At 38.5% G+C, this 64,346-nt stretch overlaps 2 long non-coding RNA genes across 2 annotated transcripts; both read left to right on the forward strand.

The window, feature by feature from the left end:
- Window positions 1–38,439: 38,439 nt before the first annotated feature.
- Window positions 38,440–41,256, forward strand: LOC118492331. Its single transcript, XR_004893231.1, has 3 exons — window positions 38,440–39,145; window positions 40,136–40,223; window positions 41,198–41,256. It is a non-coding gene; the product is annotated as an uncharacterized LOC118492331 (long non-coding RNA).
- Window positions 41,257–44,741: 3,485 nt separating this feature from the next.
- Window positions 44,742–47,557, forward strand: LOC118492332. Its single transcript, XR_004893232.1, has 3 exons — window positions 44,742–45,447; window positions 46,437–46,524; window positions 47,499–47,557. It is a non-coding gene; the product is annotated as an uncharacterized LOC118492332 (long non-coding RNA).
- Window positions 47,558–64,346: the final 16,789 nt, after the last annotated feature.

Here is a 64,346-nt window from a genome sequence, read left to right on the forward strand (position 1 = left end):
CTTGTCCAGAAACGGGAAGTGAAACGACTATCTCTATCCGATACGATGGAGAGTGGGACTCCATGTAAGGATACTATTTCATCTACATACAACTTGGCTAATCTTTCCATGCTAAAGGTTTCCTTCATAGGTAGAAAGTGAGCAAATTTGGTTAATCGATCCACAATTACCCAAATAGCATCATTACCTTTTCTGGTTTTGGGTAACTTAGTAACAAAGTCCATTGTTATGAGTTCCCATTTCCATACAGGCATTTCTAATTGTTGTAGTAGACCTGAAGGTTTCTGATGTTCTGCCTTAACTTGTGAACAAGTAAGACATTTAGAAACATATCTAGCTATATCTTTCTTCATTCCTATCCACCAGAAATTCTTTATTAAATCTTGGTACATCTTATTGTTTCCTGGGTGTATGGTATACCTAGATTTATGAGCTTCCTCTAAAATCTTTGATCTTAAATTTCCCTGCTTAGGTACCCAAATTCTGCTTTTGTGGAATTTCCAAATTCCATCATTTCCTTGTTCCAATTCTTTTAGGTAACCTTTCATTCCTTCACCATCATCCTTGATTGCTGTTTCCTGAATTTCCTTCAATTGTTCCATTAAATCTACTTGTAGATTTATTCTAAGAGCACGGACTCGCCTTTGCTTCTCATGATACTTACGACTTAGGGCATCTGCGACTACGTTTGCCTTTCATTCGTGATATTGAATATCACAGTCGTAATCACTCAGGATTTCCATCCATCTTCTTTGCCTCATATTTAACTCTTTTTACCCAAATATATACCTTAAACTTTTATGATCTGTATAAACAGTAAACTTACTTCCATACAGATAATGTCTCCATATCTTAAGGGCAAAAACTATAGCTCCTAATTCTAAATCATGAGTCGTATAGTTTTCCTCGTGCTTCTTCAATTGTCTGGAAGCATACGCAATTACCTTCTTGCGTTGCATTAACACACATCCGAATCCTAATTTTGAAGCATCACAATATACTTCAAAGTCTTCTGTTCCTTCTGGTAAGGCTAAGATTGGAGCATTGGTTAATTTCTGCTTCAAGGTTCTAAAGGCTTCTTCCTGTTTAGGTCCCCATTCAAACTTAATGGCTTTACCGGTTAGCTTAGTTAATGGTACAACTATCTTGGAAAAATCCTTAATAAACCGTCTATAATACCCGGCTAAACCTATAAAACTTCTAATTTCCAATGCGGTTTGCGGAAACTTCCAATTGGTAATTGCTTCTATCTTAGCAGGATCTACGTGAATACCTTCATGATTCACCATGTGTCCTAAGAATTGCACTTTTTGTAGCCAAAATTCACACTTCGAGAATTTGGCATACAATTTTTCTTTTCTTAACAAAGTTAAGAGTGCATGCAAGTGCTGACAATGTTCGTCCTGACTTTTTGAATAAATAAGTATATCGTCTATGAAAACAATTACAAATTTATCCAAATATGGTTTACAGATCCTGTTCATCATGTCCATAAATGCTGCAGGTGCATTAGTTAACCCGAAGGGCATGACTGTAAACTCATAGTGTCCATACCTAGTTCTAAAAGCAGTTTTAGGTATGTCTTCTTCTTGAACCTTTAATTGATGATATCCGGAGCGCAAGTCTATCTTAGAAAAGTACTTAGCGCCTTGCAATTGATCAAAAAGATCATCAATCCTAGGTAATGGGTATCGATTCTTAATTGTAACCTTATTTAGCTCTCTATAATCGATACACATTCTCATTGATCCATCTTTCTTTTTCACAAACAACACTGGTGCACCCCAAGGGGATGAACTAGGTTGTATAAATCCTTTGCTTAGTAATTCATCTAGTTGCTTCTTCAATTCTAGCATTTCGGTAGGAGCTAATCGATAAGGTGCCTTGGCTATCGGTGTAGTTCCTGGAATTAGATGAATCCTAAATTCTACCTCCCTATATGGTGGTAACCCAGGTAAATCTTCCGGGAATAGATCTGGGTATTCTGAGACTACAGGAATTTCCTTAAGTTCTTTATCTTTAGTACTAATGATTACTGAAATCATATATACTATTCCTTGTTTTCGTTCATAATTAGCAACTTTCATTATTGATATGAACTTCAGTGGCTTTCGAGGTTTATCTCCTGTAATCATGATTACTTCTCCAGTAGGTGATTGAATTTCTATAGAGTTTTTATCACAAATGATTTGAGCATGGTTGGCTATTAACCAATCCATTCCTAACACAACATCAAATTCATCTAATTTCATAGGTAATAGGTTTGCAGCAAATTTATGACCTGAAAGTTCTATTTCTACTTTTTGCAAAACCTGATTGATTTTTACTGAATTCCCATCTGCAGTTTCGACTGTAAAAATCTGCTTAATGTGTGTTAATGGTAACTTAAGAGCTTGGCAGAATAAAGTATTTATAAAACTTTGGTTTGCACCAGAGTCAAACAATACTTTTGCATAAACGTCGTGAACTAAAAACGTACCGGCTATCACATCCGGGATGAGCTCTGCTTCTTGAGTGGTTAGCTGGAATGCTCTGGCATTCTTCTTAGTAGCTCCTTCGGTCGCCTTGGATTTGTTGTCTACTGGTTTGACTAACTTAGGACATTCTGTTTTGAAATGTCCGGCTTCTCCACAATTGTAAGAAATTATGGATTTCTTTCTGCAGTTTTCTTCACGATGTCCTATTGTTTTGCAAAAATTGCAAATTTTATTACATTTTCCAAAATGTTTCTTTTTGCAAGTTTTGCAGAATGGCAAAGTTGAAGATTGTCCTGCTCCTCTTTTCTTGAAACTACTATTACCCATCCTAAATCCTTGGGTAATTTTCTGAGCTAGTTCCTTCTTCCTGTCTTCATCTCTTGTGCGTATCAATTCATCAGTCAGAGTGTTAGCTAATTCTACGGCATCGTCAATAGTGCGAGGTCTCGCAGCCTTAACGATATTACGAATTTCGCTAATTAATCCCCAAATATAGCAAGAAATGAGTACCGGTTCTGGCGAAGCCAGTGTTGGTACCACTCTAGCATATTCAAAGAATGTCGAAGTATAACCACGACAATCTACACCTACATCCGGTGATTTAGGAACTTATTTGCCATTTGTTCCTTTTCATACTCAGGACAGAATTTTCTTTCTACAAGATTCTTAAATTCTTCCCAAGTCATAGCATAAGCCCTGTTTCTTTCTTTAGCTTGTAACACAGTGTTCCACCATTCGAGTGCTCCTTCTTTAAACAGATTTGATGCGTACATGACCTGATCATCTTTGGCACACTTACTTATTGCAATTACTGCTTCGGTTTTCTCTAACCAACGCAGTGATGCAGTTGCCCCTTCATTGCCTGCAAATTCAGTGGGTTTACAAGCAAGGAATTCTTTGAAAGTGCAACCAGGTGTTGCAGCTTTCAGTTTCTTAGGGAGCGGCGTGTGTTGGGATTCATTATCATGATTAACATGATTATTGCCCCCGTTTATACTATTACTGAAGTTATCTTCAGAAGTACGTTTACTAGGAACGATATGTTGTGGTTCGATTGGACTTTTTACAGCAGCAACGAATGCTGGAATAGCATTAGCTATCCCTTGAGCAACAATATTTTCAATATCTTGTCTAGTCATATATTGATCCCCTGGATGTTGCTCCGACTGATTAACCTCATTTACCGGTTCATTACCAATATTTGCCATCTGATAATATATATAATTTTTTATTAGTATCTGATAAATAACAATTATACATAAACAATCAGACAATTTACAATACACGTATAGTCAAAACTATCGATTTCTCGATTTCATTTTATATCGTTTATAGTATGCATCAATACACACCAATATTTTATAAAGTTTTATTCGTAGTTATGTTACAGACTGATTTCACTATTTTTTTTTACTATTACACAACTATAGTTTTACCATCCTCCTATCTCTCGTCACTTGTCGTCCTAAAAAAGAAGTTCCCTTTCATCATACTTCCAGGCAATTTGTCCCCCTATCTCCCTAATTCTATTTCCTGCATCCATCAATTCTTCACCATAATGACGAAGTTCTGCCATATTTTCGTTACTCATTGGTGGATTAGGTAGGGGTTCTGGATCGAATTGTGGAAGAAAGGAATAAGGGTCGTTGACAATATTTTGAAATTGCCAATCATTCGTCCATTCCTACAGGTTGGGAGTGGACTATTGGTTCTGGGATTGCTGGTTCAAAATTCATAGGGAGTGGATTTTCAATAGGATAGGTAAAAACATTAGTATTGACAGGCTGAATAGTCTCACAGCTTGCCAATAGAAAATCTATTTCCTCCTGAAAAGTGATTCCCTGGTTTTGGTTGGAGCTCTCTCCAATTTCTATCTGAGTTGGTCTAGAACCTTGTCCTACTTCCATTTCTATTTCCTTAGAATATTCCTCAAACTGTATTTCCATTTGCCTAGAATCTTTCTTGACTTCAGTTTCCATCTCTTGCTGTTTAGAACTTTCCTTGATTACAATTTCTTTACCTTTTTCTAAAGGGTTGTTTATTTTAGGAAGTTTCGTAGCTGGCTTTTTCCTATGTATACGACTCCCCCATACATAATTCTTTCTTTTCTTTCGTTTTGGTTTTGTCAAAGGTAGAGCATTGAATTCTACAGGTTGTTCCACATCAGCAAAGTATCCAGTAAAATCTTTGGAAACTTCTACATTCACCGGGTAAAGATTGAGGTTCTGAAAGGCTTCAGATATCTCATTCATGCTGTGTAGCATATATGCAAAATGCACAAAAATACTAAGTTAAAACTTTGGAACAAAGTTTAATAAATAAACATTGTTTTATTGCACACTATTTGTACAAAATAACAGGAAAGAACACACTCGGGTTTATTTATTTATTTACTGGGAAGTGCTATTACTAGACTTAGGGTTTTTTTTTAAAGATCTGCATGTTCTGCTACTGTGGCTAGCATATATAAATTTGCCCATTTTTCATCTAACTTGTCTTCCCAAGGTGATTTATTGATTAATTCCTGGGTTTCCTTTTTAATCCTCTTTTCTCGGATTTGCTCTTTACTTTTCTTAATAATCATACTCCTTTTTCTAGGAGAAAGCGGTTTCTCATATTGTGCTTTTCGCACAAATATTCCTTCTTCAGGAATTGCAGGGAGTTTTGAAGATTTTCTTTGGGATGAACTTCCCTTCTCGTTGACTGACCTATCTAATTTAAGATAGATATTTTGCAACTTTTGCTTACCCATACTGTAACTAACAAATAGTCAGTTTAATAAAACACATAATCACATAATAGTAATCAGGAAAAATTAAGTATTTCTAAATACTTAATTAGCTTAACTCAGTGGCTCTGATACCACCTTATTTCTGTCACGGCCCCCGACCCGGTTTGACCCGTTTCAGGAGCCGCGGGACAGAAATCCCATGATATTTATTTAATTGATTTTAGCAGCGGAAGTTTATCATCAGGATTTTTTTTTAAAGCTAAAAACTTTTCCCGATTATTTTATTTCACAATTCGGGATAAAACCCCGATAGTTTACATTAACAAGATTTACTGAGAAATCTTTATTTTTACAAAACATATTTCTTTATTTTATAATGAGCCACTGTCTTAAGCTTGAAATGCTCCCCAGCACTTTTCCTGAATTACAATAGATCACCTGAAACATGTTTGAAAAAGGTTTTGTCAGCGGGAAATACTGAGTGAATCATTCTATTTATTAAAATGACTCGTTTATTATAATTTACAGTATTAAGAGTTTTTACATATGTTTCTGATATCTACCAACTACCCACAGTATTTGTCACTCGACCGGATCTGTGACTATGGTCATATCACCATTGGCTGCCCCAATGAATGACGTATATCACTTAATTTTAGGTTCGCCCACTTAAAGTGATAGAAACAGTAGTAATGTGCACAATACCCCACATACTGGCTGTAATTTGGTGATTACATAAAGTTAATCACTGTAATTATAATTCTGAAAATAATTTGGAGTATTGTAAAACAATTGATAAAAAGAGAATGACTCACATTGCAGATTTAACACGGACAAAATATGGTTTAGCCTTGTTAACCTAATTTAAATAATAATGCACAGAAAACCGGGTTAGTGATCAATACAGCATTTTACGATAACTCACGAGATCAAATTCTTACAACGAATGACAAAGTGCGATACTTAAACATCCATCGAATTAACGACGAACGACAAAGTATAACCCTAATGTGGGCGGCACTTAAACATCCATTGGATATATTGATCGGTCGGAAAATGAATCGTAATAGCAATCGAGTTATTACCCTGAATTGTGGTAGCACTTCGTGATCATTGTGTGTTTTTGTAGTAAACAGTGTCTAACTTTGTGTACGTAAAGAATTTCAACGTCGAACTGAAGCCAGGAATCAAGTCCCAAGCCCCTGTATTTATACCCTAAATTTGCACCTCCCGCTAGTCGCGGAAGAATCCGTGGCACGTGTCGCGTGTCGCCTGAGATGTCAAAGTAGACTAGGCATGCTTCGTTACCTATCTAGCCCTGATGAGTCGACGTTGCGTGAAATTTCATTTTTGACAGCATTTTATGTAGATAATTATAACTAGGGTTTACCCCCCTTGCGTTTTAGGGGCCCTGATCCTAATTCCGATTGTTCTGAAAATTTTAGGGTTAGTGTCACACCCCGACCACGTAAAACAACAAAACGTGGCGGAAACGTCGGGGAGTGTTGTAACAGAATCATTGTTTCACAACCATGGAATAAATAGTTTCGTTTTATTGAATTATTGAACTAAATGTTTTGATACAAATTTGACAAATATAACTATTATCCTCCAAGTTTTAAAGTCGCTAAGGCCTTGTCCATTCCTATGTGAGAATACACCAATATCATCATCAAATGCCATCAATTAATGTACCTGAAACACATGTGAAAATAGGTACGTCAGCATAAAAATGCCGGTGAGTACATAGGTTTTGTATGAGTTTCAGATTCATGGCTCGTTTTACATATTGCAATACTTATTTAAAAACCTTGTTTTGAAAAGTATAGTATTGCGACACAAATAACCAACTCAAATCAAATTGGTTATAATTTATAAAAATCTCGTAGCCATGATTCTTAAACCCAAAACATTTGTTTAATTAAATCCAGATTTGTAAATCGTTTATGGAATAAAACTCGAATAGTATAATATATTGTTGGAAAACCTTGTATTACAACTTTGTTTTGTTTACCATTGCCCAAGTGATCTAGATAACGCAACGATATATAATGTATTAAAAGCACTTATATATAGGAAGTACCAGCGGCGTATCCACCATGCTTTTAACACATTATACCCGCCCCGTTACCTAATCACTTCCCTAACCCAACGGTTCAAACAGATTCAAACAGTTCGTGTCAATCAACGGTTACAAACGGTTCACATAGTCAAATGGTTACAAACGGTTCACATAATCCAACAGATCATCTAATCAACGGTTACAAACGGTTCACATAATCAACGGTTACTAACGGTTTACATAGTCAAATGGTTACCAACGGTTCATATGATCAAATGGTTACAACGGTTCAAATGATCATATGGTTACAACGGTTCAAAATGTAAAACAACGTGTCCATATGCTGGATGAGCATATGCGACAAAATGTAGTATATGGAAATCAATGTGCTAGCATGTTAAGTGAACATACATAGCAAAACATAATGAAATCATGTACTAATAATGTACTATTGAACATAGTAAGTATATGATATAAAAACATGGGAAAACATGAAAGTATCAAGTAGGCACATGTGTTCCACCCCAAAACAGTTTGAAAACAGTAAAAGAGGGGACTATGTACTCACCTGAGGGTGCTTAGAAGTCTTGAACAACAACCAAGCAAAGCTAGAGTGATCAGGGAATCAAACGGCACCCTATATAGGTAACTATGTAAATAACCGGACCTAAATCGGGAGATAGGATAGAATGAGGTTCTATAAATCAAATGAGTAATTGAACTCATATGGTATGATTTAATAGACCCTACATTCTGATTGAAAGGCCTTCCTAAGTGCTTTTGACCCGTTTCGACACATTATGGTAACATAAGCTACTATAAGGCGTCGTTAGCGTAGAACTATGTTCGGATGGTTAACTATGTGCTATGCCAAGTCTTACATGCCCAATTATCCCTAAACATGTTACTAAATCAGATTACTTGTCAAAAATATGTTCACATAGGCAAAATACGGATTTTAGCTTCAAAAGGGCATTTTGGTCATTTCCTATGGGCATACAAGCTAACAAGCAAATGACTAACCAATCCTATGTGATCATAAGGTATAACCTCAGTGGTTATTCCCTATGCAACTATGATCACTAACTAAGCTTGGTCGGATCCTAAAGATCGACCAAACGGGTCGGGTTCGAAAGGCTAAGCGGTGGTTTAGACCGCTTACCTCACGACCCTAAACAAGCACAAACTAGTAGTGTCGTGTTAGACATGTCAAAACATGTCTAACCTACTGATTTGGTATCAAAACAAAGTGTTTTGATACCCTAAAGTAGTTCCGAGGCAAAATGCGTGCTAAAACGCATTTTGACCGAAACTTTGACTCGACACTACAACTAGCTAACGTGGTAATCAGCAGCTATAACCGCGAAGGATTATAACTATCGTGATTACAATCACGTTTCAAAGTTCAATTGAACTTTGACTTGACCAATTGATGGTCAAAACCGAAAGTCAAACTGTTGGCCAAACTGTTTGACTTTCTGCACTACATAAAGAAAAAGCAAGAAAAAGAATGAAAGAAGCTCACTTAAGGTCCTTGCTATCTTTTCTACAAGAAGACAAAGTCCCAAATGCTTGAGAGAGAGCTCCAAAGCAGATGTGAAGAGAAGAATGAGAAGAATGAGCAAGGAATGAATGAAATGGATGGGCTATTTATACTTGTGGTGATGCTCTAGGATCATCACAAGTGGTTTGTTTAGCCATTAAGGAATAAATCTCATCCATACAAGTGTTAGGAGCAGGTGCAAAGCCTTGGAGAGCACTTAAACTTGCTCAACACACCAAGAATTTACCAAAACAGCCCCTGAATTTGCAAACAGATGCTGAAAACACACTTTCTGCCCAGATGAGGCGCTCGCGTAGCGCTAGGGCATAGGCCTTAGGGCTCGCGCTACGCTAGCATGTATCAGGTTCAGCAAAGTTTCAAAATTGACAGAAATGGTCCCTGCACGTGTTTAAAGCCTTTTTCGATGCGTTTAAACCCCGTTAACCTCATTTCAAGGCTCTAAAATGAAGTTAAAGCATAGGGGACTCAAAACATGCTCAAAAATATCTCGGATGTCGGTTCGTTTGGTCGTACGGTCACGTTGTTCGGTTATTTACGACGAAACTCGAACGGACGCGAAAACGATCCAAATTAAGCGACGAATGGAATTTTTTGCATGGCGATCACTAAAACAAAAATATTTTAGTGTGTACAAAAATTTTGGATGTCCAGATGTGTCCAGAACGTAAGATATGCGCGAAAATGCAAACTTACGCCGTTTTTGACACTTTTTGTCCCTGTAAGATCATATAAGCATGTTTTCACACACCGAACCTATCAAAGCTTATTTCTAAGCCATGTTTAGGTTATATATGGTATGTTTAACTTATGATCAAGTTCCGGACTGTTCGACACCATACGAATCGGTATAGTTTCGCAGTTTGACACAAATAGTCCCTGCGATCGAATAAACTTGATTTCGGCATACCAAACCATCCAAAACTTATTTCTAAGTTATGTAAAGGTTATTTAAGGTATGTTAAGCCTATGTCACTATTCCGGAGTGTTTGTTGCATTAAACTGGTTATATTTACGCATCAGATCGTGTATAACCTTCCAGAAAGCGACTTAAAGCCCGAAATCGAACAAGAATTGATATGTGCAAATGATACACATATTTTCACAATTCCCAAGTATGAAATACAAAATTTCATTGGTTTGGCATTTGTTTGACGGTCACAGTGACACAGGTGTCACAGTCTCCCCTACTTTAGGAAATTTCGTCCCGAAATTTATTCGTAGGAGTCTGTCTGTGACTTTGTGTCAAATAACCCCTAGAGATATGCAAAGCATAATTCTATCATTTCCTTAACGGACATTCTTCAGAAACGAAAATGAACAGACGGAGTCATTTTCAACAGATGTTTCCTCAGAAACGGAAATGAAAAGGATAATCAGACGGATATTCATTTCCTTCAACGGATATTCTTCAGAAGCGAAAATGAATGGATGATCCATTTTCAACAGATGCTTCCTCAGATTCAGAAATGAAATGGATATTCAAACGGATATTCATTTCCTTCAACGGATATTTTTCAGAAGCGAAAATGAATGGATGATCCATTTTCCTCAACGGATTCTTCATCAGAACAGAAATGAAAAGGATATTCAAACGGATATTCATTTCCTTCAACGGATATTCTTCAGAAGCGAAAATGAATGGATGATCCATTTTCCTCAACGGATTCTTCATCAGAACGGAAATGAAGGATTAAACAAACGGATATTCATTTCCATCAACGGATATTCTTCAGAAGCGAAAATGAATGGTTGATCCATTTTCTTCAACGAATTCTTCATCAGAACGGAAATGAAGGATTAAACAAACGGATATTCATTTCCATCAACGGATATTCTTCAGAAGCGAAAATGAATGGTTGATCCATTTTCTTCAACGGATTCTTCATCAGAACGGAAATGAAGGATTAAACAAACGGATATTCATTTCCATCAACGGATATTCTTTCAGAAGTGAAAAATGAGTAGCTAGTTCATTTTTCTTCAACGGGTGCTTCATCAGAATTGGAAATGAACAAGGTTCACTCAAGGCACATGACAAAACTCGCTGTGGTTTCTGTGCACTAAATTCCATAATTATGTAGGCCTCCATAATTACGTAATTCCTTGCACAGTCTGCACAGTTCATTTCATAATGTGTAGGGGAAGAAAAATCAAACTTGTGATGAGTGTGGCTAGACTACCATAGGGTCCTTTTAATTAGATCAACAAAAGATCTCTTTAATTAGACCACTCAAGGAGTCTTTTCAGCTATATCATCACATGATATTCCTAACCAGAATTTTGGATCAATCTGTTTAACTAGACCACTCAAGGGGTCTAATTATGGAATAGTACTTCATAACCCAAGGGACTCAACTCCAACGTAGAAGTCCATTAAGGATTTAAGATAGTACCTTTGGATATCCTACTATGAATCCCTTATACGAAGATATGGAAGATTCTACGAGGATTTGGATAACAAAATTGGATCACAAAAACATAAAAGGGAGAACATAAGCATATAATCACATAATTGTTTAATTTGGCCTTTAAATTGTTATCTTTGAACGCGGATACTTAAAGCATACCAGGAATCCAATCCGTGGATTTCATTTGGCACTTTAATCATTTTCAAGAATCTATCTATGAAGATAGGAAAATCTTAATAGGAATTCGGCTTTGTCCTTATTGAATTGTAATGTACGTATTGAATCATACAAAGAATTCAATTAAGGGCTCCGATGAACGATACCCATCCACAAGGATCTAATTATGAGGATAGAAAGATCCTACATGGATTTTGGAATTTGTGTAACGAGAGGTGTTCCGACACCTTGCACTAGGCGTGCTTACGTCGATACACAAGGTAGAAAGTTCATGAGGTTGAGGCACTAGATATGCCAAGGCGACATATGAAGCAGAATTTGAAGGTTGAGTAGCAGCAGGATTGGTAACAACTTTGCTTTGGATCGCAAAGCGGCAGATGTTAACCAAATGTCCCCATCGTCCACCGTGGGTACATTTGAAACAGGGTATTTGATTTGGGTGATGACGGTGGCATTGATTGCACCAAGGAGCAGTTCCCTTATACGGCTTCATCCCTGAGGCGAGTCATGGTGATAGCTAAAACAACGGTCCTCTGGAGTACGACGCCTACTTACTGGGTAGTTGCAGCACCTGGTTCGGACATTTGGGTGTTGTTGCGATGAAGAGGCATCTTGAAGACAATGGAAGGCATAGGAGGAAACAAGCAAAAGATAGCCAAAAGAGAATGACAACACATGAAGATTGTGACCATTTGTTTGTTACCAAAGGCAAACAAATGAGACAGTGACTAATCAAAGTAAGCGGGTCAATATAATGTATCGCGAAGACATGCTCGCCTATAAGTGGACACTCACCCCAAGAGTTCCCAGGTAAGAGTGACTGGTCCGATACTGCGGATTTGTACGAACACTCTAGCCTTAGACAGAAGACCCAGGGTACAGGCATCCACTCTTCCAGTTTGCACGTGTTCACATTATTTAGACCCAAACTTTGACGAGTTTGAAAACTCAAGAGGCACTAAGCCAAATATGAGTCAAACTGGAAGGGTTCAAAACCTTATAATAAATCATCCTAGAACAGATGATTAGTTTTCAAGGCAGATCAATTTATGTTCTTATTGTGGTTGTCACTTAAGGATAAGTGACGGTATTGTTTTATGACTAAACGCAAGTAAACTCGCGTTAGGGTCCTAGGAAGGTTATAGTCTAGGTCAAAGCATTACTAATAACCTAATTCCCTATAACCATTGGCTCTGATACCAACTTTTCTGTCACACCCCGACCACGTAAAACAACAAAACGTGGCGGAAACGTCGGGGAGTGTTGTAACAGAATCATTGTTTCACAACCATGGAATAAATAGTTTCGTTTTATTGAATTATTGAACTAAATGTTTTGATACAAATTTGACAAATATAACTATTATCCTCCAAGTTTTAAAGTCGCTAAGGCCTTGTCCATTCCTATGTGAGAATACACCAATATCATCATCAAATGCCATCAATTAATGTACCTGAAACACATGTGAAAATAGGTACGTCAGCATAAAAATGCCGGCGAGTACATAGGTTTTGTATGAGTTTCAGATTCATGGCTCGTTTTACATATTGCAATACTTATTTAAAAACCTTGTTTTGAAAAGTATAGTATTGCGACACAAATAACCAACTCAAATCAAATTGGTTATAATTTATAAAAATCTCGTAGCCATGATTCTTAAACCCAAAACATTTGTTTAATTAAATCCAGATTTGTAAATCGTTTATGGAATAAAACTCGAATAGTATAATATATTGTTGGAAAACCTTGTATTACAACTTTGTTTTGTTTACCATTGCCCAAGTGATCTAGATAACGCAACGATATATAATGTATTAAAAGCACTTATATATAGGAAGTACCAGCGGCGTATCCACCATGCTTTTAACACATTATACCCGCCCCGTTACCTAATCACTTCCCTAACCCAACGGTTCAAACAGATTCAAACAGTTCGTGTCAATCAACGGTTACAAACGGTTCACATAGTCAAATGGTTACAAACGGTTCACATAATCCAACAGATCATCTAATCAACGGTTACAAACGGTTCACATAATCAACGGTTACTAACGGTTTACATAGTCAAATGGTTACCAACGGTTCATATGATCAAATGGTTACAACGGTTCAAATGATCATATGGTTACAACGGTTCAAAATGTAAAACAATGTGTCCATATGCTGGATGAGCATATGCGACAAAATGTAGTATATGGAAATCAATGTGCTAGCATGTTAAGTGAACATACATAGCAAAACATAATGAAATCGTGTACTAATAATGTACTATTGAACATAGTAAGTATATGATATAAAAACATGGGAAAACATGAAAGTATCAAGTAGGCACATGTGTTCCACCCCAAAACAGTTTGAAAACAGTAAAAGAGGGGACTATGTACTCACCTGAGGGTGCTTAGAAGTCTTGAACAACAACCAAGCAAAGCTAGAGTGATCAGGGAATCAAACGACACCCTATATAGGTAACTATGTAAATAACCGGACCTAAATCGGGAGATAGGATAGAATGAGGTTCTATAAATCAAATGAGTAATTGAACTCATATGGTATGATTTAATAGACCCTACATTCTGATTGAAAGGCCTTCCTAAGTGCTTTTGACCCGTTTCGACACATTATGGTAACATAAGCTACTATAAGGCGTCGTTAGCGTAGAACTATGTTCGGATGGTTAACTATGTGCTATGCCAAGTCTTACATGCCCAATTATCCCTAAACATGTTACTAAATCAGATTACTTGTCAAAAATATGTTCACATAGGCAAAATACGGATTTTAGCTTCAAAAGGGCATTTTGGTCATTTCCTATGGGCATACAAGCTAACAAGCAAATGACTAACCAATCCTATGTGATCATAAGGTATAACCTCAGTGGTTATTCCCTATGCAACTATGATCACTAACTAAGCTTGGTCGGATCCTAAAGATCGACCAAACGGGTCGGGTTCGAAAGGCTAAGCGGTGGTTTAGACCGCTTACCTCACGACCCTAAACAAGCACAAACTAGTAGTGTCGTGTTAGACATGTCAAAACATGTCTAACCTACTGATTTGGTATCAAAACAAAGTGTTTTGATACCCTAAAGTAGTTCCGAGGCAAAATGCGTGCTAAAACGCATTTTGACCGAAACTTTGACTCGACACTACAACTAGCTAACGTGGTAATCAGCAGCTATAACCGCGAAGGATTATAACTATCGTGATTACAATCACGTTTCAAAGTTCAATTGAACTTTGACTTGACCAATTGATGGTCAAAACCGAAAGTCAAACTGTTGGCCAAACTGTTTGACTTTCTGCACTACATAAAGAAAAAGCAAGAAAAAGAATGAAAGAAGCTCACTTAAGGTCCTTGCTATCTTTTCTACAAGAAGACAAAGTCCCAAATGCTTGAGAGAGAGCTCCAAAGCAGATGTGAAGAGAAGAATGAGAAGAATGAGCAAGGAATGAATGAAATGGATGGGCTATTTATACTTGTGGTGATGCTCTAGGATCATCACAAGTGGTTTGTTTAGCCATTAAGGAATAAATCTCATCCATACAAGTGTTAGGAGCAGGTGCAAAGCCTTGGAGAGCACTTAAACTTGCTCAACACACCAAGAATTTACCAAAACAGCCCCTGAATTTGCAAACAGATGCTGAAAACACACTTTCTGCCCAGATGAGGCGCTCGCGTAGCGCTAGGGCATAGGCCTTAGGGCTCGCGCTACGCTAGCATGTATCAGGTTCAGCAAAGTTTCAAAATTGACAGAAATGGTCCCTGCACGTGTTTAAAGCCTTTTTCGATGCGTTTAAACCCCGTTAACCTCATTTCAAGGCTCTAAAATGAAGTTAAAGCATAGGGGACTCAAAACATGCTCAAAAATATCTCGGATGTCGGTTCGTTTGGTCGTACGGTCACGTTGTTCGGTTATTTACGACGAAACTCGAACGGACGCGAAAACGATCCAAATTAAGCGACGAATGGAATTTTTTGCATGGCGATCACTAAAACAAAAATATTTTAGTGTGTACAAAAATTTTGGATGTCCAGATGTGTCCAGAACGTAAGATATGCGCGAAAATGCAAACTTACGCCGTTTTTGACACTTTTTGTCCCTGTAAGATCATATAAGCATGTTTTCACACACCGAACCTATCAAAGCTTATTTCTAAGCCATGTTTAGGTTATATATGGTATGTTTAACTTATGATCAAGTTCCGGACTGTTCGACACCATACGAATCGGTATAGTTTCGCAGTTTGACACAAATAGTCCCTGCGATCGAATAAACTTGATTTCGGCATACCAAACCATCCAAAACTTATTTCTAAGTTATGTAAAGGTTATTTAAGGTATGTTAAGCCTATGTCACTATTCCGGAGTGTTTGTTGCATTAAACTGGTTATATTTACGCATCAGATCGTGTATAACCTTCTAGAAAGCGACTTAAAGCCCGAAATCGAACAAGAATTGATATGTGCAAATGATACACATATTTTCACAATTCCCAAGTATGAAATACAAAATTTCATTGGTTTGGCATTTGTTTGACGGTCACAGTGACACAGGTGTCACAGTTAGTGCAGAATTACTTGGGTGTCTTAATTAGGGTTTTCTTATTGATTAATAATCATTCTAATTATGGATTTTAATGAGAGTTGTTACATCGGCTCCCGAATCGAATAAAACAGAAACAAAGTAGTCATCCAGTATAAACTTACCCGTCACAACATTGGGGTCGTTCCTTGCTTCTCCTTGACCAATCACAAAGACACGTGATGCGTGTTAGTGTATATATGTTTTAGATATATATTTTAAGCCCTTTTTACACTTTTTAGCCAAGTTTTAAATTTATAAAACACGATATTTACTAACACTAAACACACATATAGGCAAGTGCACCCATCGTGGACGTAGTATAGTGTTGGTAAGATACCGAGGTCGTCCAAGGACACAAGAGCTTTTAGTACCGGTTTATCCTCAATGTCTAATCTAATCAAAATGTTAGAAAAAGATTTGAAAACTAAGAAAATAAAACTAACTAAATGCTGAAAAATAAAATAAAAATAAAACAGATAGACAAGATGAATCACTTGGATCCGACTCGTGTATTAGTATAACCTTTGATTATTTTCGCACTTTTGCACTTGTTTAAGAGATTATCTTAGTTATTGTAGTAGGCCCCTCTTTTGAAGGCGACGTTACCCTCAACCCAGTAGTTTGAGTCAGCAAGGATACAATCCTAAAGGGTCGGATTATTGAAAGATAATGAATTAAGTTATTATTGCAAATTATGGTAGGCCCCTCTTTTGGAGGTGACCTTACTCTCGACTAAGTAGTCTGAGTCAGCAGGGATACAGTCCTAAATAGCCGGGTTATAGTATTAGTATTAGTTAACTTATGAGGGGGTCAAAGAGTTTGGATCCCCGCCATCCAATACCTTTGGGTATTGAAGGAGATCCTACTAAATTTGACTCAGGTCCCTTGCAGGACCTCTAAACGCTGAACAAGGGCAAGACCCTTACCAAACCGTTCCCTTAACCCCCAACCAGGTAGCCAACATACCTCCATATAGACCGTGGAGATATGAATGGTGAAAATCTTTTATTTTATATAGACAGTAAAATAATGTCAATACACCACGGACAAACGATAAGGAAAAGTCACCTTCAACAAATTATGGATTTCTTTCTGCAGTTTTCTTCACGATGTCCTATTGTTTTGCAAAAATTGCAAATTTTATTACATTTTCCAAAATGTTTCTTTTTGCAAGTTTTGCAGAATGGCAAAGTTGAAGATTGCCCTGCTCCTCTTTTCTTGAAACTACTATTACCCATCCTAAATCCTTGGGTAATTTTCTGAGCTAGTTCCTTCTTCCTGTCTTCATCTCTTGTGCGTATCAATTCATCAGTCAGAGTGTTAGCTAATTCTACGGCATCGTCAATAGTGCGAGGTCTCGCAGCCTTAACGATATTACGAATTTCGCTAATTAATCCCCAAATATAGCAAGAAATGAGTACCGGTTCTGGCGAAGCCAGTGTTGGTACCACTCTAGCATATTCAAAGAATGTCGAAGTATAACCACGACAATCTACACCTATCATCCGGTGATTTAGGAACTTATTTGCCATTTGTTCCTTTTCATACTCAGGACAGAATTTTCTTTCTACAAGATTCTTAAATTCTTCCCAAGTCATAGCATAAGCCCTGTTTCTTTCTTTAGCTTGTAACACAGTGTTCCACCATTCGAGTGCTCCTTCTTTAAACAGATTTGATGCGTACATGACCTGATCATCTTTGGCACACTTACTTATTGCAATTACTGCTTCGGTTTTCTCTAACCAACGCAGTGATGCAGTTGCCCCTTCATTGCCTGCAAATTCAGTGGGTTTACAAGCAAGGAATTCTTTGAAAGTGCAACCAGGTGTTGCAGCTTTCAGTTTCTTAGGGAGCGGCGTGTGTTGGGATTCATTATCATGATTAACATGATTATTGCCCCCGTTTATACTATTACTGAAGTTATCTTCAGAAGTACGTTTACTAGGAACGATATGTTGTGGTTCGATTGGACTTTTTACAGCAGCAACGAATGCTGGAATAGCATTAGCTATCCCTTGAGCAACAATATTTTCAATATCTTGTCTAGTCATGTATTGATCCCCTGGATGTTGCTCCGACTGATTAACCTCATTTACCGGTTCATTACCAATATTTGCCATCTGATAATATATATAATTTTTTATTAGTATCTGATAAATAACAATTATACATAAACAATCAGACAATTTACAATACACGTATAGTCAAAACTATCGATTTCTCGATTTCATTTTATATCGGTTATAGTATGCATCAATACACACCAATATTTTATAAAGTTTTATTCGTAGTTATGTTACAGACTGATTTCACTATTTTTTTTTACTATTACACAACTATAGTTTTACCATCCTCCTATCTCTCGTCACTTGTCGTCCTAAAAAAGAAGTTCCCTTTCATCATACTTCCAGGCAATTTGTCCCCCTATCTCCCTAATTCTATTTCCTGCATCCATCAATTCTTCACCATAATGACGAAGTTCTGCCATATTTTCGTTACTCATTGGTGGATTAGGTAGGGGTTCTGGATCGAATTGTGGAAGAAAGGAATAAGGGTCGTTGACAATATTTTGAAATTGCCAATCATTCGTCCATTCCTACAGGTTGGGAGTGGACTATTGGTTCTGGGATTGCTGGTTCAAAATTCATAGGGAGTGGATTTTCAATAGGATAGGTAAAAACATTAGTATTGACAGGCTGAATAGTCTCACAGCTTGCCAATAGAAAATCTATTTCCTCCTGAAAAGTGATTCCCTGGTTTTGGTTGGAGCTCTCTCCAATTTCTATCTGAGTTGGTCTAGAACCTTGTCCTACTTCCATTTCTATTTCCTTAGAATATTCCTCAAACTGTATTTCCATTTGCCTAGAATCTTTCTTGACTTCAGTTTCCATCTCTTGTTGTTTAGAACTTTCCTTGATTACAATTTCTTTTCCTTTTTCTAAAGGGTTGTTTATTTTAGGAAGTTTCGTAGCTGGCTTTTTCCTATGTATACGACTCCTCCATACATAATTCTTTCTTTTCTTTCGTTTTGGTTTTGTCAAAGGTAGAGCATTGAATTCTACAGGTTGTTCCACATCAGCAAAGTATCCAGTAAAATCTTTGGAAACTTCTACATTCACCGGGTAAAGATTGAGGTTCTGAAAGGCTTCAGATATCTCATTCATGCTGTGTAGCATATATGCAAAATGCACAAAAGTACTAGGTTAAAACTTTGGAACAAAGTTTAATAAATAAACATTGTTTTATTGCACACTATTTGTACAAAATAACAGGAAAGAACACACTCGGGTTTATTTATTTATTTACTGGGAAGTGCTATTACTAGACTTAGGGTTTTTTTTAAAGATCTGCATGTTCTGCTACTGTGGCTAGCATATATAAATTTGCCCATTTTTCATCTAACTTGTCTTCCCAAGGTGATTTATTGATTAATTCCTGGGTTTCCTTTTTAATCCTCTTTTCTCGGATTTGCTCTTTACTTTTCTTAATAATCATACTCCTTTTTCTAGGAGAAAGCGGTTTCTCATATTGTGCTTTTCGCACAAATATTCCTTCTTCAGGAATTGCAGGGAGTTTTGAAGATTTTCTTTGGGATGAACTTCCCTTCTCGTTGACTGACCTATCTAATTTAAGATAGATATTTTGCAACTTTTGCTTACCCATACTGTAACTAACAAATAGTCAGTTTAATAAAACACATAATCACATAATAGTAATCAGGAAAAATTAAGTATTTCTAAATACTTAATTAGCTTAACTCAGTGGCTCTGATACCACCTTATTTCTGTCACGGCCCCCGACCCGGTTTGACCCGTTTCAGGAGCCGTGGGACAGAAATCCCATGATATTTATTTAATTGATTTTAGCAGCGGAAGTTTATCATCAGGATTTTTTTTTAAAGCTAAAAACTTTTCCCGATTATTTTATTTCACAATTCGGGATAAAACCCCGATAGTTTACATTAACAAGATTTACTGAGAAATCTTTATTTTTACAAAACATATTTCTTTATTTTATAATGAGCCACTGTCTTAAGCTTGAAATGCTCCCCAGCACTTTTCCTGAATTACAATAGATCACCTGAAACATGTTTGAAAAAGGTTTTGTCAGCGGGAAATACTGAGTGAATCATTCTATTTATTAAAATGACTCGTTTATTATAATTTACAGTATTAAGAGTTTTTACATATGTTTCTGATATCTACCAACTACCCACAGTATTTGTCACTCGACCGGATCTGTGACTATGGTCATATCACCATTGGCTGCCCCAATGAATGACGTATATCACTTAATTTTAGGTTCGCCCACTTAAAGTGATAGAAACAGTAGTAATGTGCACAATACCCCACATACTGGCTGTAATTTGGTGATTACATAAACTTAATCACTGTAATTATAATTCTGAAAATAATTTGGAGTATTGTAAAACAATTGATAAAAAGAGAATGACTCACATTGCAGATTTAACACGGACAAAATATGGTTTAGCCTTGTTAACCTAATTTAAATAATAATGCACAGAAAACCGGGTTAGTGATCAATACAGCATTTTACGATAACTCACGAGATCAAATTCTCACAACGAATGACAAAGTGCGATACTTAAACATCCATCGAATTAATGACGAACGACAAAGTATAACCCTAATGTGGGCGGCACTTATACATCCATTGGATATATTGATCGGTCGGAAAATGAATCGTAATAGCAATCGAGTTATTACCCTGAATTGTGGTAGCACTTCGTGATCATTGTGTGTTTTTGTAGTAAACAGTGTCTAACTTTGTGTACGTAAAGAATTTCAACGTCGAACTGAAGCCAGGAATCAAGTCCCAAGCCCCTGTATTTATACCCTAAATTTGCACCTCCCGCTAGTCGCGGAAGAATCCGTGGCACGTGCCGCGTGTCGCCTGAGATGTCAAAGTAGACTAGGCATGCTTCGTTACCTATCTAGCCCTGATGAGTCGACGTTGCGTGAAATTTCATTTTTGACAGCATTTTATGTAGATAATTATAACTAGGGTTTACCCCCCTTGCGTTTTAGGGGCCCTGATCCTAATTCCGATTGTTCTGAAAATTTTAGGGTTAGTGCAGAATTACTTGGGTGTCTTAATTAGGGTTTTCTTATTGATTAATTATCATTCTATCAGTCTTCTGCCTTCTCTGGTTTGCTTGGGAGGATGCTGTCGAGGGGTCGGGCAATCCACTTTTGTTCCTTTTCTTGTATTTATGTTAGATTTAGCTGCCTTTTTGCTTCTTTTGTTAATTTTAGCTCATTTAATCCTGAAAATACAAAAGGAAGACAAAAACACACTTTTTCCAACATTAGTACTAAAAAAGGGTTAGTTTTATGCCTCATGTCACACCCCAACCAATGGCGGAAACATCGGGATGAGACGAAGTGTGAAGATTGCTAGAGTCATCATAACGCTATTTGTGACAATATTTAATAAACCGATTTCATTTCATAATTCTTTTGTCAACATTACAATGAAATCAAATAACATCAAGTTCAAAGGAAATACAATACAACATAATCAACATTGATACAACGATTAAACCTAAACGTCTATATGTGTATCTAGGCATCAACGCTACTTCATTTCATAGCATCATCGTCCTCAACCTGTAACATGTTTAAAATAAAGTTCAATGCAAAAGCAAAGGCGATTATACAAGTTTGATACGTACATAGCAAAAGATAAGTTTGAACAATTCCTCATAGCAAGCATGTGATTCAAGATAAACATTTAAACATGGCATGTGTCTAACATATCAAACCAAGAAAACGCAATATGCTCATGACATAACCGATGATAAAGGGCGGGTCGTTAATCCTATAGCGCTACATATGTCACGGTTTGGCTCGTACGAAGTTAATGATAAGTTCAACACATAAGAATCACCCAAGTTTAAAGTATCAAGCCATCACGTATACAAGCATGTTATAGGAATGTTCATGTGTTTAAGCAAAATGTTCATGTGTAAGTTTGTTGATAGATAAAACATGTTACACCCCAAAAGTGATAAAAGTAAAAGGGGAATACGAGTATACTCACAAAGTTTGCATATGTTTTCCGATTATCCAATGTGACAAAGTTGCCGAGGTTGGAAAGTTGAATGCGTAAGGGTTTAAGTTCAAGCATGTTTAGAGTCGAGATTTGGAATGAAAGTGACATGAAAATATTATATCAAAATATTCATCTTCACACATAACACTTGTATGACACTTGGTAACCTCATGGGTTATAATGATTTTATGAGTTGAACACCCATAAGAATCATAACAAGGTTTAGGTCCTTAGATGATAACCTACTACTTTGACAAATGAATATGATTTCAACATCAAAGATTCGAGTGTACATAGATAGTATGTAGGTCGTATATTATACACATATTATTAAGTCCAAATGTTCAAGTATTCAAGTAAGAGGTAGAAGATTACATCTTCATTTAGGTACCTCAAGTTGAGTCATGGGTGTCATGGATGGGGTAGGAAGACAAGGCTTCCATTTAGGTACCCCTTTGATGTTCACCACTACACTTGATGTAAAAACAACCAAGGAGGGTCATGAACTAAGGTCTTTACATGTATGTAAAGTAAACTAACTAATAGAAATCATCAAATCATGTGAGGATTGTATGTTTGGACAACCCAAGTTGTTCCATAATCACTCATGTATCAAAGACTATGTTTGACATGATTTGTGGGTTGAAACCCTAGACAAAACACCAAGTTTATGAGGTTTAATCCTCTGATTTCAAATGTCTCAACCTTGTTTTTAAGCTTAACCAACCATGGGATAAGTTGTAAGCATTAGGACATAGGCATGAGATGTGTTAGACACAAGTTGCATAGGTTTAAACAAGTTTTGAAGAACATAAAAATCAAACAGAAAGTTTATGGACTATTTCGGGGCATTTCCAGGTCTAATTTCTCCAAGGAGAAGTCTAGGAATCGAACCCCATGATTATCCAAGCAAGTAGGAAAAAGAATCAAGTGAATCGGATAAGAATTGAGTGAGTTATGCTCATTTTCGTGAAGGGGTGTCAATCTGTTCGAACCTTTGCTTTCAGCTACGGTTTGAAGGATGTTTTGAGAGTTTTTAGTGTTGCAAAAGTGGTAGGGAGGCTGGTTATAAGTGGTATTTATAGGTGGAAGGATTAGGGTTTCAATGGGTCGGGCTTTGGAAGTGTTTAGAAGGGGTTACACCTTGAAACTAGCCCACAAAACCCAACTATATGGGGCTGAATTTTGCTGAATTGGGGCTGCCATATTTCTTTATTTTTTTATTTTTTAAAACATTATAATGAGTAATTTTGTTAATTAAGTTGTGTAATAATATGCAACAATGTTTCCCCTAACTTGTAACAAGGTGAAATATGAAATAAAACATGATTTAACTAGGTAAAAAGTGTAATGTACAAGTATGTAACATGTTTGTAAGTGACAAGTATATATGTCACATATTAGATGATTAACCGTTGTATAAATAAGCATATTATTAGGGGTTTTTAGGTATCAACAATATAAGGACAAGCATGGACATGCATCGTGAATAAGTATAAGTATGAATTACAAATAAGGATTCGATGTACAATGAATTCGAACGTATGAACATGTAGATGGTGAATTTAAAGAAATACGAATTTTATTTATGATCCAAGTCTCGGATTTTACAACGAAAAGACGACTACAATAATACAAGATTTCCAAAAATAGCATTTCAATTCGATGTACAATGAATTCGAACGTATGAACATGTAGATGGTGAATTTAAAGAAATACGAATTTTATTTATGATCCAAGTCTCGGATTTTACAACGAAAAGACGACTACAATAATACAAGATTTCCAAAAATAGCATTACAAGGCGAGCTTTCTAATTATGGAAAGTATGAAAAAGCAGGGCGTTACACCTCATTTGATTTAATTTATATGTTACATTTTATACACATCAAATACCCCCACACTTGAATCTTTGCTTATCCTCAAGCAAAACTCTTTTATATGTGGCTTACACTCCCAAATAGAATGGGTAGAAGAGAAGGTTTTGGCTTGTCATAGAGTGTCGGGATGTTTCCAAGATTGTTTAGGTTTTATTTTTGCTTATTTATAATCCTATTCGTCATGATTTATTAAGAACTTTTCATAAGGTGAATTATTTATTAAGGCATAACATACTTTTCTAAAATTCCATTTATATACAAGTTCACATACCTCACGGGAGAAATCACTCACACTCGGCCGAAGGTGTATTTTTAGTGAATCACTCGAGAGCGGCATGGAACTTATTCCTACCATAAGCTTGCCAAGCAATCAATCCTCCTCCTTTTTAACTTTATACCTTTGTAAATATCAAGAGGACTTTTTGGGTGAAGGGTTAGGCTTGGGCTAAAGGTGGGTAGTTGGGTTAGTGGTTAGTAGAAAAAAGGGCGAAAGTCGTAAAAAGCGTCGATTTTTGTAAAACATTTTGTTTTTGTGACTTTTTTATTTTAAATGAAGTATTTCTTCAAACAAGATTTTGTTTGAGGAGCTTTGTTTGTTTATTTCTAACTTCATTGTAAACATACATATATATATATATATATATATATATATATTGTAGTCACACGAAAACCGAGCTTGTTACTAAAATAAAGGGTAAAAATAAAAAGAGTTTTTGGTGGGTGAAAAGGGTTTTTGGGTTAAGAAATGAAAAAGTTTAGGCTCAAAGGGGCTAACTAGGGGGAGTTTTTGGGTAGGTGGAAAGAAAAATAAAAATAATGGTGTTGAAAGAAAAAGGGTTAGTCCTAATGCCTCCATCATTTACTTACTTGGGTTTAAGTTGGTAAGGACCGGGAATGAATTGTCGTGGCAAGTTCTAGAGTCGTAAGAACCAAGCGGCTATTCACCAAGAAACGAAAAATGAGCATTTAGCGTAAAGATGTATATCTGTATGCTCTATAAAGGCTCAAAACTCACTTTTGTGGGAATGGGTTTTTATGTGATCAAGTATATATAATCGAATTTTAACTAAGCTTGTCATGCCGTTTCATAATTTTCTTATGTTGGTTCTTTTTATCACGACGCTATCGGTTGTAAACTTGTAAAAATATAACCGTGTTAGTCTTAGAATTCCCAACTTAAACTTAGACAAGTAAAAAAAATGAAAATTTTTGAAAAAAATTTGGGGTGATTAGCGGTTCCAATAGAGTTTTGTGTAAGGCTTGTTATTAGGACTTGCAAAATTCAAGGTTTTAGCATCCCCCCACACTTAAATTACACATTGTCCTCAATGTGTCCCAAAAATAAATTTTTAGGTTGATTAGATGTGTAAAATGGTGTTAAAAGCAAAAATTTATGTTACTGGCTATTTGGACACGGCCCCGTGTCGGCCCCGTGTTCAAGTGCCAGTAACGAGAACTTACAGAAGTTTAGCACGGAGGCGTGTTCGCTGGGCACGACCCCGTGTGTGACCAAAAATCTGCAGAAATTTGCCAAACAGTAGGTCTGGGCGAATGAGCACGGGGGCGTGTTGGCTGGACACGACCCCGTGTGGGCAGTCTGCAAGGCTGAAAAACAGGTTTCTTCTTCCGGTTTTCCTGTCCTGGCTTTATTAGTGCTAATGATTAGCACTCTAAGCCTTAATTGTACCTGTTTTATCACTAAATACCATACCAAGAAATACCAAACATCCTAAATTACCATAGTTAATCATCCAACCATAAAGTAAAAGAAAAATAAAGCAGAAAATAAAAAGTAGTTAAGGAAAGTAAATTGTCTAACACTTCGGCACGCAGGCCGGAAATTGTTTTGATAGATAAAAAGGGGACCTTAACCTGTGGGCTCGCCATCAACCCGCTCCTGCTCCTGCAACCTCCTAGTCCATATCTTCATCGCTGTCATCACATCCATCCCCATGACCCGCCATATACTCCCGGATGTTCCCGATGTCGTCTTGTATATCGGTGATGTTTCGTTCGATAGCTCCGACCCGGTGGTATGTATTGTTGGCAAGGTTGTAGGTGTTCCTGGTGCACATGAGGTTTTCCTGCAAAAGATCATGTAAACTTTGGAGGTTAGGAAAACCGCCTCCTTGGGAGGAGGATTGCCCCGGATCACCATGGGGTTGACACTGGTAGTGGGGAGGTGGAGCGTGAAGGACTAGTGCCTCCTGCGGGTTCCATGCATGGCCTTGCATTCTTTGAAAGCTCACTGATCCGTCTTCCGCCTCATAAAGTTGGTTCATGGCGCGACAAATGTGATAATCAACTCGTCCCGACCATGGGCTCCTTTCAAAAGACCTAGGAATGCGTGTGAAGTGCTTGAAGAGGCGGTGCACCCATCCCCCAAAGAAGATAGGGGTTGGTGCACGAGCAAGACGGTTCAGATGCATGTTTCGAAGCAGGAGATATGGAACATCGAGGGCCCTTCGGTTGTGGATGCAGTGAAGGACTACCAAATCTTTTAACCCAATAACCCCGCTACTGTCATGTCTTTGGCTAAGAGAGTAAGTGAGGAGCCTATGAATGTAGCGATAGAGCGGATCCCTCAGCTTAGTACTCTTTGTGCTACTGGGGTTGTAGATTCCTTCACCGATTTGGGCCCATGCGGCTTGGCGCTCATTTTCATCTAAATCTCGTAATCCCCCGGTGTTTTCCTCATTCCCCGATTCTTCTTCCGCGTACAGTCCCACTATTGCCCCGAATTGTGCCATAGAGATCGAGTATCTCGTTCCGCCACATCGAAAAGCAACCGCTTCATTGTCAAACGGGTCACTTCTTGAAGTGAAGGTGAAAGTACTGTAGAACTCCATAGTACATTGATGCACCGACCGAAGCCGAGTGGTCAAGGCAGCCCTTAGTGGTCCGGTAACAAGGTTGTTGAAACGGTCGAGCTGGTTTACCAAGGTCAATTGGTCCATGCACGCTTGCCTCGGGTATTCCTCGGGCCTTGTTTGGAGTATCTCATATCTAGCCCTTGCATCGAGTTCTGTGGCATTGAATCTTGTGAACTTTGCCATCTGCAGGAATACATAAAAAGTTAGCGTGAAACGATAAGACTTTTGGTGAAAAACTGCAAACAGTTAGCTGGACATGGCCCCGTGTCCAGCGGACACAACCCCTTGTCCAGGCGTCTGTTACTCAAAAACTTCATTTTTCGACCCGGTCCCGAAAATCTGAAAATTTTTGGTCAAGTAGGCGCGGTTTTTCTCGAAAATGAAACCCCAATTACCGTTTTTCCCAAAACAACCCATTTACCCCTTTAATTTTATCTTTTTTGGTTCAAAAACAAGGGTTTGAGGTTTTTGTGAGAAATTGGGCAAATCTATCAACAATATAAGTGTATCTACTTCCCATTACACTAGTCTAAACTAATACTAACAGATTACTTCAAAATTTTGAGGTTCGATCCGGATGAACTTCAAGAACCCTAGATTTTTCCCCAATTTTTTGATGTTTAACTACATGCAAGTAACTAATCTAACTACTAATGATGATAGAATCATACCTTGATGTTGTTAGATCTAGAAGTAACGTCGAAAATCTGCGGAAAATCTCCTTGGACCAGAGCGTTTTCGGGGAAACGGGGCATGTGGAATGGTGTAACTGTTATGAAAAGAGGGTTTTATCCCGTCAGTTGCGTCGACACGGCCCCGTGTCCAGCGGACATGGCCTCGTGCCGAGCAAAGTTTTAAATTTTTTTCTCCGAAAACATGGTTAGAAAACTTAGCCGTTTCGATGTATACTTACTGGTTCGTAACATACCAGGTATGGTGTGGATGCTTTTTATTCATTGACCGTTTGAAGCAAGATCTCTTCCTCCTCATCCTCAATGGATCCTCGATAGAGTTTTAGCCGTTGGCCATTGACTTTGAATGGAATCCCATTCCGAGCTTTAATCTCTACTGCACCGTGAGGAAAAATATGGGTGATGGAAAAAGGTCCTGACCACCTAGATTTTAGTTTACCCGGAAATAATCGAAGTCTAGAATTAAACAATAGAACTTGGTCTCCCACTTGAAATTCATTTGGTTTAATATATTTGTCGTGTAAATTTTTCATTCTTTCCTTATAAATTTCAGAGTTAAAGTATGAAAATTCCTTAGTTCGTCTAATTCATTTATTTGACAGAATCGATTTTTACCTGCAGTTTCTAAGTCTAGGTTTACACTTTTTATTGCCCAGTAGGTCTGTGAGCTATTTCTACTGGCAAATGACAACTTTCTCCATAGACGAGCTTATATGGGGTTGTGCCTATAGTGGTTTTATAAGCAGTTCGAAAAGCCCATAAAGCATCATCTAGTTTATCAGCCCATTCCTTTTTATTTAAACCTACGGTTTTTTCAAGTATTCGTTTTAAACCTCTGTTAGTCACTTTGGCTTGTCCATTTGTTTGAGGGTGATATGCTGTTGAGACCCGGTGATAGACCCCATATCTTGTTAAGATATTTTCGAGTTGATGATTGCAAAAATGGGTACCCCTATCACTTATCAGAGCTTTTGGTGTTCCAAAACGAGAGAATAATTTTTTCAGAAATTTTACCACTACTCTTCCATCGTTTGTTGGAAGAGCTTCGGCCTCGGCCCATTTAGACAAGTAATCAACCGCCACAAGTATATATTTGTTTCCTTTTGATGGTGGGAAAGGTCCCATGAAATCGAGCCCCCACACATCAAAAATTTCACAAACGAGAATGCCATTTTGAGGCATTTCGTTTTTGGAAGAAATATTACCTGATCTTTGGCAAGCATTACATGTCTTTACAAGATCTTGCGCATCTTTGTAAATGGTTGGCCAATAAAATCCTGAATCAAATACCTTTCATGCGGTACTAGCGGCACCATGATGTCCTCCATATGGACCTTCATGACAATGGCGGAGAATTCTTCGTGCTTCGCCACCATGGACACACCTTCGGATGAGTTGGTCAGCACACATTTTGAAAAGATAAGGGTCTTCCCAAAAATAATGCTTTACATCGGCAAAGAATTTCTTTCTTTGATGATGTGGCCATCCTTTGGTGACTATACCGCTAGCTAAGTAATTAGCGTAGTCGGCATACCATGGTTCTTGTCTGCTTTCCACCATTTCCAAGGATTCTGTGGGAAATTTTTCATTGATCTGTTCGTCCCTGGTTGCCTCCAAAGCTGGGTCTTCTAGGCGTGAGAGATGATCTGCAGCAGTGTTTTCTGCTCCTCTTTTGTGTTTGATTTCAATGTCAAATTCTTGGAGGAGTAGAATCCATCTTATCAAACGGGGTTTGGCGTCTTGTTTCTTGAAAAGGTATCGGATAGCTGCATGATCTGTATAGACTACAGTTTGAGAAAGAACAAGGTAAGAACGGAATTTATCAAAAGCAAATACCACAGCTAGTAACTCTTTTTCAGTAGTTGTGTAATTTTCTTGTGCATCGTTTGTGTTTTACTCGCATAATAAATTGGGTGGAAATGCTTTTCTTTTCTTTGTCCCAAGACTGCTCCAACAGCAAAGTCACTTGCATCACACATGATTTCGAAAGGAAATTTCCAATCAGGTGCTATCATGATAGGTGCATTGACTAGCATTTCCTTGAGGGTTAGAAATGCTTGATTGCACTCCTTGTCAAAGATGAAAGGTGCATCTTTTTCAAGTAATTTTGTTAGAGGTCTTGAAATTTTTGAAAAGTCCTTGATAAACCTTCTATAAAATCTGGCATGCCCTAGGAAACTTCTGATTGCTCTAACGGAGGAGGGTGGAGGTAATCGAGAAATAGTGTCTACTTTAATATCTACAAGCTTCCAAGCAATCGCATTTTTGTGTTTTTTTAAGAAGATTAACTAATTTTTCTTTTTCTACGCTACTTAATTTAGACGAAATAATTACAGGTAAATTACCATCTTTGTCTAGAAAAGCAAATTCCAAACCTTTCGGAAGTTCTTTGAGCTCAAGGGGTGGTTCTTTAGGAGACACCTTATTTTGTGGCTCATCAAGATCAAGAACTTTAAAAGTTTGTTCTATGGCGACCTCTTCTTCAACAAAGTGGTCAACTTCTTCAGTTGTATCAGGTGGCTCATCTTCATCTTCAATTAGGGGTTCATTATTGCCAAAAGGATATTTCATTGAACGCTCAAGATCTATGCTCCTTTTGAATGCCCCTAATTGAAGAGGTAGATTGTTAAATTTCCGGTTTTTCAAAGCTTCATGAGTTTTTACAAAAGGTTTTCCCAAGATAAGAGGAGCGTCATCGAGGATGACAAAGTCGGTTGGAATAACCATTTGATTTGTTTGAACCAAAACATCCTCAACTACACCGATTGATTTTATTACTCTCCGATTGGATAGAAAAATAGGCATTTGAAGTGGAGCAAAATCACTAATACTTAATTTTTCAAAAATGTAATTAGGCATTATGTTAACACAAAGATCTTTATCAATGGTGACATTACTAATAAATGAATTTTGAAAAAAACATGGAACCGGTGTAATGTTAATTTCAAAAGGATCTTCTTTTATTAGCGAAGTTTGATCATTAGTTAACTTAACACTTACCATTTCCTCGATTTTAGTATTAGTGTTTAACTCTTTTAAAAACTTAGCATGAGTGGTTACTAAACAATGATTTTCAAAAGAAGGTGACAAGAGATTAATTTCTTCAAAATTAGACTCTTCTTGAATTTTAACGTTATCGGCCTCACCTTTTTCGTTGTTTAGCTCATGTGTCGGTTTTTCACTTATTTGTTCTTCCATTTTTAATTCCTCATTTACCGTTTCTTCTTTTTTTACTTCTTCTCTTGTGCGGGACTCCTCTTCCCTTGCGCGAGATTCTTTTATGCATCTTTCGATAAATTTGAGTTTTTCTATTATCCTATCGGCTATGTCGGTGATAGATTAAGGATCGGGATCCTCATGGCTTGAATCCGGTTGTTCAATCCTTGGTTCCTTATAATACCCATATGAAGTAGATGGTTCATACCATTGTTCTTCATGATAAGCATATGATGGATAAGGGTTGAAATTTTGTTCTTCATAGTACTCGTATGAGGTGGGTTGTTCACGCCATGGTTCCTCATAATAAGCGTATGAAGGTGGAGGCTCATATCTTGATTCTTCAAAGTATGAGTATGTCATATCTTGGTTCATCAAAATACGAGTATGAGGGAGAAGGTTCATACCTTTGGTCTTTATAGGATGTGTATGAAGTTGATGGCTCGTACCTAGGCTCCTCATAATGGTTGTAAGAAGTGGATGGTTGAAACAAGTTACAATATTGTACCGAGTGCGGATTACCACAATTAGTGCAATAGTCTCTCATATAATCATCCTCCTCATAGGTGTAGTTATAGCCTCTTGAGTATTGATCCATAAGAATCACTTAACAGACCACAACTGAGCCTCGGGACCAGAAAACAAAAACAAAAACGGAAACAGAAGGCTGGACACGGCCCCGTGTTCAGGATCTGTATCTGGGCGTTTTAACTAAAGTTACTGGTCTCGTTGAGCACGGGGGCGTGTTTAATGAGCACGGCCCCGTGGTCAGACTCTGTATTTGGGTATCTAACTAAAAATATGCAGCACGGGGGTGTGTTTAATGGACACGGCCCCATGTTCAGGCTACTGTAAACGCAAACTAAACTAAAATGCAGAAAAATGTGCGCATGTTTTAAAAAGGTTTTTGAAAAACTGATTAGGCCGTCGATTTTAAGCTTTCTTAAAATCCTTGTGTCCCCGGCAACGGCGCCAAAAACTTGATGCGTGTTAGTGTATATATGTTTTAGATATATTTTTTAAGCCCTTTTTACACTTTTTAGCCAAGTTTTAAATTTATAAAACACGATATTTACTAACACTAAACACACATATGGGCAAGTGCACCCATCGTGGACGTAGTATAGTGTTTGTAAGATACCGAGGTCGTCCAAGTACACAAGAGCTTTTAGTACCGGTTTATCCTCAACGTCTAATCTAATCAAAATGTTAGAAAAAGATTTGAAAACTAAGAAAATAAAACTAACTAAATGCTGAAAAATAAAATAAAAATAAAACAGATAGACAAGATGAATCACTTGGATCCAACTCATGTATTAGTATAACCTTTGATTATTTTCGCACTTTTGCACTTGTTTAAGAGATTATCTTAGTTATTGTAGTAGGCCCCTCTTTTGAAGGCGACGTTACCCTTAACCCAGTAGTTTGAGTCAGCAAGGATACAATCCTAAAGGGTCGGATTATTGAAAGATAATGAATTAAGTTATTAATGCAAATTATGGTAGGCCCCTCTTTTGGAGGTGACGTTACCCTCGACTAAGTAGTCTGAGTCAGCAGGGATACAGTCCTAAATAGCCGGGTTATAGTATTAATATTAGTTAACTTATGAGGGGGTCAAAGAGTTTGGATCCCCGCCATTCAATACCTTTGGGTATTGAAGGAGATGCTACTAAATTTGACCCAGGTCCCTTGCAGGACCTCTAAACGCTGAACAAGGGCAAGACCCTTACCAAACCGTTCCCTTAACCCCCGACCAGGTAGCCAACATACCTCCATATAGACCGTGGAGATATGAATGGTGAAAATCTTTTATTTTATATAGACAGTAAAATAATGCCAAGACACCACGGACAAACGATAAGGAAAAGTCACCTTCAACATAAGCAACTAGTTATTAAAGTCATTAATACAAAACCAAATAAAAAGTGCAAAAGATTAAAAATAAAAAGTATTATACTAAACACTTGTCTTCACCAAGTGATGTAAGAGACTTAGGCAAACATGGCCTTGATTGTCAAGAACTCTTACGATCAATCTTGGATCCCGAGACGACTCACACACTCTATGATGAACAATGGATGATGGTGGTGGATGATGGTGTTGTGATGGTGGTGGGTGGTGGATGAAGTGTGAGAGAGGTGGTGTGCCAAGGGATGAGTTGCAATGAAGCCAAGCACTCCTATTTATAGGCTGAACAGAGGCCTGGGCACGGCCCCGTGTCCGCTGGGCACGGCCCCGTGCCTATCTAACACTATCTCTCCTCATTAATTGTAATTCGCAATTACAATTAATGCGCCTGCAGTACTTTGGGCACGCCCCCGTGTTCACTGGGCACGCCCCCGTGGTGAGCAATAAAAGCTTCTACAGGTTTGTCTTTTTGGATGCTTCTTGGGCACGGCCCCGTGCTCGCTGAGCACGGGGCGTGTTCAGTCTTCTGCCTTCTCTGGTTTGCTTGGGAAGATGCTGTCGAGGGGTCGGGCAATCCACTTTTGTTCCTTTTCTTGTATTTATGTTAGATTTAGCTGCCTTTTTGCTTCTTTTGTTAATTTGAGCTCATTTAATCCTGAAAATACAAAAGGAAGACAAAAACACACTTTTTCCAACATTAGTACTAAAAAAGGGTTAGTTTTATGCCTCATTTGATGTTATTTATATGTTGCATTTTATACACATCAACACGCCCCTTGGCACCGTTGTCATCAATTTTCCGATTGTTGTTCCCATTGCCCTAGTTGTTGTTGTTGCGGTTCTGATTCAACTGAGGGCAGTTTCTTTTAAAGTGGCCTTCTGCTCCACACTGGTAACACCCCTTGTTGTTACCCTGTTGTTGCTACTGGTTCTATGGGGCTTGTTGCTGCCGTTGTCGATTCTGATTTACAAGATACAGACTCCTGCAATCCTTTACTGCATGGCCTGGCTTGTTGCACCTTTGACAGTGGTTCTTGTTGCATGGCCCACTGTGGTGCAAGTTACAATGGTTGCACTTAGGGTGACTTCCCTTGTACCCACCCTGACTTTGATTAGTAGCAGGCTGCTGATTGGGGCTTCTGTTGTCATCGGTCTTTCTCTGCTATGACTGAGGCTGTGAGGAGCTTGAACCTTTGCCCGAGTTTCCATCCCACTTACATTTGTTGTCACTTGGAGCATCAGTAGTAGCACTAACCCGTTTAGGCAGCTTGTTCTGCTTGACTGCCTGATCAGTGAGGCGGTGTGTCAGTCGTATAATTTGCTGGATCGTAGGGAGGTTCGCTGCAGTTACCATGCTCTGAATCTCTGGTACTAAACCTTTGATGTAGAGCTCAATGCGTTTGTAAGCAGGGTTCGCCATGTTGGGGCAGAGGGCTGCCAAGTCGTTCGATCTTTTCGTGTAGGCTTCAATCTCAGACCCTACCATCTTCAAGTTGTAGAACTCCACCTCTAACTTGTGGATATCGTCCCTGTGGCAATACTCTTTTTTAATCAACTCCTTGAAGTCATTCCATGGGGTGGCATTAGCAGCTGCCAACCCTAGCATTTGCACTTGTGCGTTCCACCAAGAGAGCGCACTACCTTCGAGTGTTCCAGTCGCAAACTTCACTCGGTTGTTGACAGGGCATTCACACATCTCGAATATAGACTCGATCTTCTCAAACCAGTGTAGTAGACCCACAGCTCCCTCGGTACCACTGAAGGAACTGGGTCGGCAATTCATAAAGGTCTTGAAGGTGCATGCTCGAGGCTGAGCTGGTTGACATGTCGCGTGAGAAAGAAGAGGTAAGGTTAAGAATGACAGAACGTCACGAGAGTAGGATCTAAACATCATAGGATAGGTCGAAATGGCAGGCTTTACCTCCAGGTTGGGCTGATAAAGCTTCAGCAACCCGTTCATTTATTAAGGTCGTCAGTTGAGCTTGAGTCAAGTTGATACCACCACCACCACGTCCTCTGTGCGTCCACTCATGATCTTCACAGCTAGAAAACACAAGTGAGAACGGTGATGTAAGAGTGCGAAAAGAATGAAAGAAGAGTGTGTGCACATAAGGTTCTATGTAAACAGTTGTGTGTCAAAGAGAGCACATTAGGGCTAATAGACACCATGCTACTACCCTAACTAGGCATACCATAAGCAACACACCATGAAAGTGATCTGGGTGGATTCCAACTCCTTTTTGAAAGCATGCTATTTCTCTAGCATGGCTTGAAGTTGGTCCTTGGTTATGCTGTGTTCATGTTTAAGACTGCAAATCTCATTATCTTTTTCAAACAATTTGTTTTTAAGTTCTTTAACAGACTTTTCAAATTGTATTTCATCCTTTAAGATTTTGTCTCTAAGGTTTTCATTCACCTCTTTAACATTAGCAAATGCTATGATGCATTTTTCTAAACATAGGTTTTTCAAGACCTGAGGTGATACCTTAGCTGCAACCATCATGGCACAGTCACAGACATTCCCATAATCACTGGTTTCTTCCCCACTTCTTCTTTACACCATGGGTCAGCAAGAGGTTCTAACAGTGGTTTGATTTCTTTATCCAACAGTTGTTCACCAACAACAACAGTAAACACTGCTTCAGCTATTTCATCCACTGTTTCAGTACTCAATTCTCCCTCTTTAGTTTCCAACCCTTCTGGAATTGACTCTAAAGCTGTAAAACAATATTCATCACAAAGTTCACCATTCTTAGCAAATAGAGCAAAGTTTTCATCAGATGACTCATCAGGCATGCTACTCCAATCAACAAAGCCTTGGGTAAAGAAGCATTGCTAACTGGCCTCTACTGGAGCAGATGTTTGTGCAGCATGTTGTGGTGCAGGTTGTTGCACTTGGACCTGAGAGACTGGGGCTTGGACATACTGGATTTGAGGAACAGTGGTTTGAACATATTGCATCGGAACAGGTGTTACAGGGTGTGCATAATGAGCAGTGTTTACATGAGCAGCAGGGGTATTTTGGTAATAGTGCACAGTGTTCTGTGTGTTTTGAGGTCTAGGGCTAGGATGTGTTATGATTGGTCCACTATTTTGGCTTCTACATTCTCTAGCAAAATGTCCTAGCATGTTACACTTGTAACACTTTAGTTTTGATTTATCCAACCCTAATTTTAGATTCCCATGTAACCCTAGAAATTTTCTTCCTGTTCTCTTATAAACTTGCTGGTTCTTACACTCAGCAGTGCCGGTTGGTGCAATATGTCCATTTCCTCCAGATCAGTGGGATCAAAATGCTGGAGATCATTGAGTTCAAAAGATAAGTTGTCAGAATTCTGGTTTTCTCCATTTGCTATAAAAGCATAGTTGGATGAGTAAGAATCAGAGTTGTTAAAAGCTCCACTAGCAGTCATGTCAATGTAATGATCATAACTCTGATCGTTACTACTACCAGATTCTTCTTGACCCAGAAGTGTTATGTTACCAAAGGTGTAATCATCAGCAACCTTCCCTGATTCTTGTAACTTCTTTTTCTGGTTCAACTCTCTCTCTCATAAGTGAGGAGTCGACCATGAAGTTGGGTCAAACTTAATTCTTTGAATCCAACGGAATTTCTAGTCACAAAAGCAATTGTGTCCCATTTGTCAGGTAGTGACCTTAGAAACCTCCTATTTAGAGTTGATTTTGCAAATTCAACATTAACAAGTTTAAGTTCACTAATGAGACAACTAAAACGTTCAAATTGTTGTGTTAGAGATTCTCCTTTCACATGGCAAAACGTTTCATACTGTTGATTCAAAACCTCTCTGTTATTTTCAATCACCTCTTCTGTTCCACCGAACTGCTCTTTAAAAGCATCCCACAACTCCTTGGCACTGTTACAATATAACAGTCCAACATAAATGTCAATTGAAAGAGCTGAGGCTACTATGCTAAAAGCCTTTGCATCTAATTCAATTTTCTGAAAATCTTGTTCTGAGTAATTTTTAAGGCTTTTAGGCACAAAGCCTTTGGGATCTTCAGTACTAGGCAGCATTGGAACGTGTGGTCCAAAGATGACCGACTTCCAGCATTCAGTGTTTTGCTGAGCTAATACATGGCCCATCCTACGTTGCCAGATATTGTGCTCGGATCTGACAAGCATAGGTGGCTTGAATAGAGTTCCAATGTTGTGAAGGTCGTGTGATTGTGATGTTATCTTGGTTGATTTTACAAAAGTTTTTGAATAATTAACTTTGTAGGTGATTACCTCTTACTTTGTTTTTTCAACTGATACGAACAATTTTAAGTATCAATAGATTTGAGCTAAACTTTTATGTCAAATTGATTGTTAGATCGAATTTGACTGTCCTATGCTCTGATACCAATTGTTAGGATCTGAGTTTCTTTAGATTGTGTTGTTTAATAGAAATGGAAGATGAAGCGGAGATTAATGTGCAGCGGAAATGGAAATAAACTTTAACACACAATCAAAGAAGAATACTTTTCAGCAAACATGATTTCATTTAGTCGAATGATTCTATCAATTACAAAGATCAACTATGCATGCATGCAAATAAACTCCCCCTCAACCTGAGCTCACTGATTTGTTCGTACAAGATTACTTGGTGCAAAAGAGCTAATAGAACAGTACAGGTACTGTTCTATTTATAGTACCAACCTAACCACTGAGCATCTTAGCTGACGTCACCTAGACAGTGACATCTAACAAACTAACAAACTCAAACAACTGGTACAATCTAAACACTAATTACAATAAACACTGATTATACAAAACAATGATGTAGCTTCCCACTGTTGTAGCCTTAGCACTGATGTTGAGGATCAGTGCTCTCTTCAATGGATGATCAGACCTTGAGTCAGCAGTGCTTTAATCTTCATCAGTACTTGAGAGACAGTAGTTGTTAGGGCTTCAGTTGTGACAACCCGTAATTAATGGCTTCTAATTACGCAACTAACAAACGTTTAAGGCGATAATAAATAGTGTTTAAGACACAAACTAACTTAATTAGGCTCTTGGTATGCCTAGTAACACCTGTCTGACTCTACAGTGCACTTATGGTGATTTGTGGAAAAATCTGTTGATCGTTAAGCGGTAACGAACGGACACGGTACAAAATACTGACAACACTGACGAATGCGAATTTTATACGCGTATTTTATATTTATAAATTTAGTTTTGCGAAACTTTCATGCCTTCGAATGATACAAAACGCAAACGAGAACGAAAAACGCGGAACCAGTAACACACCGACAATCAACGGCAAAACGGAAGCATCAGACTTGAATTATGCCTCGGTATTAATATATTATGTTATATTTGGCTTCGTTTTCGAATTTTAATATCCGTAGTTGAAATCATATCGAAAAACGAACAAGGAACGACGAACGAAACAATTTTTACGCGATTTAACGCGAACGATCGAACGAACATGTCAGACATTAGTTTTCGACTTAATTTTTTTTAGTGTTTCGGCTCTAAGATTTCATTTTACGACAACTTATGACACTCGGTTGCGAAACGGGCTCTAGTAACGATTCGGGCCGCACAAAACGGGCTTGTGGGCCTAGGGCCCAAGCCCACTTAAAAGAAATCTAACCTAGCTATAAAAAGGTAGCTATAACCCTAACACCTTCATTTGATCAGCCGCACATACTGAATCCTGTTCTTTGTTTGCTTTGATTACACATATAAACCACTCATATACAAGTTCTAATCTTTCCAATACACACAAAAATCCATCTCATCTCCTTCACCTACTTCAAACCCAACTTATCCACACCTCACGATCACCCCCACACCCTTCTCGGCAAAGATCAGTGACACCCCCACCCCCTCGCTTGAACAGAAACGACCACCACCACCACAGTCTGGTGGTGGTGCGGCGGCGGAGATAGAAACAGGAGAGAGAGAGAGAGAGCTGAAGAGATGAGAGAGAGGCGAGACAGAGAGAGAGAGAACGGCGATGAGAGAAGAGGGCGACGGCTGCGGCACCGCCGCAGACGGCGGCGACAGTGGGCAGCGGTGATGGTGGTTCAGCAGAGCTGGGTACTCGACTCAACTCCAGCGGGTGTGGTTCGGCTCGGTTCTGGTTCAGGTCACATCTCGGCTCAGGTTATATGGTTTCGGCTCACCAGTGGGTGTTTCGGGACTTAGTTGGTTTCTTGCGGGTCAGATTTCGGGAGTTTCGGGTTTCACGGTAACTCGGTTCGGGTCCAGGTCAAACAGTCAACAGTTTGGTTCGAGTTGTTTTGGAGCGGCTCGGTTTCGGGTCAGACTGGTTCGGGTCAACACGAGTCTTGGTTCAGTCCGGGTGGCTCGAGTTTCGCGGCACAGTCGGTTCAAGTCAACTCAGAAAGCTGACTCGGTCAACTCAGCGAGTTGACTCAGTCAACCCCGCCGGTCAACACAGTTGACCCGGTCAACTCGGTCAACCCTGAGTCCACACGAGTCAACTCAGTTCGGTTCTGGTCAACCACGGTCAACTCAAAGACCCGGTAACGAGATTTTAGCAACGCGTTAGAATTTATATATACATTAGTTTAGATTTTTTTTTAGACTACGCGAATCGAGCTCGACCGATGCCTTTGACGACTGCTTGCGCTTTACTTTGTCGTATTTGATAAAATTTTACATATATTGTTTGATTCACAATTGTTGAGTTTTTGATAAAATAATGACAACTTGGGTTGTCGGGGTTATTTCAAAAACAGAGGGAACTCTGCCCGATTTTCGTTAAAAAAAAACCCAAATTATAAAACGCGTTTAATTCTTAACGACACTTATCGAAGTCTGAGTTTCTTATAAAATAAACATAAAAGTATATTTAGTGACGTTTTACAACTTAACGAAACTCGACATTTTTTTTAGATAAACATAATTATCTACATTTATTTGGACATTTGTACATCCGAGTACTTCCATAAAATAAATATAACGAATTACATTTATTTCAAGCGTTGGAAATCCGGAATTCATATTTCAAATGTTTCACATTCGGAAACCATATAACATAAATATAATTATTTATACTTCTTTAATCGTCTAGGTTCCAAATTCTTAAAGTGAATATATTTGTTTATATTCGTTTCGAACATCAAGTTTTCGAATATATATAAAAATATATGTATATATATTTATTAATTTCCATCCTACGAAAACTACAACGGTATATTACCGCATCACATACGACATATCGAACCCGTACCATTTTATCTACGCATTTCTATTTGCGACAACTAACACGACTATGTAAATGTATTTTATATTTATAGATATAAATATATATATCAAAAATCATTCGAAAACTAAGTCGATCTCGAAACTTAGTTTTATCCCGATTATAAACGGGATCACATAACTATAGGATGGTTATTCTAAATCACGATAACACCTTCGTAGAGTCGTTTTATTAACGACTCGGTAGAGCTCGGACGCGTGGTTTAACTACGTTTAAATTAGAAACTTATAAGTATTTTCCTTGTTAGGAATACTATAGTTGTACGCTAGCTAATTCAAGTTCTTGGAACAACCTCACGGAATCACACTAAGCTAGCTTTGCACAGGAAAATTCAGGTGAGTTCATAACCCCCACTTTTTACTGTTTTACATTTTTTTTTTATAAATGTTTTCGGGGGTGGAAAGACATGCAAGTTTTTGCAAAAGCAAACACTATTTTGATGAACAAAAACACATATTTATAAACCATGTTGCAAATGAATTTCAACGAACTCAAAAGGTTTACGAAAGGTTTATACTAAACATACCGGTTTTACAAAACAAACGCGTATTTTCGCAAACGTGCATGATTTTCATAACTAGAGACGAGAATGTCCTAGTTACAACAACGGGACTGGGTTGGCCTGCGTATGAAAAATGAGACAACTCAGTGAGATCATGTCCCCCTTTTCTTTCAACGTTTTGGTTAACAACTTTCAGGGGGAAATACATATCAAACTTAGGTATGATTAAGTTATGGAATGAACTCTTAGATCATGTGAGCATAGGCTGTAACTGAGGTGCCATTAATCCTTTTGAGGACCAAGGAACAAAGGTTAGATCTAATGGGTACGGGCGAGCCCCACTCACGGTCCAAGGGTGACCACTAGAGTGCTGTTGTGTCCACTGTCGAGAGTTCGACACTTAAATTGCCTACGCGGGTTGAGTACCTCCTATGTCGTCGCATATATTAATGTCCTCGCGAAACATTAATGATCAACATGTTCATAGACGCTTTACATACCAACTTACAACACTATAACCTTCAAATGTTTTTGATATTCATTTGACGCAAACTCATAATACATGTATTTACAAACTTTGATAATGTTTTCAACTTATGTACAAGTAAGAGGACGAGTTGGTCCTGCTTACAAAGACTCTCGTGGGCTAGACCCACAACTTTCATATATCATGCCGAGAAAATGATTTTACTATGATTTCTCAACAACTTTTAAACCGGTTATCAAAAAGATTTATTTTAAATCTTTTCAAAACAAACTATGAACTCGCTCAACTTTATGTTGACTTTTTCGCATGTTCTTTCTCAGGTTGCATTTTCAAAACTATGGAACGGTTGGAATAGGAGAACCCATGGGAATTCGAGTACTTAGCGGCGTTCTTTTTCTAGAAGTCTTAGCTTATTTGCTTCCGCTGTGCCATGAAGATACCGGTCCAGTCACGCCAGCCCTGATTTTTCGGGGTGTGACTGATTGGTATCAGAGCTATAGGTTTCAGCGAATTAGGTTTCTGTAGAGATACCTAGGCTTTAACCTTACTTTCCTCTGGGAACTTAGATATCAAGAATTGAACACGTACAGAACGCCTAAGACTCGAATATGGGTTCCAACCGTTGCCGAAAATAATGAGTCAACAATTTTGGTTTTAAACAAACACAAGTGTTGTGTTGATACACGGTTCATGAAACAAATTCCCACATTAAGCAAAACTTTGAGAGCTTTGAATAACGTGCATTTAGGACCTTTGGAAAACTTTTGTCGAAACTCATTAAAGGTCCTCACTTAGAAACCGTGACTATTAACTCGGGCAAACGCCATTATATTATGTCGTCTATGCTATTCCACTTACCCGAGCAGGTAACCTACGTGGAACAAAACGCTAGTGCACGATGATACCTGAAACTCAAACTATACGTCAACGGATGTCGGAGCACATCACATTCTATGCGGAACGAAACGCTAATGCGCGAATATACGTGAAACTTAAACTATACGTCAGCGGACGTCGAAGTACATCACACACGACTTTTGAGGCAAGGCCTTGGGGAAAAACACAAATCGGCACGGCAACAACGATGCTAATCCCGTCAACGGGAAAACAACAACCGAAATGCTGCACTTTGCCACGTGATCATGCAAATGACACGAACCTCGCTAAGGTACGTTAGAACAAGATTTCACAACGGTCGATACTTAGTCTAAAGAGACTCACAATTGTTGGCGCTGCAAAAGAAGTCACACGTCTTCGCATTCCCCCTATTTCATTTATCGCGATTACGCTATGTTCGACATTCCATGGTAATGTCACCTAACAACTGACCATCACACGAAGTTCCAGGTAAAGTCCTTAAACTTCTTTTGTTGAAATTCTGACTTTTGCGTATAACGAGTAGACTTTCATATTTCTACTCCCCCCTAATGATCCTTGCATCACGAAAATTTTCTTTCATAATAGCGAATACTCATTTGTTTCATTCTTGACGAATTCATATGTTACACATGCGTTGTTTGTTACGCATGTGGCTTCACTTGAAATTGTTGCTTTATCAAGTTCAAATATTATTTCGCTACCTTCACTCCTTGCATTGTGATCTAGCTAAACCACATTATTGCATAATGTTGACTCTTTGATATCGAGTCAACGAAACTCGTTGAAACTCCTTTCTTTTCAAGCTACATACATGGTTTTTCGTTGTAACCATGTCGAAATTTTCTTGTTGATACATACATCCGTTGTTGGATGGTGCTTAAACCAAGTTCAATTGTTTGAACTTGCTCGTAATATATATTAGATTCAAGATTCCATATGATGGATTGAGGCCCTCATATTCGAAATAATCCCAACAAGCACTTCATTTGCTTTGAACCATAACAGGCTTGTTTGGTCTTCGACTTCATTGAATCGTTTCTTTGATCACGATCACCTTGTGGTGGCGTATTTCACAAGTTTGAAGCTTGCGCTAATCTCGTTGCTCACATCATGTACGGATTTAATTATTTGTTTATTAAATCTGCCTTGTTGATTTATCGTATTAAATCAGTCTTAATACAATTGTGTGTTAAGACAATGGTACACAAGTTCATGTCATATTTCGGTGTGCCTCTTAACGGTTCTTTCAGCATCGATCAAACATTTTGTGATATTTATTGCTCTTTCATTTTCGATCGAAAAACATTATTTATTTGTTTCATCTTCGGTTGAAAATCATATGAGAATTGTTTGAAACAAATATTCAGATTTACTTCGTTGAACTTCTCAATTGATTTCCAGAATACCGGTGATACTTGTTCGATCACCGCTATTATTGAATTATTTCAAATTACTACGACACCTTGTGGTGTCGGTATAAACTAGTAGCTTGTGCTAATCTTGATCAATCGCTTCATGCGAAACTACGTATGCTTTTTGATTTACTAACCACTCAAATAGTCTTAATGCAACTATGTATTAAGATGATGATACACTAACTTCGGTTGTAATTTCGGTGTATCCTTGCAACTTAACAATGTCAACACACTGATTTTATCTTGTTCATTTATTGGTTCAATAGTTGACAAATCATTTCTTGATACTATCCATCTGAGCTTGTTGATTCAAATTTCAATCATACAACAACCAACGCAAGTTTCCGTTGGTAGTAAATTCTATTGTTTCAAAATTGATTTGCATACTGTGAACGTTCATTTGGAATTCTATTGGTCGAAATTCCTCTTTTGTTGAACCCTGTAAACTTAGTTGCATTGGTGATAGTATCACTACGCTTCGTTCACTTGACATAGATTTCTTGAACAAACTCAGTTGAACCGTTGGGTTCTTATTGTTGATATATCCTCACATTCACGTAATTTGAACGAGTCTTGACTCAATTAATTGTTCACTCAATTGGACAATATATTCGGACTTACCTAGGAATGACACAACTCTGAGGAGATAACATAGACTAAATTTCGTGGACGAAATTTCTGTAACAGGGGGAGAATGTGACAACCCGTAATTAATGGCTTCTAATTACGCAACTAACAAACGTTTAAGGCGATAATAAATAGTGTTTAAGACACAAACTAACTTAATTAGGCTCTTGGTATGCCTAGTAACACCTGTCTGACTCTACAGTGCACTTATGGTGATTTGTGGAAAAATCTGTTGATCGTTAAGCGGTAACGAACGGACACGGTACAAAATACTGACAACACTGACGAATGCGAATTTTATACGCGTATTTTATATTTATAAATTTAGTTTTGCGAAACTTTCATGCCTTCGAATGATACAAAACGCAAACGAGAACGAAAAACGCGGAACCAGTAACACACCGACAATCAACGGCAAAACGGAAGCATCAGACTTGAATTATGCCTCGGTATTAATATATTATGTTATATTTGGCTTCGTTTTCGAATTTTAATATCCGTAGTTGAAATCATATCGAAAAACGAACAAGGAACGACGAACGAAACAATTTTTACGCGATTTAACGCGAACGATCGAACGAACATGTCAGACATTAGTTTTCGACTTAATTTTTTTTAGTGTTTCGGCTCTAAGATTTCATTTTACGACAACTTATGACACTCGGTTGCGAAACGGGCTCTAGTAACGATTCGGGCCGCACAAAACGGGCTTGTGGGCCTAGGGCCCAAGCCCACTTAAAAGAAATCTAACCTAGCTATAAAAAGGTAGCTATAACCCTAACACCTTCATTTGATCAGCCGCACATACTGAATCCTGTTCTTTGTTTGCTTTGATTACACATATAAACCACTCATATACAAGTTCTAATCTTTCCAATACACACAAAAATCCATCTCATCTCCTTCACCTACTTCAAACCCAACTTATCCACACCTCACGATCACCCCCACACCCTTCTCGGCAAAGATCAGTGACACCCCCACCCCCTCGCTTGAACAGAAACGACCACCACCACCACAGTCTGGTGGTGGTGCGGCGGCGGAGATAGAAACAGGAGAGAGAGAGAGAGAGCTGAAGAGATGAGAGAGAGGCGAGACAGAGAGAGAGAGAACGGCGATGAGAGAAGAGGGCGACGGCTGCGGCACCGCCGCAGACGGCGGCGACAGTGGGCAGCGGTGATGGTGGTTCAGCAGAGCTGGGTACTCGACTCAACTCCAGCGGGTGTGGTTCGGCTCGGTTCTGGTTCAGGTCACATCTCGGCTCAGGTTATATGGTTTCGGCTCACCAGTGGGTGTTTCGGGACTTAGTTGGTTTCTTGCGGGTCAGATTTCGGGAGTTTCGGGTTTCACGGTAACTCGGTTCGGGTCCAGGTCAAACAGTCAACAGTTTGGTTCGAGTTGTTTTGGAGCGGCTCGGTTTCGGGTCAGACTGGTTCGGGTCAACACGAGTCTTGGTTCAGTCCGGGTGGCTCGAGTTTCGCGGCACAGTCGGTTCAAGTCAACTCAGAAAGCTGACTCGGTCAACTCAGCGAGTTGACTCAGTCAACCCCGCCGGTCAACACAGTTGACCCGGTCAACTCGGTCAACCCTGAGTCCACACGAGTCAACTCAGTTCGGTTCTGGTCAACCACGGTCAACTCAAAGACCCGGTAACGAGATTTTAGCAACGCGTTAGAATTTATATATACATTAGTTTAGATTTTTTTTAGACTACGCGAATCGAGCTCGACCGATGCCTTTGACGACTGCTTGCGCTTTACTTTGTCGTATTTGATAAAATTTTACATATATTGTTTGATTCACAATTGTTGAGTTTTTGATAAAATAATGACAACTTGGGTTGTCGGGGTTATTTCAAAAACAGAGGGAACTCTGCCCGATTTTCGTTAAAAAAAAACCCAAATTATAAAACGCGTTTAATTCTTAACGACACTTATCGAAGTCTGAGTTTCTTATAAAATAAACATAAAAGTATATTTAGTGACGTTTTACAACTTAACGAAACTCGACATTTTTTTTAGATAAACATAATTATCTACATTTATTTGGACATTTGTACATCCGAGTACTTCCATAAAATAAATATAACGAATTACATTTATTTCAAGCGTTGGAAATCCGGAATTCATATTTCAAATGTTTCACATTCGGAAACCATATAACATAAATATAATTATTTATACTTCTTTAATCGTCTAGGTTCCAAATTCTTAAAGTGAATATATTTGTTTATATTCGTTTCGAACATCAAGTTTTCGAATATATATAAAAATATATGTATATATATTTATTAATTTCCATCCTACGAAAACTACAACGGTATATTACCGCATCACATACGACATATCGAACCCGTACCATTTTATCTACGCATTTCTATTTGCGACAACTAACACGACTATGTAAATGTATTTTATATTTATAGATATAAATATATATATCAAAAATCATTCGAAAACTAAGTCGATCTCGAAACTTAGTTTTATCCCGATTATAAACGGGATCACATAACTATAGGATGGTTATTCTAAATCACGATAACACCTTCGTAGAGTCGTTTTATTAACGACTCGGTAGAGCTCGGACGCGTGGTTTAACTACGTTTAAATTAGAAACTTATAAGTATTTTCCTTGTTAGGAATACTATAGTTGTACGCTAGCTAATTCAAGTTCTTGGAACAACCTCACGGAATCACACTAAGCTAGCTTTGCACAGGAAAATTCAGGTGAGTTCATAACCCCCACTTTTTACTGTTTTACATTTTTTTTTTATAAATGTTTTCGGGGGTGGAAAGACATGCAAGTTTTTGCAAAAGCAAACACTATTTTGATGAACAAAAACACATATTTATAAACCATGTTGCAAATGAATTTCAACGAACTCAAAAGGTTTACGAAAGGTTTATACTAAACATACCGGTTTTACAAAACAAACGCGTATTTTCGCAAACGTGCATGATTTTCATAACTAGAGACGAGAATGTCCTAGTTACAACAACGGGACTGGGTTGGCCTGCGTATGAAAAATGAGACAACTCAGTGAGATCATGTCCCCCTTTTCTTTCAACGTTTTGGTTAACAACTTTCAGGGGGAAATACATATCAAACTTAGGTATGATTAAGTTATGGAATGAACTCTTAGATCATGTGAGCATAGGCTGTAACTGAGGTGCCATTAATCCTTTTGAGGACCAAGGAACAAAGGTTAGATCTAATGGGTACGGGCGAGCCCCACTCACGGTCCAAGGGTGACCACTAGAGTGCTGTTGTGTCCACTGTCGAGAGTTCGACACTTAAATTGCCTACGCGGGTTGAGTACCTCCTATGTCGTCGCATATATTAATGTCCTCGCGAAACATTAATGATCAACATGTTCATAGACGCTTTACATACCAACTTACAACACTATAACCTTCAAATGTTTTTGATATTCATTTGACGCAAACTCATAATACATGTATTTACAAACTTTGATAATGTTTTCAACTTATGTACAAGTAAGAGGACGAGTTGGTCCTGCTTACAAAGACTCTCGTGGGCTAGACCCACAACTTTCATATATCATGCCGAGAAAATGATTTTACTATGATTTCTCAACAACTTTTAAACCGGTTATCAAAAAGATTTATTTTAAATCTTTTCAAAACAAACTATGAACTCGCTCAACTTTATGTTGACTTTTTCGCATGTTCTTTCTCAGGTTGCATTTTCAAAACTATGGAACGGTTGGAATAGGAGAACCCATGGGAATTCGAGTACTTAGCGGCGTTCTTTTTCTAGAAGTCTTAGCTTATTTGCTTCCGCTGTGCCATGAAGATACCGGTCCAGTCACGCCAGCCCTGATTTTTCGGGGTGTGACATCAGTTTTGTATCTTCAGTAGTTCTTTGACTAACAGTTGTTGAGATGATCAGCACTTAGAGATCATCAGCTGATATATAACCACTGTCATTGGGGAAAGATTAGGACATGCACTGCTTATTGTGATCAACTGTTGAGAACCAGTTTTGGCTTTCCATATCATCTATTCTTCTGGCTTGATTGCATGGGCCAACAGTTTGAAGTCTTGAACTTCTATTTTTTTCGTCAACATGAGGCAAAGGAGAAAAAGAAACCCTATATGCTTTTTAAGGTTTGATGAGAATTGAAGGGGACATGCAATACTACATAAATAATAAGGGGTTGGTGTTGGGATTATGTGTGGGCTGAAAGTAATAGTGGGTTGGGGTTTACTTGGGCCGAAAGAATATAGAGGGATGGGAAAGAAAGGAGTGGCGATTTCGGTGTGTGAGTACAATATCTTATTTTAGAATTCTACATGCACATGATAGTCATAATGTTGAGTTGGCCAACATAATAGTTATAATATAAATACCTAAGAGACATGAACTACAATGGGATAACCCATTACTTACAATTTTAAATAAACGAACTTTTTTTTTATAACCAACAATGGGCATCAGTAATTTGATTTGATGAATTAACTAGGATTTTTAATAACCGTTATTATTATTATTATTAAACAATCACTAATATTAATCAACTAGTATACATGTAACTACTACTAATCAATTAACATAGATGTATAATGTTCGTGCTACGGTTAGGGCCTCGTAGGTTCCGAGCTACACGAGTGGGTTCCAACAGTTCAGGTCGGTTCAACGCGATATGGATAAAATATGATTAAATCACCAAATAATAAAAGCGTACGATTTGATTTTATAAAAATGAAACAAATGGTTTTTACCTTGAAGTTACGGGTTGTCACAAACCTTATGTGTTACAATGTGTTATGTGATTTAGAATATGTGTATGACGATATGTTAATGTTGACATGATAGCGGGGATTTAGACTATGCATGTACACTTGTGTTTTTAAAGCGGTAATATCGGTAAAGTCGCGTTAAATGGGTAACTTATTTGTCGAGCATGAAAATTAATACATAGGTTAATTTAATAAGTTATTTCATGTATAAATGCTTTAAAAATGATAAAGTGTATAAGTTGACGAGATTACGCGTATTACGATATTAAATATATGTTCACATTTATGTATATATATTACGACGCACAAATCGTAGATATATTGCTTATAAACGGGTGTGTTAACGGATATAACATAATAATGGTCATCAATATATATATATATATATATATATATATATATATATGAACGCATATATCTATACTATATTATAATGCATGAGGGATGGGTATTTTAAGATACCCAAAAAATAAGAACTCCCCCCCCCCTTTATTTATAAAAAGACCCCTAAAATGAGGGTAGTTTGGTCTTTTAAACAATATTTATTTTTTAGCCCCTAAACTTGTTACACTTAAATCCCCAAGATTTCAACAAAATTATAGCTAATTAGTTACAATTCACCAATCCATAACAAACTTATAATTTTTTTACTTATTTTTGACATATCTTAATGCATATTGCACAAGCATCAATAGCATCATAGCATTAAATGGGCGGCTGACTTCTAAATTCTTGGGCGGGATGAGTTCAAAATTTAAACCCTAAAAGTCCATCTTCTCTCTCATTATTTCCTCTCATTCTTCCCTCTTCTCTCTCATTCAGTCTCTCCCCAGTTTCTCTCCACCGCACTATGGAATTCTACTCCATCCTCAATCGGGATTCGACATGGAAGATTTCTAATATGCTCTTAATCATCATAGTTGACTAGCTATTGCTCACGGCTACGAAGAAATCATGCAGCGAAGGAGAGAAATTACTGGTTCCTTGATTAAAGTCTTAAAACTCGATTATGGGATGTAGTTTCAACATAATTTCACGTTTTTGCTCCTCTTTTAGTGTGCTTAGTTATTCCTCTTTAGGTATGAGTTTCTTTTTTTTCTTGTTGATTGTGGTTATAAACTTAAAATCTATATGTTCTCAATTAGGATTTTGTTGGTTTATCGTCTAATTGATCAATTTGATTTCCAGATGTCATATTTTTAAAGGGTTGAATGTGGTTAAAATAATATCAAATGCTGCACACCAAGTGTTTAATAGTTTGTCTAGGGATTTTAAGGTTATTTTTTCAAGGAAGTTTAACTTCTCATTGTGTTAAAGATCTTAAGAACTTGTAATGAGTCTTTGAAGAAATGAAGCATTAGGGGGCAGGGGCTATAACCGTCCAAGTGACATGTTGCAGGTTGCATCTGTAATAGGTTTTTCGTTGTTTTCTGGCTGAGAGCCATGGCCCATGACCCATCGATGCAGCATGTGCCATTTCCCACCAGATATGTGATGATGTCCGGTGTATGTCCCCATTTCCTTCTAGCTCAGGTAAGATTTAACTGTTTTATGTAACTCCAATGAGAATATCTGTGCAAACTGTTGATTTGTCTCTGCATGTATGATTTCTAGAGACTCTGGAGGCACATGTAAAGCGGATTCCGACATAGGACTGGCGGTTTCTACCTGGGGTAACGACGATGATTCACATCCTCTTTTATGTAACTCCAATGAGATTAATAAAAAAAACTTGTTTTTTTTGTTATTATCATATTATGTGATTCACATCCTCTTTTGGAAATGTAGAATGACATGCAAAACAGTTTTCTGCATACGACTTCTATAGAGGAGAAAAAGCTGATGAGAGTGTCTTATGGCTGGTTGAAGAGCAAAACGCAAGTTTGCAAAAGTTTAGCTTGAATTATACATTCTTATTTGTTTGCATTAGAGATAACATTTTCTGCCCTCTTACTGATTTTTGGTCAATTTGGGTAACTATTCTATTTCTATACGATGAAAATTATATTTTTAGGACACCACGTTAGATGCATTTTGATCGGCTTTGAGCATTAAACCACCAGGCAAACTATTTTAGGTGCTGAATTATGGAGGTTTTGCTTAAAGGAAAATGCAGTTAACCCTGGTAATTATGGTTTGATATTTAAAATGTGTTTTGGAGTAAAAAAAAAAGTGTAATGAGTTTATTCAAAATGGTTTGTTTTCTCACAAGTGGGTCGACATTACTGGAGCTTAAGCTGATTATGAAGCTACCAAATACCAATATGTGGCTACATGGGTCAGTTTGGGTGACAGTTTAGACGGGTAAGCTCCATATGTGTCTGAAAGACTGATTCCACTTGTTGCTCTTGATGTGACGAGGTATAAACTCATTTATTTTCTTTTATGTGCTAAATAGGTTGAAGAGATGAAGATTCGAGCTCTGGAGATGGTGTCAAAACTCAAAGAGCGGACACACATGTACATTTGCTTTTCTAGACCTCTTAATTAGCGGTGTTTTTAGTGCAAATGTGTAAGGCTTTATATAGGGGAATGCTTAATTAGGTTTTAGCTGGTTGGAGTTCTTTGACTGTACATTTCAAACACCGCCACTTTCATCTGCAACGTTGGTTTCTTCCTGATCTGCCTCAAATCAACAGGTAGGAGGAAATACAATTTTTAATGACCATTGAAGAGAAAGAAACCCACTGGATTAGATAATCGTGATTGCGTCTTTGAGCTTTTCAGCCATCCAATCAATGCCTGTGCAGCGAAGACGGCGGCAGAGTACTGCTGGAAGGAGGCGGAGGTTGAAATAGATTGAAAGATGGAGTAGAAAAATGATGAATGATTGGTTTAAAGCAAGTCAATGTAAAAATTAAACAGGTAATTTTCGTTGAAAATTAGTGTTTTTTACTTGGTTTGAGTTTTTTTAGCTTTTTTCATTAAAAACAATGAGATTAACAATACCAAAAGAGCTTAGCTGAGCTGATTTTGGTGTTATACTCAATAAAATTCAAGCAATTTCAAATACGGTAAAAGCCAGAAGGGTAATATGGTAATTTACTTGATAACCTGCATTGAAAACACCATTTTTGATGCATTTGAAAAAAAAAACACAATGACATACCTATAATAATCCATCAGGTTCGGTTATTAATGGAATCAGTTATTAATGGAAGTCGACACATGGATGTATCTATGTGCAAGTAAATTTAAATTTTTCATGGAAGTTCGACTAATTCGTCTATGCAAGCTTATGTAAATCTTTTTTACATTCTATCTCTTTTCTAATGCTGCAATCTGTCATGTTACTTTTGATTATTATTCTAGGTTTTTATCAGTTTGGAGTCGATTCATGCCATTGAGCAACGGCGTAGCGAGTGCATCCGCAACGAACGCAGCCGCATCGGCTTAGCGAGCGCAACCGCAACGGCGCAGCGAGCACAGCCGCACCGACGCGGCGAGGGGTCAAGGTTTTTGCCACTCGGGTCAAAGGGTTCAAGGTTTTGGTTCTTAACGAAGCTGCTCACTTACTGGACATGGGAGCAGGACTTTTAGATGATCGGGTCAACTCAGTTAGTGGGAGCAGGACTTTTAGCTGGACTCAGTCAGTTTGCAAACCCGACATGAGGTAACGTCAACTTAGTTAACTATTTAGTTTGTTTATATTAATAATAATTGTAGATATTGGAGAAAATGCAAATAGTTGGCCACAATTGTTTGTTAGTTTCAATAAATGATCAAAATATGAAAATATCTAAGTTTTGTTTTTAGTTTCCATTTATTGATTAATTTTTAAATTGACAATAAATGATCAAAATATGAAAATATCTAAGTTTTGTTTTTAGTTTCCATTTATTGATTAATTTTTAAATTGAGTTTTTTGGTCCCAATTAATGATTAAAATATGGAAATATATAACCGTTGCCTTGTTAGTTTGCTATATTTGGTGTAATTAGTGGCATTGGAGCTGAAGGACCCGACCCTATATTTGTTGGTGGATCACCATATTACTTCACCGAAGTAAAAATAAGGGAGTTGTTATTGGGTATGTGCTTTATAAGTGATGCTTTTTAATATTTTTGCCAAACAAATATATATTAGAATGTACCTATGATTCAGTGAAATCTTCGATGCGTTAACGGAGAGATACTGGAGACTCTAAAGGATACGGGTTCTATGTTTATGTGTAAGAGGCGTTAACGGCAAGGTGTTGCTGGCGGCAGATTTGAAGGTTCACACGTATTCAAATTTGAAGGCTTGCACTAGAATCTTAGAAATTTTTATGTAATGTGTGAAATACATTAGATTTTAAACAATTTTTAGGCAAGGTTTCACATGCACTCTACATTTATTTGTTATTTTTGTATTATTCTAAATTTGATCTTTAATTTTACAACTTTTATTTTTGTATTATTCTAGATGATTTCAAAAAGTTATTATCTTCAGAATTCATCCAACTTTTCTTAATTTAGTAGAAAAGCTTGACAAGCAATGATCGCCATGGAAACTTTGTAGAATAGCAAAGCATGTTTTGTATAGTTTAACTAGATCCCACTAGATGGTTATATTAGGTTATTTTGGAGTATCATAAACTTTCTTTTAGTTCTATAGGAAAATTTGGAGAATACATTATTCGAAGGTTCCATGACGACCTGCTGATTTGTAATAACTTTTATGTTAAATACTTATTTTTCCTTTTTCGAATAAGAAGACTACCAGAAATAAGTGTTGCTATGCAAAGTGTCACTCCCGCCGCATCGCGCGGGCACCCTACTAGTATATATATATAAATATGCCAACATAATAAAAAATAATGACTTTTCGAGAGAGTCTTAAAGTATGTGACAAATTCTAAGTATTGGAGAAACTTAGGTATTTTGTGAATTATTGATTATTAAATCGTGCCTATGGAAATTAGGACGTGTAGATCAATTGTGGGATTGCGCTAATATAATTACGCACCCTAAGGTGAGTGTCACTAAAACCCCCTCTTTTTATTGTCTTGTATATGTTTTGGGGAAGAACACGCCTTAAAAGGATTTAAGAAGTTTTTGTATAAAACATACCTTTTGATTATATTAAATGTATATTTTCGTGGAAAATATATGATTTTGATGATATAAATATGTTTCGGGGAGAAACGAGGATTATTATGGTGTTTGGGAGAAAACGACCGTGTAGATTTAAAAATGATTAAATCTAAACCTGGGACGAATTTGCTTGATCTCAAGAGAATAAGTATCGGATATAGGCTTATGTCTCGGTGGGGATTTCGGGGAATTCGTACAATGCCATATATTAAGTTTATCAGTATTAGTTGTAACATTTGTGCTCGAAATCATTATGAACAGTTCAATTATCAATAAAACAATGTTATTTGATCCCAATATTTGTTTGGTTGTGTTTTACATTTTTCATGTTTTGACTTTTGTTCAATTTCAAACTCTACATCGCTTTCTGGAGAATCATACGCAAACTAGTGCATAAACGTACTCAGTTTAATGTGACAAATACTCCGGAACATCAACATATACTCAACATACCTTAAATAACCTTTACATAACTTAGGAAGAAGTTTTAAAGGCTTTGGTATGGCAAAAACAAGTTAATTCGCTTACAGGGACTAAACTTGACAAACTGCGAAAGTATGCCAATTTGAACTGTAACAAACATTCCGGAACATTTCCGTAAGTTAAACATACCATAAATATCCCTTACATAGCTTAGAAATAGGCTTTGAGGGGTTTGGTATGCTAAAACAAACTTTTGGATCATTCAGGGGCTAAAAGTGTCAAAAAGTGCACAAGTTTGCACTTTCGCGCATAACTTACGTTCTGAATACATCCGGACATCCAAAAATTTATGTAAGCATCCTTATATTATGCCTTAGTGTTTGGCATGAGAAAAATCCATTCGTCGCGCAATTTGGATCATTTTTCACGCTTATGCGCATTCCGTCGTAATTAAGCGAACATCGCAACCGTACGGCCAAACGAACCGACATCCGGGATATTTCCAAGCATATTTCATGTTCCCTATGTCTTAACATCATTGTGGAGCTTGAAATTGGGTTTGACGGGTGTTAGAAGTGCTGTTACGCAACGAAACATGTGCAGGGACCATTTCTGCAAATTCTGCAGAAATAAGGGCTAGGCGTGACACGACGGGTCTAGGCGTCACGCGAGGCCCCTTCTGGACCAGATTCAATGTTTAAACAGCTTGCAACAGCCCTTTAACTCTCCAAAGGCCAATGCCACTTGTCAAAACCCTATGGTGGGGGCAAAATAAGCCACCACAACGTTGCGACAAGTGTACGGATTAGATCGTGGCACGATATTCAAGAAACGATCCTAACGGTCTTGCTTTTCCTATAAATACCCCCCCCCCATTTTGGTTAAAACCCACAAAAATCTGATCTAAAGCTCTAAGTTGAGGCCTTTGCTCTCATACCTGAGCTCCTGGATCGAGATTAGCTTTCGGGGACCCTTCGTAAGTGTTCTTTCGTTCTTTTAATCGCTTTCTAGTGCTAAAGTCAAACTTTGTTTGACTTTCTGCGTTGACCAGCCAGCCTATGGTCAACACGAAGTTCATTGGAACTTCATAATGTGAGCGTGATCACGATGGTTATAGTCCATGGCGACTATACCTACTGATTACCACGTTATCTAGGCTCAGTGACGAGTCGTAGTTTCGGCCAAAATGCGCATTCTTGCGTATTTTGTAACCAAACTACTCGTGAGCATCAAAGCCGTTTGTTTTGATGCCAAACCTGTTTTCTAAACTTAGTTAAGCATGTTCTAACATGCTTAGCTCGTCACTTTTAGTATAGTGCTTATATAGGGTCGTAAGGTAAACGATCTAAACCATCGCTTATACTTTCGAACCCGACCCATTTGGTCGATCATTAGGATCCGACCAAACACATTAGGTGACCATAGCTATAACCTTCCGAGGTTATACCTTATGGCCACGATGTTAGGCGTTCCAAACGCGTTCTACGCGAACGACGCGTTAGGGTAGCATAAGCTACCTAAACGGGTCGTAATGGGTCGTAAGCACTTAGGTTAGGTTTCATTTTAGTATGTAGGTTTTGTTAAACCATATTACACGAGTCTCCATAGTCGTTTGGTTTACGAACCCGCATACTATCCAATCTTCCGATTTTGGTCTGGTATATTAATATAGCTACCTATTAGGTGTCGTTTGATATTCCGTGATCTCTAGCATTATTTGGTTGTTATACAAGAACTACAAAGCAATCTCAGGTGAGTACATAGAACCCCATCTTTCAAATGCTTTCAAGGTGTCTATGTGAGTACATAGACCCCTCTTTTACTATTTTCCAAACTGTTTTGGGGTGAAACGCATGTGCCTACTTGTTACTTTCATGCTTTCCATGTTTTCACATCATATACCTGCTATGTTCGTTAGTACATTATAGTACATGATTTCATTTCATTTCCATGCTATGTATGCCCATTGTGTGCGTACTTAGTACATTGTTTTACATTACATTTCATGCTATATATGCCCATTGTGTGCATACTTAGTGCATTGCTTTACATTACATTTCATGCTATGTATGCCCATTGTGTGCGTACTTAGTACATTGTTTCACATTACATTTCATACTATTTATGCCCATTGTGTGCATACTTAGTACAATTGTTTACATCATATGCTTTCATTTTGGTATGACATTTGGTTTGTTTAACATGGAACAATACATTCATTAACATTGATCACGCCATTCGTTAGTAGGTAGTGGTACTATAGGAATTGACAACTCCCGTTCCTGAAATCCTGGGTTTGTTTGGATTGGAAGGAATGACCGAATTCGATATACATAACTTAGATAAACCTTTAATTTGTTTAAGGGTTTATCGCCACAGTCTCAAGGCTTGGATGTATGCATTTTCACAATACCGCATAAATGTTTGTATCAGTATAGCATGCATTGTTCCACAAAACATAAACGTTGATTTAAACCATGTTTTACTTCAATACCTTGTTTTGTGCATTTTACATATGGTTTAGTTGATACATCTCACTTACCATACAAGATATATTTTGGGTACACATTACATGATCTACATTAAACATAAACATTTTGACATTGACATACATACTTGGTAGTTTACATAGAACATAGACATTTCGATATGGTTTACACAATAACACTTGACAATTGGTTTATACATGAACAATTTACATGGTAGTTGGTTTGGGTAAATGATTAGAGTAACGAAACGTGTGTAATACGATACAAACATGGTGGATACGCCACTGGTACTTCCTATATATAAATGCTTGTATAATATTACATATCTTAGCGTTATCTAAATCATTTCAGTTTAGACATATTACGTTTTACACAAATAACATATTCTTCACAAGACATTATTTTTACAAACAACTTATCTTATTCAAACTCATTTTACTAGGCTATTCATTTAACCTTACACTTCATTTATACATATCATCTGAACTTATCGTTTTTCATGCGATTTACAAAACAAAACAAAACAAAACAAAACAAATTACAAGGTTCATGATTGACTGTTATTAAACGTTTCTTTAAACTCAAGTCATGAATCCCATTTTTCACAAAACCTATGTATCCCATAGACATTTTTATGCTGACGTACCTACTTTCACATGTGTTTTCAGGAGCTGTTCCATAAAATGATGATCATGACACTAGGGCGGACCTGTGCCTTAGAGACTAAAAATGAAGATAGACTAGTTTAATTATGTCACGAACTCTTTGTTTTCCTGTTTAAGACAATGTATTACGCTTGTTAAATAAATAAAATGTAACTTTAATTTCCATGGTTATGAAACAATTAATTCTGTCCCAACACACCCCGGCGTTTCCGCCGCGGTTGCATGTGATACGCGGCCGGGGTGTGACATTAGTAGGATATATATATATATTGTTCATGAGGCATGCATTATATATGGCCCGTTATGGGCGCATGCGCAAATATTGTCGTTTAATCATTTAAGTATTGCATGCGTGGAATTGTTGATAGATCTATCGGGTTGACCACCCCGTTGTGACCGGTAGCTCCATGTCAAGTCAAGAGACGAATTGATATTCTGTTATTGTCTAGCTTTGATTATGTAACACCCCGTGTTTCGAAAGTCAAAGTCAAGATTGAAGTCAAAGGAAGAAAAGATTGCTAATTGCGATCTGTCACTCCTTGCTCAAATCCTGTTTTGACTTCTTTGACTTGTAGATAGTCTATTTATTTTATCGCATTTGTTGTATTATGTGGAGTACTTGTTAATAATCGAGGTTTAATCGCTATTTATCGCATGCTTTATCGCTTATCGCATCGCAATCGCATTCGCGCCTTGAACTATAGATTCTGTATATTGTTTTACGTGTGTGTGTTACTTATGTGTTACTTGTGCATGTGTACTTTATGTTTTGTGGTGATTAATCGAAACGCAATCGCAACTCTATCGCAATCGAATCGCAGACGCTAAACGCAAGTTACTTAGGATGATTGTATGTTAGATATAGTAGTTGGGATTAATGTGTAAATACTATCGCATCGCAAAACTCAACGCACGAAACGAAACGTCGAAACTCTAAGCGTCGGAGCCACTCGAATGAGTGACGACTCGATCGGACAGCCACCCGATCGGACACCCACCCGATCGGACACCCACCCGATCGGACACCCACCCGGTCGGATTGCCATCCGATCGGATTACCGTCCGACCCTTTGACACTTTGCACCATTTTACGCGTCGCTTGTCGTTTATGCTATCGTTAACTGTTCAGGCTAATCTCCCTTAGCGCTCCCTTCAATCCAAGGCTGTGTTTATTTGTTAAACACAATCTGTGAGTATACTCGAACCCTTTTTGCTTTATGTACTTTTGGGTGTTACATACGTTACTTATTCTAAAACACAATCTACACACAACGCAAACACTATTTATACGCTAATTGCTCTCGCATGTTATGTGTTATTCGATGAATGCTTGTATGTTATGTTAACACAGTGATTGTTGCCTGACACCTTAGCAACGATAGTACTATAGTTTGTACTCAGCACCTGACGTGGACAGGGGTTGTTAAGGGCTTTACTTCGCGTGTTCCAGTGGGGACATGTGTTGCGCATTTTACAACTCGCAGTCACGTCTGTGCATATTTCTCTGTCGATAACCTACTTGCCTTCACTTTGTACATGTTGCATGCTCATTATGTGTAAACTATTTCGAACTCTATATGCTATTATCAAACTTGTATGCTCACCTTTACACTATGTGTATTGACCCGAACTTTAACGTATGTGACAGGTGCTTAGGATGCTATGCTTGCTATTTGATGGAATTGTGCTAGGATGGAGTCTTATAAACAAACAATTTAATGAAATCTGAGTTGTCGGAATGGATAATTTGTCTTTGAGAACAATGTCTGTAATAACTGTTTTTATTTTATATGTTTATGGTATGGGACATGAACCTTTAAATATATTATAACAAATAGTTGTTATGGAATCTCCTGGACAATCTGTTTCGCTCAGTGTCGCGCCCCGAGGTTTCCGCCTTCGGTTGGGGTGTGACAGATTGGTATCAGAGCCATAACTATAGGGAATTAGGTAAGACTCGACCTAGTCCGGGTCGATGTCTTATAAATGACCTAGTCTATAGTCTAAGTACCATCAGACCAACTTGTGCGAACCCGTTAGGGGTTCCGTACGAGCTTATGCTATTTCTCGATCGCCTCGCACTCACGCTATACTATCACACTACCTTTCCTAAGGTAGACGCACTGCACTATCTGCAAAATGAACGAGTGATTGGGTCGAGATTAGGTGTGAAAACCGCAAACTCTCGATTAAATCACTTGTTCGACCCGCATTTTATCTATAAACAGGAGAATATGCGTTGAATCAGGAGTGAAATTCGCACCTTAACGCAAATTTTCTTCTCTACTTTTATAAAAACAGGAACTAAGCTGTTAAGTCAGGGGTGAAACCCGGACCTTGACAACTAGTTCTGTTCGCATTTTGGTTGTACAAAACTCTCACCAAAGTCTCGACGGACTCCAACGACTTGAAGTCACACTGTAACTGGAAGGATGCATGCCGTTCGCCCAAATCGAGGTGAGAGCGTAATCCCGAAAGCCAAAGTGTGTATCAAAAGTCCTTGTGAATAGTCGAATCACTTTGGGTAGTCAACTTCCATCAAGCCTTGGACAACTATATTCGATTTCAAGCTCGCAATCGCCGATTTTTATGTGTTTCGATTCTGAGCCCGCAACTGCCGACTCTGATATTTGTCGATTTTATGTGGAATTTTATGTGTTTTATGTGGCTTTACCTGTTTATATGTTTCGGTTTTGGTGATTTTTACGCTTCTCGTTGTTCGCTTTGATCGACACACACAAATCGCACCACACATCTACCTCAAAACGTTAGCAAATCGTTACTACTTATGGATGATCGAATGCTATGTTGTCACTTATGCTATACTGCTCCCTGTGTACTCGCAATCGCTATTCTCGAGCGCGCGACCTTGAATGATAGGTTTCTGTATTCTGACTGCTTCTATGTGTTTCTATATGAACTATGTGACTTACGTGCTTACGTGTTTATGTGTTCTATGTGATTATGTGCTTGTATGGTAGACGTGCTCCTGTGCTTTATGTAAGGTAGCTTTTGGTGTTCGCTAGACTATAATAGGCTTAATCGAAATAGTGTTTTGAATCCTATGGCGCTGTCTATTGCAGACAATGTCGTCATTTGGATCTTTTCACTCACGATCAGCGCGCTGCAACCACGATGACAAACGCATCGCCGCCCTTGTCGCTAAGCAAATGGCGAAAGTCATCCCCGGATCATCAGTGAACTGAATGAAAACACTAGCAAACCTTCCGAAGAGTCCCGAACAGATTCGCTAAAGTCTGGTTTTAGCTTCAAGCAGTTCAAAGCTTGCGGTCCAAACGAATTTACCGGCGAAGATGGTCCTACGGCCATGTTTCAATGGTTCGATTCCATTGAAGTCACTCTGCGTCAGAGCAACTGTCCTGACAATCTCTGAAGTGTTAACGCCACCGGCGTCTTCCAGTCCCGCGCTCTAGACTGGTGGACGGTCGAGAGAAACAAGAGGGGAAACGACGCAGCTTACGGTTTAACATGGGATGAGCTGAAGGAACTGATGATGCAAGAGTTCTGCCCCCCCCCCCCCCCCCATGAACTCCAAAAGCTTGAGGACGAGTTCTGGCATCTGAAGCAGAAGGATGTTAAAAACGCAGCTCTGACTGCTCGCTTCAAACAGCTCAGCATTATCTGTCCGGACCAAGTGAAGACGCCCGAAATCACCATAAAGAAATACAACCGTGCTCTGCCGGACTGTGTGGCTGATTTCGTTCAAGCTGCCAAGACAACGACCATCGAGGTGACTTTTCTACTCACCGCTGAAATCAATGATAAGCATGTCAAAGCTGGGTTTTGGGATAAGACCTCGAAGAATCTGCATCAAGCTACAACCGCCGCCACTGCTGAAATCGCCCCCGCTCCGCAATCGTCAAAGTCCTCTCGTCGCAAGAGGAAGAACAACAACAAGAATTGTGTTGTTACCACCGCTGCCCCGCTCCAAGCCGTACTGGCTCAGCAGCAATCTCAACACCGACCAGCTGCAGCACCAGTTACCTATGCACCGCCTGCAAAGCGTGCATATACTGGTCCTCAGCTTGCTTGCCCAATATGTACTTATCATCACCCGGTGGGTATTGCCTGTCGATACTGCGCTCATTGCAACATGTACGGCCACTTCACAGCAAACTGTCGTACCGGTCCTCGTCAAACCGCAGCTCTAGCTCCTGCTCAACAAGCTCTTCTTACCGCCCCTCAGGGTCAACAACAACCAGCTCCTGCAATCGCTGCTTATGCTAGAGCTTGTTTTGCGTGTGGTAATCCCAACCATTTTGCAAATATGTGTCCCAACAGGGTGGTTAAACAAGATCCTCAGCAGCAGCAGCCCCAACAACAACAACAACAACAACAACAACAACAACAGCAAGCAGCAGCAAGCAGCATGCGGACGAACTTTCAACATCAATGTCCGCCAAGCTCAAGCCGACAACAATGTGGTCAATGGTACGTTCCTTGTGAATGGTATATATGCTTCGTGTTTATTTGATATTGGAGCCGATAACTGTTTTGTGTCATTAGAATTCGAAAAGCTCCTTAATCGTAAGCGCGCCCATCTCCCTTCATCATTCGATGTGGAAGTTGCCACCGGAAGAACCGTCGCTGTCAATTCTGTTCTTCGTGATTGTACTCTCGAACTCAACAATCACATCTTTCCTATCGACCTTATTCCGATGCAACTTGGTAGTTTTGACGTCATAGTAGGCATGGATTTCCTTCGGGAAAATCATGCTGAAGTTGTTTGTTTCGATAAGATGATTCGATTCTCACTCGCTAATGGTGACTTATTGTGTGTCTATGGTGAAACTGCTTCGAAAGGTCTCAAGCTCTTGTCATGTATCCAAGCTAGCAAGTATCTTCGCAAGGAATACAGAGCTTTCTTGGCCAACATTCTAGTTGCGGAGAAGGAAAAGAAAGGTACTCTTGGGGTAAAAGATGTCCCCGTTGTTTGTGAATTCCCCAACGTCTTTCCCGATGAGTTACCCGGTTTACCACCAAGTCATGATATTGACTTTCGCATCGACCTCATTCCTGGAGCCAATCCTGTTGCTAGAGCTCCTTATCGACTCGCTCCGTCCGAAATGCGCGAACTCTCGAGTTAACTCCAGGAATTACTTGATAAAGGCTTCATTCGCCCTAGCACCTCTCCTTGGGGCGCACCAGTCCTTTTCATCAAAAAGAAGGAGGGGTCGTTCCGTATGTGCATCAATTATAGGGAATTGAATAAGCTGACAATCAAGAATCACTATCCTTTGCCTCGAATCGATGATTTGTTTGATCAGTTACAAGGTGCTATGTGTTTCTCGAAGATCGATCTACGCTCAGGCTATCACCAATTACGCATTCAAGAGGAGGATATACCCAAAACCGCTTTTCGCACTCGTGACGACCACTATGAGTTCGTTGTTATGCCTTTTGGTTTAACCAACACACCCGCGGTTTTCATGGATCTGATGAATCGCGTGTGTAAACCATTTCTTGACCGCTTCGTCATCGTGTTCATCGATGATATCCTGATCTATTCAAAGTCGAAAGCCGAACACGCGCAACATCTACGTTTGGTTCTCGAGCTACTCCAAGGGAATCAACTCTATGCTAAGTTCTCCAAGTGTGAATTTTGGCTAGGGGAGGTTCAATTCCTCGGTCACATTGTCAGTAGTCAAGGTATTCATGTCGACCCCGCGAAGATTGAAGCTGTTAAGAGTTGGGTTACGCCTAAGAACCCGTCTGAAGTCCGTTCTTTTCTCGGACTAGTGGGCTATTATCGCCGATTTATCGAGGGATTCTCTAAAATCGCTGTGCCGCTTACTTCTCTCACGCACAAGGACAGGCCTTTTGTCTAGGGAACTGGACAAGAGACTGCCTTTCAAACCCTCAAGCATATGCTTTGCAATGCTCCCGTCCTTGCTTTACCCAACGGAAACGATGACTTCGTTGTCTATTGTGATGCCTCGAACCTTGGTCTTGGTTGTATTCTCATGCAACGGGACAAGGTTATCGCTTATGCATCTCGTTAGCTCAAGATCAACGAGAAGAACTATACAACCCATGACCTCGAGCTAGGCGCAATTGTTTTTGCATTGAAGATTTGGCGACACTACCTTTATGTACAAAGTGTACGATCTTCACCGACCATAGGAGCCTACAACACATCTTCAGCCAGAAAGAACTGAATATACGCCAACGCCGATGGGTGGAACTTCTCAACGATTACGACTGTGAGATTTGTTATCATCCAGGCAAAGCAAATGTCGTTGCCGACACCCTTAGCAGACGAAGCTATTTGCATAGCGCTCGCAATGTTCCCGCCTAGCATCATCTCGAAACTCTAATCCGCCACGCCCAACATGCTTGCTTTACCGAGCGCACTTTGAAGAAGGAAAGGATTCTCAACGATAGAGCCCAGCTAGTGAATAAGTCGAATGGGATATTCCATTATCTGGACCGAATCTGGATCCCTAAGCGGACCGATTTACGACAGATTCTGATGGACGAAGCCCACAAGTCTCACTATATTCTATCCATCCCGGTGCCGACAAAATGTACCAGGCCTTCGCTACAAGTACTGGTGGCCGGGCATGAAGAAAGATATCGCTCTCTATGTTTCAAAGTGCTTGACTTGCTCAAAATTCAAGGCCGAGCACCAAAGACCCTCTGGCTTGCTCGTCCAACCCGAGATTCCCATGTGGAAATGGGAGAGTATTACCATGGACTTCATAACGAAACTCCCGCGTACAATCTCAGGTCACGACAACTTCTGGGTTGTCGTTGACCGTTTGACTAAATCTGCTCACTTTCTACCAATTCGAGAATACTACAAGGTAGAAAAATTAGCCCGAATCTACACCAATGAGATCATTAGTCGACATGGGACGCCTCACGACATCATCTCTGACCGTGATGGTTGGTTTACCTCGCGTCTGTGGGAAACGTTTCAAGCTGCTCTCGGTACTACGCTTAATCTGAGTACCGCATTCCATCCCCAAACCGACGGTCAAACTGAAAGGACGATTCGTACCCTTGAAGACATGCTCCGTTCGTGTGTCATAGATTTCGGTTGTAATTGGGACGCTTACCTACCTTTAGTCGAATTCTCTTACAATAACAGTTATCATTCTAGTATACAA

The sequence above is a fragment of the Helianthus annuus genome, chromosome 5 (assembly GCF_002127325.2).
Source record: "Helianthus annuus cultivar XRQ/B chromosome 5, HanXRQr2.0-SUNRISE, whole genome shotgun sequence".
NCBI classification, from domain to species: Eukaryota; Viridiplantae; Streptophyta; class Magnoliopsida; order Asterales; family Asteraceae; genus Helianthus; species Helianthus annuus.